Here is a 71,200-nt window from a genome sequence, read left to right on the forward strand (position 1 = left end):
ATCTTTTTCTGGAGTCGGGACATTTCCCTCTGTTCCTTTCTAGCTTTCTGGGTGCCTTTGAGGATGAAAAACCTCTTGATGCTTCCCTTGATCGCTTCCCACCAGTGTGTCAGGGACTCAAAGAGGGGTTTCACGGTTCTCCAACCTTTGTAATCCCTCTTGAGCTCCTCAATGTTCTCTGGGGTCAGCAGTTGCACATTTAGCTTCCATGCCCCCCTGCCCACCCTCAGGTCTTCCTCCAAGTGGCAGTCCGCCAGTAGGAGGCAGTGGTCAGAGAAGAACACCGGCTTGACCTCGGTGGATCTGACTGTGAATGCACGGGACACAAACAGGAAGTCTATCCTGGAACGAATGGACCCGTCTGGCCGCGACCAGGTGTATCTACGCTGCGCTCCGTCTGCAGGGTTGCTGAAGACGTCGTGCAGCTTGGCATCCTTAACTGTTTCCATCAGGGATCTGGACGTAGCGTCCAATCTGCTTCCGGCCCTGCCGGATCGTCCAGCCGCATCGATGATGCAGTTGAAGTCCCCGCCCAGAATGACCGGCCTGGAGGTCGCCAGCAGCAGTGGGAGCTGCTGAAAAACCTCCAGCCGCTCAGCCCCTTGTGCCGGGCCGTACACGTTAATTAACCGGAGTGGAGCGTTCTTGTACATTACGTCTGCTACCAGGAGTCGCCCGCCCACCACCTCCTTGACCTCGGAGACGGTGAAGTTGCCTCCCCGCAGCAGAATACCCAGGCCGGAGGAACGAGAGTCGTTTCCGCCCGACCAGATCGATGGCCCGTGGGACCACCATCGTGACCATTGCCTGTAGGAGCTGAGGTGCGGTATCGCACACTCCTGCAGAAACAACAGGTCAGCTTTGACCTTGGCTAGGTAGTCCAAGGTCGCAACACATCGCGTAGTAGATTTAATGCTACGCACATTTATGGATACAATCTTTAAACCCATTTTAAAGCATTTATTCTCCTACCAAACCCACTGTCTCTGAGAGTCCCAGACCTTTAGTCTGCTCCTTCATACCCGTAGTGAGCTCAAATTCCTTCACTTTGGATGGGCTGAGGTAGATCTCCTTGGCCGTGTTCTGTTCCAGTGGCATCTGGAGGTTCACGTAGCGAGCGGATTTTGAGATGACCTTTGCTGGAGAAGCTTCTCCAAAACTCACCCCCTCTGGGGTGTTGCTGTTCCCGGCTTCCTGGAGCTGGGGTGCGATGATTGCCTCACTGCTCCCAGATTCCAGGGGCTGTGGTGCACTGGCCTCCTCAGGTTGCAGGCAAAGTTGGGGTGCGCTGGTCTCCTTGTTGTCTCCAATTTTCTGGAGCTCGGGTGTCTCGTCCTCCAACGCCCTGGAGCTTTGCCGCCTCTTCTGTCGGTGCCGCTCTGGCACTTCATCATCCGAAGAGCTGCTGCCCTTGTCATCCGTGTCGGATGGGAGACGCCTCTTGCCGCTTCTCTGGGAAACGCCTTTGCTTCTTCTTCGCTCCCTCTTACTTTTCTTGTTCTTCACCGTCCGCCACTCCCCCTGCTGCTTTTCCACTGCTGCCTCCTCCTCCATTGATTCGTTGTCCTGAGGACTGGAAGGTTCAGGGGGTAGTGCTGTTGATTGGCTCTCTGTTGCCTCAATCTCTTTCTCCACCTTGTCTCTCTCTGTGTCCTCCTTTGTCCCGTTGAGCTCCCTGGGGGCCTTGGTGGTTGGAGTGACACGAAACATTTCTTCTGCTTCCCCGTGGTCGGCTTTGGCTGCCTGTGCGTAAGTACGGCAGCGTTTGGGGCAGGTCCTGTAGAGGTGACTTGCCTCGCCACACAGGTTGCAGCACTTGGCCTGTTTGCAGTCTTTTGTCTGGTGCCCTTCCTGTTTGCAGATCTTGCAGAGGGAGGCGCTGCAGTTGGCCGCCACATGACCAGCCTTGCCGCATGAGCGACAATGCTTGGGTTGCCCAGCGTAGACCAGGTAGCCACGGTTTCCCCCGATAGCGAAACTGGAAGGAGGGTGGAAAATGGCTCCCTTACCATCGGTCTTTAGCGTGACCTTAAACAGGCGTTTGCCTGTCCAGATCCCCAAGTCGTCTCGAATCTCAGTGCCGCTCCCCACCTTATCGAAGTACCTGGTGAGGAAGGTGACCACGTCGGCGACAGGGACGAAGGGGTTGTACACATGCACCATCACCTCACGTTCCCGTTGCAACGGCAGAGAAAAGTGCGGCTCCGCCGTCAGGATCTTCATCTCCGGCAGGTCTCTCTTCTCCTCGAACACCCTCAGGAGCCGGACGCAGTCTGCCACCCGCTTGAACGTCACGTCAAAATAACCGCCTTTGCGGGAGTCGTGCAGGGTGAAGATCTCCGTAGCTTGGAAGCCGCACGCCTTCAACAGGATCCTCCTGGTGAAGAAGCCCCGATCCATAGGTGATCCTCCTTCGCTGTGGTTCACCGTGACTCGGACGGTGATAGGTAACCCACGGTATGGATTTCGATTGCGATTGGTTATAGCCCTTCCATCCCGACCTTGCCTTGGTAGGACCATGGTGTCGCCCCTGCAACACTTGATCTTAGCCAAAAGGCCGAGAAGCGATTCCATTTGCCTTCCTTGTTACCTGCTGTACCTGCATACTAGCTTTCAGCGATTCGTGCGCGAGGACACCCAGATCCCTCTGTGCTGAAGCATTTCTGAAGTTTCTCTCCATTTGAATAATAAGTCGCCTTTTTATTCTTCTGACCAAAATGGATAACCGCACACTTATTAAACTTATTTAACTTAGTTAAACTCCATCTGCCAAATTTTGGCCCATTCACCTAACCTGTCCATATCCATTTGTAAATTTCTTATTTCTTCATTGCAACTTACTTTCCCACCTATTTTGGTGTCATCTGCAAATTTAGCTATAGTACCTTCTACTCCTGAATCCAAGTAAATAGTTGGGGCCCGAGGACCGAACCCTGTGGCACCCCACTAGTTACAGCTTGGCATCCACAAAAGACCCATTTATCTTGACTCTCTGCTTTCTGTTGGTTAGCCAATCCTCTATCCAAGCTAATATATTACCCTTAGCTGCGTGTGATCTTATCTTGTGTATTAATCTTTTGTGCGGCACCTTATCAAATGCCTTCTGGAAGTCCAGACATACTACATCTACAGGATCCCCGTTATCCACTTTGCTTGTCACATCTTCAAAGAACTCTAGCAAATTAGTCAAACACGATTTACTCTTCGTAAAGCCATGCCGACTCTGAGGGATTGCATTTTGACTTGCATTTTAGGAAGGTAGTGGAGGCATTGGAGAGAGTGCAGAAGAGGTTTACGAGTTTGGTTCCAGGGGCGAGGAAGTTGAGTTATGAAGTAAGATTGGAGAAGTTGGGACTGTATTCCTTGGGGAAAAGAAGTCTGAGAGGAGACTTGATAGAGGTATTGAAAATCATGAGGGGTCTGGAGAGAGTAGATAGGGAGAAACTGTTTGCACCGGGGCAAGGATCGAGAAGGAGAGGGCACAGGTTTAAAGTAACTGGCAAAAGAAGCAAAAGCGATAGGAGCAGCGAGCGGTCAGGGTCTGGAATGCACCACCTGATAGCGCGGCGGAGGCAGGTTCAATTGAAGAGGGAATGAGATGATTATTTGAAAAGAAAGCATGTGCCGGGTTACGTGGAGAAGGCAGGAGAAAGGCACGAGGTGAAATGTTCACCGGGAGAGCTGGTGCAGGCACGACGGGCGGAATGGGCTCCTTGTGCAATGTAAGGATTGTGTGAATGTGGATGTAGAGGTTTCGGAGTAGCTGTGTAAAGTGTGTGAGCTTTGAGGTGTGAGTTTTGATTGTTGCTGTGTCAGCAGCAGCAGCGGCAGCGGCAGCAGAGAGCTGGTTTAAAATGTTGTGAGGCGAAAGGTACAGCTGAGAGAGTGTTTGAGAGGTGTATTTGCAAGTGAAAGCTGTTTTTGTATAAGTGAGGTAGAGTGTTTGTGAGATGAGAGTGCTGTCTGTGAGTGTTGGGTGAGCGTGCGTGTTTTTTGTGTGTAGCTGCTGCGGGTGAGTGAGTGAGAGAGAGAGAGAGAGAGAGAGAGAAAGAAAGAAAGTTGGATAAAAACAAAAAGCTAAAAGCTACTGCGGATGCTGGAAATCCAAAACAAAATAAAAACAGAATTACCTGGAAAAACTCAGCAAGTCTGGCAGCATCGGCGGAGAAGAAACCAGTCAACGTTTCGAGCCCTCATGGCCCTTCAGCAGAACTGAAGCATAGTTTCAACAAGGGAGAAATATAAATTGGTTTAAGGTGGGTGGGGGGGGAAGAGACACATTGAGGGTGTAGTGTGAGCAGATAATCAAAAGATGTCAGAGACAAAAGGGTCAAAGAGGTGTTGAAGGTGGTGGTCTTTGTCTGAGAAAAGTGCTAATTAAGAATGCAAGACAGGATATTCAAAGTACAGCTCTAGTGGGGGTGGGGTGGAAAGACTAAAGACCTTTAGTCTTTCCACCCCACCCCCACTAGAGCTGTACTTTGAATATCCTGTCTTGCATTCTTAATTAGCACTTTTCTCAGACAAAGACCACCACCTTCAACACCTCTTTGACCCTTTTGTCTCTGACATCTTTTGATTATCTGCTCACACCACACCCTCAATGTGTCTCTTCCCCCCCACCCACCTTAAACCAATTTATATTTCTCCCTTGTTGAAACTATGCTTCAGTTCTGCTGAAGGGCCATGAGGGCTCGAAACGTTGACTGATTTCTTCTCCGCCGATGCTGCCAGACTTGCTGAGTTTTTCCAAAGAAAGTTGGATTTTGGAACATGTACATGTTGAGAAGTAAAGAAAGCAGATGTTTGTAAGAAAACTATTTTTAGCATTGAAAATCCCCTGGAAAGGGGAGGGTGCACCGTTCCCAGAGATACTGCAATACCGGGTCGATGCGTGGAGTGGACGGAGCAAGCCCCTATTCCATCTCCCTGCTCCAAAAATCAATTTAATATATGGTCCCCAGATAAGGGACGTATCAGATATTAAACTGATAAGAACAGATTTTTTTTTTTTTTTTTTTTTTATTGTAAAAATATACTTTATTCATAAAAATCTTCAATCACATTCAAAACCATTTCAAAAACAACATTACAAGGGTACAATCCAGGTTAAACTTTTACAAAATGTATCACCAGGTGCATCAGTACAAACAATATTACAGTCATTTACAGCCTTTCATTTTGATCTGTACAGCCCGAGGGGCTCTAAACAGTTCCCAGTCTCTCGGTGCGCTGTGGTAGAAAGGTCTTAGACAGCGACCCTTCCCCATTGCGCCTTTGCGGCAGCTGCCCCAAGCTTTAGTGCTGATAAGAACAGATTTTTTTTTTTTTTTTTTTGTAAAAATATACTTTATTCATAAAATATCTTCAATCACATTCCAAACCATTTCAAAAACAACATTACAAGGGTACAATCCAGGTTAAACTTTTACAAAATGTATCACCAGGTGCATCAGTACAAACAATATTACAGTCATTTACAGCCTTTCATTTTGATCTGTACAGCCCGAGGGGCTCTAAACAGTTCCCAGTCTCTCGGTGCGCTGTGGTAGAAAGGTCTTAGACAGCGACCCTTCCCCATTGCGCCTTTGCGGCAGCTGCCCCAAGCTTTAGTGCGTCCCTCAGCACGTAGTCCTGGACTTTGGATTGTGCCAGTCCGCAACAATCGGTCGGGGACAACTCTTTGTGCTGGAAGACCAACAAGTTTCGGGCAGACCAAAGCGCCTCTTTCACCGAGTTGATGATCCTCCAGCTGCAGTCGATGTTTGTCTCGGTGTGTGTCCCTGGGAACAGCCCGTAGAGCACAGAGTCCTGTGTCACAGAACTGCTCGGGATGAACCTCGACAGCAACCACTGCATCTCTCTCCAGACTTTCTTTGCAAAGGCACAATCCACAAGGAGGTGAACAACGGTCTCTTCCCCACCACAGCAACCTCGAGGGCATCGTGCAGAGGGGGTGAGACTCCTGGCGTGTAGGAAGGATCTGACGGGGAGGGCCTTTCTCACCACCAGCCAAGCTACGTCTTGGTGCTTGTTGGAAAGTTCTGGCGATGAGGCATTCTGCCAAATGACTTTGACAGTCTGCTCGGGGAACCATCCCACAGGGTCCACCCTCTCCTTATCCCTCAGGGCCTCTAGGACGTTACGTGCTGACCACTGCCTGATGGACTTGTGGTCAAAGGTGTTTTTCTGCATAAATTTTTCCACCAGGGACAGGTGGTACGGCACGGTCCAACTACTTGGAGCGTTCCGCGGCAGCGTGGCCAGACCCATCCTTCGCAACACCGGGGACAGGTAGAACCTCAGCACGTAGTGACACTTGGTGTTTGCGTACTGAGGGTCTACGCACCGCTTGATGCAGCCGCACACAAAGGTGGCCATCAGTATGAGGGCGATGTTGGGCACGTTTTTTCCCCCTTTATCTGGAGGCTTGTACATCGCGTCCCTGCAGACACGATCCATTTTCGACCTCCAGATAAAGCGGAAGATGGCTCGAGTGATCGCCATCGCGCAGGAGTGTGGAATGGGCCAGACCTGCGCCACGTACAGCAACAGCGAGAGTACCTCACACCTGATGACCAGGTTCTTACCCGCAATGGAGAGGGAGCGTCGCTCCCACATGCCCAGTTTCCTTTTCACCATAGCCACTCGCTCCTTCCAGTTTCTAACGCATGCCCCGGTCCCTCCGAACCATATCCCCAGCACCTTCAGGCCGTCAGCCCTGACAGTGAAGGGGACAAAGGATCGGTCAGCCCACTTCCCAAAGAACATGGCCTCGCTCTTCCCACGATTTACCTTGGCTCCCGAGGCCAGTTCGAACTGGTCGCAGACGTGCATCAGTCTGCGCACCGACAGCGGATCCGAGCAGAAGACGGCGACGTCGTCCATGTACAGGGAGGCTTTTACCTGAGTGCCTCCACTGCCTGGGATCGTCACTCCTCTTATGCCCGGATCCTTCCTGATGGACTCGGCAAAGGGTTCTATGCAGCACACAAAAAGGACAGGCGAGAGAGGGCAGCCCTGCCTGACTCCAGATTTAATCGGAAAGCTATCTGTTTCCCACCCATTGATTGAGACTGCGCTACTGATGTTAGTGTAGAGCAGTTGGATCCAATTTCGAATTCCCTCCCCAAACCCCATTTTGGAGAGCACATCCCCCATGTAGGTGTGCGATATTCTGTCAAAGGCCTTCTCCTGATCCAAGCTGATGAGGCAGGTATCCACACCCCTGTCCTGTACATAGGCAATCGTATCCCTGAGCAGCGCCAGGCTGTCAGAGATCTTCCTGCCTGGCACAGAGCAGGTCTGGTCAGGGTGAATCACCAATTCCAGAGTGGATTTGACCCGGTTGGCGATGACCTTGGACAGAATCTTATAGTCCATATTCAACAGTGAAATGGGTCGCCAATTTCTAATTTCCTCCCTTTCCCCCTTGTGCTTGTAGATGAGGGTGATGATGCCTTTCCTCATGGATTCTGACATGCTGCCGGCCAGGAGCATACTCTCGTACACTTCTAGCAGGTCTGGGCCGATCAAGTCCCACAGAGCCGAATACAACTCCGCCGGCAGGCCGTCGCTTCCGGGGGTTTTACTCTTCTCGAAGGACTCGAGGGCCTTAGTCAGTTCGTCAGGGGTTAGCGGTTTGTCTAGGCTCTCCCGAGTACTGTGGTCTAGGACCTCCGTGATAGAGGACAGGAAGGACTGGGAGGCCGTGCTGTCCGTGGGCTTCACGTCATACAGTCCGGCATAAAAGGATTTGCTGATCCTCAGAATGTCGGACCGTGATGACTTTACTGAGCCGTCTTCTTCCTTCAGGCTGCTGATCACAGAGCGCTCTCTGTGTACCTTTTGGAAGAAGAAACGTGAGCACGTCTCATCCTGCTCCACGGAGCGGACTCTGGAACGGAAGATGATCTTGGAGGCCTCCGAGGCAAAGTGCGAGGCTTGCTGGCCCTTCACCTCTTGGAGCTCCTCCTTGACATCGACCCCCATCGACCGCAGCCGGAGCAGATTCTGCATCTTTTCCTGGAGTCGGGACATTTCCCTCTGTTCCTTTCTAGCTTTCTGGGTGCCTTTGAGGATGAAAAACCTCTTGATGCTTCCCTTGATCACTTCCCACCAGTGTGTCAGGGACTCAAAGAGGGGTTTCACGGTTCTCCAACCTTTGTAATCCCTCTTGAGCTCCTCAATGTTCTCTGGGGTCAGCAGTTGCACATTTAGCTTCCATGCCCCCCTGCCCACCCTCAGGTCTTCCTCCAAGTGGCAGTCCGCCAGTAGGAGGCAGTGGTCAGAGAAGAACACCGGCTTGACCTCGGTGGATCTGACTGTGAATGCACGGGACACAAACAGGAAGTCTATCCTGGAACGAATGGACCCGTCTGGCCGCGACCAGGTGTATCTACGCTGCGCTCCGTCTGCAGGGTTGCTGAAGACGTCGTGCAGCTTGGCATCCTTAACTGTTTCCATCAGGGATCTGGACGTAGCGTCCAATCTGCTTCCGGCCCTGCCGGATCGTCCAGCCGCATCGATGATGCAGTTGAAGTCCCCGCCCAGAATGACCGGCCTGGAGGTCGCCAGCAGCAGTGGGAGCTGCTGAAAAACCTCCAGCCGCTCAGCCCCTTGTGCCGGGCCGTACACGTTAATTAACCGGAGTGGAGCGTTCTTGTACATTACGTCTGCTACCAGGAGTCGCCCGCCCACCACCTCCTTGACCTCGGAGACGGTGAAGTTGCCTCCCCGCAGCAGAATACCCAGGCCGGAGGAACGAGAGTCGTTTCCGCCCGACCAGATCGATGGCCCGTGGGACCACCATCGTGACCATTGCCTGTAGGAGCTGAGGTGCGGTATCGCACACTCCTGCAGAAACAACAGGTCAGCTTTGACCTTGGCAAGGTAGTCCAAGGTCGCAACACATCGCGTAGTAGATTTAATGCTACGCACATTTATGGATACAATCTTTAAACCCATATTAAAGCATTTATTCTCCTACCAAACCCACTGTCTCTGAGAGTCCCAGACCTTTAGTCTGCTCCTTCATACCTGTAGTGAGCTCAAATTCCTTCACTTTGGATGGGCTGAGGTAGATCTCCTTGGCCGTGTTCTGCTCCAGTGGCATCTGGAGGTTCACGTAGTGAGCGGATTTTGAGATGACCTTTGCTGGAGAAGCTTCTCCAAAACTCACCCCCTCTGGGGGGTTGCTGTTCCCGGCTTCCTGGAGCTGGGGTGCGATGATTGCCTCACTGCTCCCAGATTCCAGGGGCTGTGGTGCACTGGCCTCCTCAGGTTGCAGGCAAAGTTGGGGTGCGCTGGTCTCCTTGTTGTCTCCAATTTTCTGGAGCTCGGGTGTCTCGTCCTCCAACGCCCTGGAGCTTTGCCGCCTCTTCTGTCGGTGCCGCTCTGGCACTTCCTCATCCGAAGAGCTGCTGCCCTTGTCATCCGTGTCGGATGGGAGACGCCTCTTGCCGCTTCTCTGGGAAACGCCTTTGCTTCTTCTTCGCTCCCTCTTACTTTTCTTGTTCTTCACCGTCCGCCACTCCCCCTGCTGCTTTTCCACTGCTGCCTCCTCCTCCATTGATTCGCTGTCCTGAGGACTGGAAGGTTCAGGGGGTGGTGCTGTTGATTGGCTCTCTGTTGCCTCAATCTCTTTCTCCACCTTGTCTCTCTCTGTGTCCTCCTTTGTCCCGTTGAGCTCCCTGGGGGCCTTGGTGGTTGGAGTGACACGGAACATTTCTTCTGCTTCCCCGTGGTCGGCTTTGGCTGCCTGTGCGTAAGTACGGCAGCGTTTGGGGCAGGTCCTGTAGAGGTGACTTGCCTCGCCACACAGGTTGCAGCACTTGGCCTGTTTGCAGTCTTTTGTCTGGTGCCCTTCCTGTTTGCAGATCTTGCAGAGGGAGGCGCTGCAGTTGGCCGCCACATGACCAGCCTTGCCGCATGAGCGGCAATGCTTGGGTTGCCCAGCGTAGACCAGGTAGCCACGGTTTCCCCCGATTGCGAAACTGGAAGGAGGGTGGAAAATGGCTCCCTTACCATCGGTCTTTAGCGTGACCTTAAACAGGCGTTTGCCTGTCCAGATCCCCAAGTCGTCTCGAATCTCAGTGCCGCTCCCCACCTTATCGAAGTACCTGGTGAGGAAGGTGACCACGTCGGCGACAGGGACGAAGGGGTTGTACACATGCACCATCACCTCACGTTCCCGTTGCAACGGCAGAGAAAAGTGCGGCTCCGCCGTCAGGATCTTCATCTCCGGCAGGTCTCTCTTCTCCTCGAACACCCTCAGGAGCCGGACGCAGTCTGCCACTTGCTTGAACGTGACGTCAAAATAACCACCTTTGCGGGAGTCGTGCAGGGTGAAGATCTCCGTAGCTTGGAAGCCGCACGCCTTCAACAGGATCCTCCTGGTGAAGAAGCCCCGATCCATAGGTGATCCTCCTTCGTCGCTGTGGTTCACCGTGACTCGGACGGTGATAGGTAACCCACGGTATGAATTCGGATTGCGATTGGTTTTCGCCCTTCCATCCCGACCTTGCCATGGCAGGACCATGGTGTCGCCCCTGCAACACTACACTTGATCTTAGCCAAGAGGCCGAGAAGCGATTCCATTTGCCTTCCTTGTTACCTGCTGTACCTGCATACTAGCTTTCAGCGATTCGTGCGCGAGGACACCCAGATCCCTCTGTGCTGAAGCATTTCTGAAGTTTCTCTCCATTTGAATAATAAGTCGCCTTTTTATTCTTCTGACCAAAATGGATAACCGCACACTTATTAAACTTATTTAACTTAGTTAAACTCCATCTGCCAAATTTTGGCCCATTCACCTAACCTGTCCATATCCATTTGTAAATTTCTTATTTCTTCATTGCAACTTACTTTCCCACCTATTTTGGTGTCATCTGCAAATTTAGCTATAGTACCTTCTACTCCTGAATCCAAGTAAATAGTTGGGGCCCGAGGACCGAACCCTGTGGCACCCCACTAGTTACAGCTTGGCATCCACAAAAGACCCATTTATCTTGACTCTCTGCTTTCTGTTGGTTAGCCAATCCTCTATCCAAGCTAATATATTACCCTTAGCTGCGTGTGATCTTATCTTGTGTATTAATCTTTTGTGCGGCACCTTATCAAATGCCTTCTGGAAGTCCAGACATACTACATCTACAGGATCCCCGTTATCCACTTTGCTTGTCACATCTTCAAAGAACTCTAGCAAATTAGTCAAACACGATTTACTCTTCGTAAAGCCATGCCGACTCTGAGGGATTGCATTTTGACTTGCATTTTAGGAAGGTAGTGGAGGCATTGGAGAGAGTGCAGAAGAGGTTTACGAGTTTGGTTCCAGGGGCGAGGAAGTTGAGTTATGAAGTAAGATTGGAGAAGTTGGGACTGTATTCCTTGGGGAAAAGAAGTCTGAGAGGAGACTTGATAGAGGTATTGAAAATCATGAGGGGTCTGGAGAGAGTAGATAGGGAGAAACTGTTTGCACCGGGGCAAGGATCGAGAAGGAGAGGGCACAGGTTTAAAGTAACTGGCAAAAGAAGCAAAAGCGATAGGAGCAGCGAGCGGTCAGGGTCTGGAATGCACCACCTGATAGCGCGGCGGAGGCAGGTTCAATTGAAGAGGGAATGAGATGATTATTTGAAAAGAAAGCATGTGCCGGGTTACGTGGAGAAGGCAGGAGAAAGGCACGAGGTGAAATGTTCACCGGGAGAGCTGGTGCAGGCACGACGGGCGGAATGGGCTCCTTGTGCAATGTAAGGATTGTGTGAATGTGGATGTAGAGGTTTCGGAGTAGCTGTGTAAAGTGTGTGAGCTTTGAGGTGTGAGTTTTGATTGTTGCTGTGTCAGCAGCAGCAGCGGCAGCGGCAGCAGAGAGCTGGTTTAAAATGTTGTGAGGCGAAAGGTGCAGCTGAGAGAGTGTTTGAGAGGTGTATTTGCAAGTGAAAGCTGTTTTTGTATAAGTGAGGTAGAGTGTTTGTGAGATGAGAGTGCTGTCTGTGAGTGTTGGGTGAGCGTGCGTGTTTTTTGTGTGTAGCTGCTGCGGGTGAGTGAGTGAGAGAGAGAGAGAGAGAGAGAGAGAAAGAAAGAAAGTTGGATAAAAACAAAAAGCTAAAAGCTACTGCGGATGCTGGAAATCCAAAACAAAATAAAAACAGAATTACCTGGAAAAACTCAGCAAGTCTGGCAGCATCGGCGGAGAAGAAACCAGTCAACGTTTCGAGCCCTCATGGCCCTTCAGCAGAACTGAAGCATAGTTTCAACAAGGGAGAAATATAAATTGGTTTAAGGTGGGTGGGGGGGGAAGAGACACATTGAGGGTGTAGTGTGAGCAGATAATCAAAAGATGTCAGAGACAAAAGGGTCAAAGAGGTGTTGAAGGTGGTGGTCTTTGTCTGAGAAAAGTGCTAATTAAGAATGCAAGACAGGATATTCAAAGTACAGCTCTAGTGGGGGTGGGGTGGAAAGACTAAAGACCTTTAGTCTTTCCACCCCACCCCCACTAGAGCTGTACTTTGAATATCCTGTCTTGCATTCTTAATTAGCACTTTTCTCAGACAAAGACCACCACCTTCAACACCTCTTTGACCCTTTTGTCTCTGACATCTTTTGATTATCTGCTCACACCACACCCTCAATGTGTCTCTTCCCCCCCACCCACCTTAAACCAATTTATATTTCTCCCTTGTTGAAACTATGCTTCAGTTCTGCTGAAGGGCCATGAGGGCTCGAAACGTTGACTGATTTCTTCTCCGCCGATGCTGCCAGACTTGCTGAGTTTTTCCAAAGAAAGTTGGATTTTGGAACATGTACATGTTGAGAAGTAAAGAAAGCAGATGTTTGTAAGAAAACTATTTTTAGCATTGAAAATCCCCTGGAAAGGGGAGGGTGCACCGTTCCCAGAGATACTGCAATACCGGGTCGATGCGTGGAGTGGACGGAGCAAGCCCCTATTCCATCTCCCTGCTCCAAAAATCAATTTAATATATGGTCCCCAGATAAGGGACGTATCAGATATTAAACTGATAAGAACAGATTTTTTTTTTTTTTTTTTTTTTATTGTAAAAATATACTTTATTCATAAAAATCTTCAATCACATTCAAAACCATTTCAAAAACAACATTACAAGGGTACAATCCAGGTTAAACTTTTACAAAATGTATCACCAGGTGCATCAGTACAAACAATATTACAGTCATTTACAGCCTTTCATTTTGATCTGTACAGCCCGAGGGGCTCTAAACAGTTCCCAGTCTCTCGGTGCGCTGTGGTAGAAAGGTCTTAGACAGCGACCCTTCCCCATTGCGCCTTTGCGGCAGCTGCCCCAAGCTTTAGTGCTGATAAGAACAGATTTTTTTTTTTTTTTGTAAAAATATACTTTATTCATAAAAATCTTCAATCACATTCAAAACCATTTCAAAAACAACATTACAAGGGTACAATCCAGGTTAAACTTTTACAAAATGTATCACCAGGTGCATCAGTACAAACAATATTACAGTCATTTACAGCCTTTCATTTTGATCTGTACAGCCCGAGGGGCTCTAAACAGTTCCCAGTCTCTCGGTGCGCTGTGGTAGAAAGGTCTTAGACAGCGACCCTTCCCCATTGCGCCTTTGCGGCAGCTGCCCCAAGCTTTAGTGCGTCCCTCAGCACGTAGTCCTGGACTTTGGATTGTGCCAGTCCGCAACAATCGGTCGGGGACAACTCTTTGTGCTGGAAGACCAACAAGTTTCGGGCAGACCAAAGCGCCTCTTTCACCGAGTTGATGATCCTCCAGCTGCAGTTGATGTTTGTCTCGGTGTGTGTCCCTGGGAACAGCCCGTAGAGCACAGAGTCCTGTGTCACAGAACTGCTCGGGATGAACCTCGACAGCAACCACTGCATCTCTCTCCAGACTTTCTTTGCAAAGGCACAATCCACAAGGAGGTGAACAACGGTCTCTTCCCCACCACAGCCACCTCGAGGGCATCGTGCAGAGGGGGTGAGACTCCTGGCGTGTAGGAAGGATCTGACGGGGAGGGCCTTTCTCACCACCAGCCAAGCTACGTCTTGGTGCTTGTTGGAAAGTTCTGGCGATGAGGCATTCTGCCAAATGACTTTGACAGTCTGCTCGGGGAACCATCCCACAGGGTCCACCCTCTCCTTATCCCTCAGGGCCTCTAGGACGTTACGTGCTGACCACTGCCTGATGGACTTGTGGTCAAAGGTGTTTTTCTGCATCAATTTTTCCACCAGGGACAGGTGGTACGGCACGGTCCAACTACTTGGAGCGTTCCGCGGCAGCGTGGCCAGACCCATCCTTCGCAACACCGGGGACAGGTAGAACCTCAGCACGTAGTGACACTTGGTGTTTGCGTACTGAGGGTCTACGCACCGCTTGATGCAGCCGCACACAAAGGTGGCCATCAGTATGAGGGCGATGTTGGGCACGTTTTTTCCCCCTTTATCTAGAGGCTTGTACATCGCGTCCCTGCAGACACGATCCATTTTCGACCTCCAGATAAAGCGGAAGATGGCTCGAGTGATCGCCATCGCGCAGGAGTGTGGAATGGGCCAGACCTGCGCCACGTACAGCAACAGCGAGAGTACCTCACACCTGATGACCAGGTTCTTACCCGCAATGGAGAGGGAGCGTCGCTCCCACATGCCCAGTTTCCTTTTCACCATAGCCACTCGCTCCTTCCAGTTTCTAACGCATGCCCCGGTCCCTCCGAACCATATCCCCAGCACCTTCAGGCCGTCAGCCCTGACAGTGAAGGGGACAAAGGATCGGTCAGCCCACTTCCCAAAGAACATGGCCTCGCTCTTCCCACGATTTACCTTGGCTCCCGAGGCCAGTTCGAACTGGTCGCAGACGTGCATCAGTCTGCGCACCGACAGCGGATCCGAGCAGAAGACGGCGACGTCGTCCATGTACAGGGAGGCTTTTACCTGAGTGCCTCCACTGCCTGGGATCGTCACTCCTCTTATGCCCGGATCCTTCCTGATGGACTCGGCAAAGGGTTCTATGCAGCACACGAAAAGGACAGGCGAGAGAGGGCAGCCCTGCCTGACTCCAGATTTAATGGGAAAGCTATCTGTTTCCCACCCATTGATTGAGACTGCGCTACTGATGTTAGTGTAGAGCAGTTGGATCCAATTTCGAATTCCCTCCCCAAAGCCCATTTTGGAGAGCACATCCCCCATGTAGGTGTGCGATATTCTGTCAAAGGCCTTCTCCTGATCCAAGCTGATGAGGCAGGTATCCACACCCCTGTCCTGTACATAGGCAATCGTATCCCTGAGCAGCGCCAGGCTGTCAGAGATCTTCCTGCCTGGCACAGAGCAGGTCTGGTCAGGGTGAATCACCAATTCCAGAGCGGATTTGACCCGGTTGGCGATGACCTTGGACAGAATCTTATAGTCCACATTCAACAGTGAAATGGGTCGCCAATTTCTAATTTCCTCCCTTTCCCCCTTGTGCTTGTAGATGAGGGTGATGATGCCTTTCCTCATGGATTCTGACATGCTGCCGGCCAGGAGCATACTCTCGTACACTGCTAGCAGGTCTGGGCCGATCAAGTCCCACAGAGCCGAATACAACTCCGCCGGCAGGCCGTCGCTTCCGGGGGTTTTACTCTTCTCGAAGGACTCGAGGGCCTTAGTCAGTTCGTCAGGAGTTAGCGGTTTGTCCAGGCTCTCCCGCGTACTGTGGTCTAAGACCTCCGTGATAGAGGACAGGAAGGACTGGGAGGCCGTGCTGTCCGTGGGCTTCACGTCATACAGTCCGCCATAAAAGGATTTGCTGATCCTCAGAATGTCGGACCGTGATGACTTTACTGAGCCGTCTTCTTCCTTCAGGCTGCTGATCACAGAGCGCTCTCTGTGTACCTTTTGGAAGAAGAAACGTGAGCACGTCTCATCCTGCTCCACGGAGCGGACTCTGGAACGGAAGATGATCTTGGAGGCCTCCGAGGCAAAGTGCGAGGCTTGCTGGCCCTTCACCTCTTGGAGCTCCTCCTTGACATCCACCCCCATCGACTGCAGCCGGAGCAGATTCTGCATCTTTTCCTGGAGTCGGGACATTTCCCTCTGTTCCTTTCTAGCTTTCTGGGTGCCTTTGCGGATGAAAAACCTCTTGATGTTTCCCTTGATCGCTTCCCACCAGTGTGTCAGGGACTCAAAGAGGGGTTTCACGGTTCTCCAACCTTTGTAATCCCTCTTGAGCTCCTCAATGTTCTCTGGGGTCAGCAGTTGCACATTTAGCTTCCATGCCCCCCTGCCCACCCTCAGGTCCTTCTCCAAGTGGCAGTCCGCCAGTAGGAGGCAGTGGTCAGAGAAGAACACCGGCTTGACCTCGGTGGATCTGACTGTGAATGCGCGGGACACAAACAGGAAGTCTATCCTGGAACGAATGGACCCGTCTGGCCGCGACCAGGTGTATCTACGCTGCGCTCCGTCTGCAGGGTTGCTGAAGACGTCGTGCAGCTTGGCATCCTTAACTGTTTCCATCAGGGATCTGGACGTAGCGTCCAATCTGCTGCCGGCCCTGCCGGCGAGTGTTGGGTGAGAGTGCGTGTTTTTTGTGTGTAGCTGCTGCGGGTGAGTGAGTGAGAGAGAGAGAGAGAGAGAGAGAGAGAAAGAAAGAAAGTTGGATTTTGGAACATGTACATGTTGAGAAGTAAAGAAAGCAGATGTTTGTAAGAAAACTATTTTTAGCATTGAAAATCCCCTGGAAAGGGGAGGGTGCACCGTTCCCAGAGATACTGCAATACCGGGTCGATGCGTGGAGTGGACGGAGCAAGCCCCTATTCCATCTCCCTGCTCCAAAAATCAATTTAATATATGGTCCCCAGATAAGGGACGTATCAGATATTAAACTGATAAGAACAGATTTTTTTTTTTTTTTTGTAAAAATATACTTTATTCATAAAATATCTTCAATCACATTCAAAACCATTTCAAAAACAACATTACAAGGGTACAATCCAGGTTAAACTTTTACAAAATGTATCACCAGGTGCATCAGTACAAACAATATTACAGTCATTTACAGCCTTTCATTTTGATCTGTACAGCCCGAGGGGCTCTAAACAGTTCCCAGTCTCTCGGTGCGCTGTGGTAGAAAGGTCTTAGACAGCGACCCTTCCCCATTGCGCCTTTGCGGCAGCTGCCCCAAGCTTTAGTGCGTCCCTCAGCACGTAGTCCTGGACTTTGGATTGTGCCAGTCCGCAACAATCGGTCGGGGACAACTCTTTGTGCTGGAAGACCAACAAGTTTCGGGCAGACCAAAGCGCCTCTTTCACTGAGTTGATGATCCTCCAGCTGCAGTTGATGTTTGTCTCGGTGTGTGTACCTGGGAACAGCCCGTAGAGCACAGAGTCCTGTCTCACAGAGCTGCTCGGGATGAACCTCGACAGCAACCACTGCATCTCTCTCCAGACTTTCTTTGCAAAGGCACAATCCACAAGGAGGTGGACAACGGTCTCTTCCCCACCACAGCCACCTCGAGGGCAACGTGCAGAGGGGGTGAGCTTCCTGGCGTGTAGGAAGGATCTGACGGGGAGGGCCTTTCTCACCACCAGCCAAGCTACGTCTTGGTGCTTGTTGGAAAGTTCTGGCGATGAGGCATTCTGCCAAATGACTTTGACAGTCTGCTCGGGGAACCATCCCACAGGGTCCACCCTCTCCTTATCCCTCAGGGCCTCTAGGACGTTACGTGCTGACCACTGCCTGATGGACTTGTGGTCAAAGGTGTTTTTCTGCATCAATTTTTCCACCAGGGACAGGTGGTACGGCGCGGTCCAACTACTTGGAGCGTTCCGCGGCAGCGTGGCCAGACCCATCCTTCGCAACACCGGGGACAGGTAGAACCTCAGCACGTAGTGACACTTGGTGTTTGCGTACTGAGGGTCTACGCACCGCTTGATGCAGCCGCACACAAAGGTGGCCATCAGTATGAGGGCGATGTTGGGCACGTTTTTTCCCCCTTTATCTAGAGGCTTGTACATCGCGTCCCTGCGGACACGATCCATTTTCGACCTCCAGATAAAGCGGAAGATGGCTCGAGTTATCGCCGTCGCGCAGGAGTCTGGAATGGGCCAGACCTGCGCCACGTACAGCAACAGCGAGAGTACCTCACACCTGATGACCAGGTTCTTACCCGCAACGGAGAGGGAGCGTCGATCCCACATGCCCAGTTTCCTCTTCACCATAGCCACTCGCTCCTTCCAGTTTCTAACGCATGCCCCGGTCCCTCCGAACCATATCCCCAGCACCTTCAGGCCGTCAGCCCTGACAGTGAAGGGGACAAAGGATCGGTCAGCCCAGTTCCCAAAGAACATGGCCTCGCTATTCCCACGATTTACCTTGGCTCCCGAGGCCAGTTCGAACTGGTCGCAGATGTGCATCAGTCTGCGCACCGACAGCGGATCCGAGCAGAAGACGGCGACGTCGTCCATGTACAGGGAGGCTTTTACCTGAGTGCCTCCACTGCCTGGGATCGTCACTCCTCTTATGCCCGGATCCTTCCTGATGGACTCGGCAAAGGGTTCTATGCAACACACGAAAAGGACAGGCGAGAGAGGACAGCCCTGCCTGACTCCAGATTTGATCGGGAAGCTATCTGTTTCCCACACAATGATTGACACTGCGCTACTGATGTTAGTGTAGAGCAGTTGGATCCAATTTCGAATTCCCTCCCCAAACCCCATTTTGGAGAGCACATCCCCCATGTAGGTGTGCGATATTCTGTCAAAGGCCTTCTCCTGATCCAAGCTGATGAGGCAGGTATCCACACCCCTGTCCTGTACATAGGCAATCGTATCCCTGAGCAGCGCCAGGCTGTCAGAGATCTTCCTGCCTGGCACAGAGCAGGTCTGGTCAGGGTGAATCACCAATTCCAGAGCGGATTTGACCCGATTGGCGATGACCTTGGACAGAATCTTATAGTCCACATTCAACAGTGAAATGGGTCGCCAATTTCTAATTTCCTCCCTTTCCCCCTTGTGCTTGTAGATGAGGGTGATGATGCCTTTCCTCATGGATTCTGACATACTACCGGCCAGGAGCATTCTCTCGTACACTCCTAGCAGGTCTGGCCCGATCAAGTCCCACAGAGCCCAATACAACTCCGCCGGCAAGCCGTCGCTTCCGGGGGTTTTATTCTTCTCGAAGGACTCGAGGGCCTTAGTCAGTTCGTCAAGAGTTAGCGGTTTGTCCAGGCTCTCCCGCGTACTGTGGTCTAAGACCTCCGTGATAGAGGACAGGAAGGACTGGGAGGCCGTGCTGTCCGTGGGCTTCACGTCATACAATCCGGCATAAAAGGATTTGCTGATCCTCAGAATGTCGGACCGTGATGACTTTACTGAGCCGTCTTCTTCCTTCAGGCTGCTGATCACAGAGCGCTCTCTGTGTACCTTTTGGAAGAAGAAACGTGAGCACGTCTCATCCTGCTCCACGGAGCGGACTCTGGAACGGAAGATGATCTTGGAGGCCTCCGAGGCAAAGTGCGAGGCTTGCTGGCCCTTCACCTCTTGGAGCTCCTCCTTGACATCGACCCCCATCGACTGCAGCCGCAGCAGATTCTGCATCTTTTTCTGGAGTCGGGACATTTCCCTCTGTTCCTTTCTAGCTTTCTGGGTGCCTTTGAGGATGAAAAACCTCTTGATGCTTCCCTTGGTCACTTCCCACCAGTGTGTCAGGGACTCAAAGAGGGGTTTCACGGTTCTCCAACCTTTGTAATCCCTCTTGAGCTCCTCAATGTTCTCTGGGGTCAGCAGTTGCACATTTAGCTTCCATGCCCCCCTGCCCACCCTCAGGTCTTCCTCCAAGTGGCAGTCCGCCAGTAGGAGGCAGTGGTCAGAGAAGAACACCGGCTTGACCTCGGTGGATCTGACTGTGAATGCACGGGACACAAACAGGAAGTCTATCCTGGAACGAATGGACCCGTCTGGCCGCGACCAGGTGTATCTACGCTGCGCTCCGTCTGCAGGGTTGCTGAAGACGTCGTGCAGCTTGGCATCCTTAACTGTTTCCATCAGGCATCTGGACGTAGCGTCCAATCTGCTGCCGGCCCTGCCGGCGAGTGTTGGGTGAGAGTGCGTGTTTTTTGTGTGTAGCTGCTGCGGGTGAGTGAGTGAGAGAGAGAGAGAGAGAGAGAGAGAAAGAAAGAAAGTTGGATTTTGGAACATGTACATGTTGAGAAGTAAAGAAAGCAGATGTTTGTAAGAAAACTATTTTTAGCATTGAAAATCCCCTGGAAAGGGGAGGGTGCACCGTTCCCAGAGATACTGCAATACCGGGTCGATGCGTGGAGTGGACGGAGCAAGCCCCTATTCCATCTCCCTGCTCCAAAAATCAATTTAATATATGGTCCCCAGATAAGGGACGTATCAGATATTAAACTGATAAGAACAGATTTTTTTTTTTTTTTTTGTAAAAATATACTTTATTCATAAAATATCTTCAATCACATTCCAAACCATTTCAAAAACAACATTACAAGGGTACAATCCAGGTTAAACTTTTACAAAATGTATCACCAGGTGCATCAGTACAAACAATATTACAATCATTTACAGCCTTTCATTTTGATCTGTACAGCCCGAGGGGCTCTAAACAGTTCCCAGTCTCTCGGTGCGCTGTGGTAGAAAGGTCTTAGACAGCGACCCTTCCCCATTGCGCCTTTGCGGCAGCTGCCCCAAGCTTTAGTGCGTCCCTCAGCACGTAGTCCTGGACTTTGGATTGTGCCAGTCCGCAACAATCGGTCGGGGACAACTCTTTGTGCTGGAAGACCAACAAGTTTCGGGCAGACCAAAGCGCCTCTTTCACTGAGTTGATGATCCTCCAGCTGCAGTTGATGTTTGTCTCGGTGTGTGTCCCTGGGAACAGCCCGTAGAGCACACAGTCCTGTCTCACAGAGCTGCTCGGGATGAACCTCGACAGCAACCACTGCATCTCTCTCCAGACTTTCTTTGCAAAGGCACAATCCACAAGGAGGTGAACAACGGTCTCTTCCCCACCACAGCCACCTCGAGGGCAACGTGCAGAGGAGGTGAGCTTCCTGGCGTGTAGGAAGGATCTGACGGGGAGGGCCTTTCTCACCACCAGCCAAGCTACGTCTTGGTGCTTGTTGGAAAGTTCTGGCGATGAGGCATTCTGCTAAATGACTTTGACAGTCTGCTCGGGGAACCATCCCACAGGGTCCACCCTCTCCTTATCCCTCAGGGCCTCTAGGACGTTACGTGCTGACCACTGCCTGATGGACTTGTGGTCAAAGGTGTTTTTCTGCATCAATTTTTCCACCAGGGACAGGTGGTACGGCGCGGTCCAACTACTTGGAGCGTTCCGCGGCAGCGTGGCCAGACCCATCCTTCGCAACACCGGGGACAGGTAGAACCTCAGCACGTAGTGACACTTGGTGTTTGCGTACTGAGGGTCTACGCACCGCTTGATGCAGCCGCACACAAAGGTGGCCATCAGGATGAGGGCGATGTTGGGCACGTTTTTTCCCCCTTTATCTAGAGGCTTGTACATCGCGTCCCTGCGGACACGATCCATTTTCGACCTCCAGATAAAGCGGAAGATGGCTCGAGTGATCGCCGTCGCGCAGGAGTCTGGAATGGGCCAGACCTGCGCCACGTACAGCAACAGCGAGAGTACCTCACACCTGATGACCAGGTTCTTACCCGCAATGGAGAGGGAGCGTCGCTCCCACATGCCCAGTTTCCTCTTCACCATAGCCACTCGCTCCTTCCAGTTTCTAACGCATGCCCCGGTCCCTCCGAACCATATCCCCAGCACCCTCAGGCCGTCAGCCCTGACAGTGAAGGGGACAAAGGATCGGTCAGCCCAGTTCCCAAAGAACATGGCCTCGCTCTTCCCACGATTTACCTGGGCACCCGAGGCCAGTTCGAACTGGTCGCAGATGTGCATCAGTCTGCGCACCGACAGCGGATCCGAGCAGAAAACGGCGACGTCGTCCATGTACAGGGAGGCATTTACCTGAGTGCCTCCACTGCCTGGGATCGTCACTCCTCTTATGCCCGGATCCTTCCTGATGGACTCGGCAAAGGGTTCTATGCAACACACGAAAAGGACAGGCGAGAGAGGACAGCCCTGCCTGACTCCAGATTTAATCGGAAAGCTATCTGTTTCCCACCCATTGATTGACACTGCGCTACTGATGTTAATGTAGAGCAGTTGGATCCAATATCGAATTCCCTCCCCAAAGCCCATTTTGGAGAGCACATCCCCCATGTAGGTGTGCGATATTCTGTCAAAGGCCTTCTCTTGATCCAAGCTGATGAGGCAGGTATCCACACCCCTGTCCTGTACATAGGCAATCGTATCCCTGAGCAGCGCCAGGCTGTCAGAGATCTTCCTGCCTGGCACAGAGCAGGTCTGGTCAGGGTGAATCACCAATTCCAGAGCGGATTTGACCCGATTGGCGATGACCTTGGACAGAATCTTATAGTCCGCATTCAACAGTGAAATGGGTCGCCAATTTCTAATTTCCTCCCTTTCCCCCTTGTGCTTGTAGATGAGGGTGATGATGCCTTTCCTCATGGATTCTGACATACTACCGGCCAGGAGCATACTCTCGTACACTCCTAGCAGGTCTGGCCCGATCAAGTCCCACAGAGCCCAATACAACTCCGCCGGCAAGCCGTCGCTTCCGGGGGTTTTACTCTTCTCGAAGGACTCGAGGGCCTTAGTCAGTTCGTCAGGAGTTAGCGGTTTGTCCAGGCTCTCTCGCGTACTGTGGTCTAAGACCTCCGTGATAGAGGACAGGAAGGACTGGGAGGCCGTGCTGTCCGTGGGCTTCACGTCATACAGTCCGGCATAAAAGGATTTGCTGATCCTCAGAATGTCGGACCGTGATGACTTTACTGAGCCGTCTTCTTCCTTCAGGCTGCTGATCACAGAGCGCTCTCTGTGTACCTTTTGGAAGAAGAAACGTGAGCACGTCTCATCCTGCTCCACGGAGCGGACTCTGGAACGGAAGATGATCTTGGAGGCCTCCGAGGCAAAGTGCGAGGCTTGCTGGCCCTTCACCTCTTGGAGCTCCTCCTTGACATCGACCCCCATCGACTGCAGCCGCAGCAGATTCTGCATCTTTTTCTGGAGTCGGGACATTTCCCTCTGTTCCTTTCTAGCTTTCTGGGTGCCTTTGAGGATGAAAAACCTCTTGATGCTTCCCTTGATCGCTTCCCACCAGTGTGTCAGGGACTCAAAGAGGGGTTTCACGGTTCTCCAACCTTTGTAATCCCTCTTGAGCTCCTCAATGTTCTCTGGGGTCAGCAGTTGCACATTTAGCTTCCATGCCCCCCTGCCCACCCTCAGGTCTTCCTCCAAGTGGCAGTCCGCCAGTAGGAGGCAGTGGTCAGAGAAGAACACCGGCTTGACCTCGGTGGATCTGACTGTGAATGCACGGGACACAAACAGGAAGTCTATCCTGGAACGAATGGACCCGTCTGGCCGCGACCAGGTGTATCTACGCTGCGCTCCGTCTGCAGGGTTGCTGAAGACGTCGTGCAGCTTGGCATCCTTAACTGTTTCCATCAGGGATCTGGACGTAGCGTCCAATCTGCTGCCGGCCCTGCCGGCGAGTGTTGGGTGAGAGTGCGTGTTTTTTGTGTGTAGCTGCTGCGGGTGAGTGAGTGAGAGAGAGAGAGAGAGAGAGAGAAAGAAAGAAAGTTGGATTTTGGAACATGTACATGTTGAAAAGTAAAGAAAGCAGATGTTTGTAAGAAAACTATTTTTAGCATTGAAAATCCCCTGGAAAGGGGAGGGTGCACCGTTCCCAGAGATACTGCAATACCGGGTCGATGCGTGGAGTGGACGGAGCAAGCCCCTATTCCATCTCCCTGCTCCAAAAATCAATTTAATATATGGTCCCCAGATAAGGGACGTATCAGATATTAAACTGATAAGAACAGATTTTTTTTTTTTTTGTAAAAATATACTTTATTCATAAAATATCTTCAATCACATTCCAAACCATTTCAAAAACAACATTACAAGGGTACAATCCAGGTTAAACTTTTACAAAATGTATCACCAGGTGCATCAGTACAAACAATATTACAGTCATTTACAGCCTTTCATTTTGATCTGTACAGCCCGAGGGGCTCTAAACAGTTCCCAGTCTCTCGGTGCGCTGTGGTAGAAAGGTCTTAGACAGCGACCCTTCCCCATTGCGCCTTTGCGGCAGCTGCCCCAAGCTTTAGTGCGTCCCTCAGCACGTAGTCCTGGACTTTGGATTGTGCCAGTCCGCAACAATCGGTCGGGGACAACTCTTTGTGCTGGAAGACCAACAAGTTTCGGGCAGACCAAAGCGCCTCTTTCACCGAGTTGATGATCCTCCAGCTGCAGTTGATGTTTGTCTCGGTGTGTGTCCCTGGGAACAGCCCGTAGAGCACAGAGTCCTGTCTCACAGAACTGCTCGGGATGAACCTCGACAGCAACCACTGCATCTCTCTCCAGACTTTCTTTGCAAAGGCACAATCCACAAGGAGGTGGACAACGGTCTCTTCCCCACCACAGCCACCTCGAGGGCAACGTGCAGAGGGGGTGAGCTTCCTGGCGTGTAGGAAGGATCTGACGGGGAGGGCCTTTCTCACCACCAGCCAAGCTACGTCTTGGTGCTTGTTGGAAAGTTCTGGCGATGAGGCATTCTGCCAAATGACTTTGACAGTCTGCTCGGGGAACCATCCCACAGGGTCCACCCTCTCCTTATCCCTCAGGGCCTCTAGGACGTTACGTGCTGACCACTGCCTGATGGACTTGTGGTCAAAGGTGTTTTTCTGCATCAATTTTTCCACCAGGGACAGGTGGTACGGCGCGGTCCAACTACTTGGAGCGTTCCGCGGCAGCGTGGCCAGACCCATCCTTCGCAACACCGGGGACAGGTAGAACCTCAGCACGTAGTGACACTTGGTGTTTGCGTACTGAGGGTCTACGCACCGCTTGATGCAGCCGCACACAAAGGTGGCCATCAGTATGAGGGCGATGTTGGGCACGTTTTTTCCCCCTTTATCTAGAGGCTTGTACATCGCGTCCCTGCGGACACGATCCATTTTCGACCTCCAGATAAAGCGGAAGATGGCTCGAGTTATCGCCGTCGCGCAGGAGTCTGGAATGGGCCAGACCTGCGCCACGTACAGCAACAGCGAGAGTACCTCACACCTGATGACCAGGTTCTTACCCGCAACGGAGAGGGAGCGTCGATCCCACATGCCCAGTTTCCTCTTCACCATAGCCACTCGCTCCTTCCAGTTTCTAACGCATGCCCCGGTCCCTCCGAACCATATCCCCAGCACCTTCAGGCCGTCAGCCCTGACAGTGAAGGGGACAAAGGATCGGTCAGCCCAGTTCCCAAAGAACATGGCCTCGCTCTTCCCACGATTTACCTTGGCTCCCGAGGCCAGTTCGAACTGGTCGCAGATGTGCATCAGTCTGCGCACCGACAGCGGATCCGAGCAGAAGACGGCGACGTCGTCCATGTACAGGGAGGCTTTTACCTGAGTGCCTCCACTGCCTGGGATCGTCACTCCTCTTATGCCCGGATCCTTCCTGATGGACTCGGCAAAGGGTTCTATGCAACACACGAAAAGGACAGGCGAGAGAGGACAGCCCTGCCTGACTCCAGATTTGATCGGGAAGCTATCTGTTTCCCACCCATTGATTGAGACTGCGCTACTGATGTTAGTGTAGAGCAGTTGGATCCAATTTCGAATTCCCTCCCCAAAGCCCATTTTGGAGAGCACATCCCCCATGTAGGTGTGCGATATTCTGTCAAAGGCCTTCTCCTGATCCAAGCTGATGAGGCAGGTATCCACACCCCTGTCCTGTACATAGGCAATCGTATCCCTGAGCAGCGCCAGGCTGTCAGAGATCTTCCTGCCTGGCACAGAGCAGGTCTGGTCAGGGTGAATCACCAATTCCAGAGCGGATTTGACCCGATTGGCGATGACCTTGGACAGAATCTTATAGTCCACATTCAACAGTGAAATGGGTCGCCAATTTCTAATTTCCTCCCTTTCCCCCTTGTGCTTGTAGATGAGGGTGATGATGCCTTTCCTCATGGATTCTGACATACTACCGGCCAGGAGCATTCTCTCGTACACTCCTAGCAGGTCTGGCCCGATCAAGTCCCACAGAGCCCAATACAACTCCGCCGGCAAGCCGTCGCTTCCGGGGGTTTTATTCTTCTCGAAGGACTCGAGGGCCTTAGTCAGTTCGTCAGGAGTTAGCGGTTTGTCCAGGCTCTCCCGCGTGCTGTGGTCTAAGACCTCCGTGATAGAGGACAGGAAGGACTGGGAGGCCGTGCTGTCCGTGGGCTTCACGTCATACAATCCGGCATAAAAGGATTTGCTGATCCTCAGAATGTCGGACCGTGATGACTTTACTGAGCCGTCTTCTTCCTTCAGGCTGCTGATCACAGAGCGCTCTCTGTGTACCTTTTGGAAGAAGAAACGTGAGCACGTCTCATCCTGCTCCACGGAGCGGACTCTGGAACGGAAGATGATCTTGGAGGCCTCCGAGGCAAAGTGCGAGGCTTGCTGGCCCTTCACCTCTTGGAGCTCCTCCTTGACATCGACCCCCATCGACTGCAGCCGCAGCAGATTCTGCATCTTTTTCTGGAGTCGGGACATTTCCCTCTGTTCCTTTCTAGCTTTCTGGGTGCCTTTGAGGATGAAAAACCTCTTGATGCTTCCCTTGGTCACTTCCCACCAGTGTGTCAGGGACTCAAAGAGGGGTTTCACGGTTCTCCAACCTTTGTAATCCCTCTTGAGCTCCTCAATGTTCTCTGGGGTCAGCAGTTGCACATTTAGCTTCCATGCCCCCCTGCCCACCCTCAGGTCTTCCTCCAAGTGGCAGTCCGCCAGTAGGAGGCAGTGGTCAGAGAAGAACACCGGCTTGACCTCGGTGGATCTGACTGTGAATGCACGGGACACAAACAGGAAGCCTATCCTGGAACGAATGGACCCGTCTGGCCGCGACCAGGTGTATCTACGCTGCGCTCCGTCTGCAGGGTTGCTGAAGACGTCGTGCAGCTTGGCATCCTTAACTGTTTCCATCAGGGATCTGGACGTAGCGTCCAATCTGCTGCCGGCCCTGCCGGCGAGTGTTGGGTGAGAGTGCGTGTTTTTTGTGTGTAGCTGCTGCGGGTGAGTGAGTGAGAGAGAGAGAGAGAGAGAGAGAGAAAGAAAGAAAGTTGGATTTTGGAACATGTACATGTTGAGAAGTAAAGAAAGCAGATGTTTGTAAGAAAACTATTTTTAGCATTGAAAATCCCCTGGAAAGGGGAGGGTGCACCGTTCCCAGAGATACTGCAATACCGGGTCGATGCGTGGAGTGGACGGAGCAAGCCCCTATTCCATCTCCCTGCTCCAAAAATCAATTTAATATATGGTCCCCAGATAAGGGACGTATCAGATATTAAACTGATAAGAACAGATTTTTTTTTTTTTTGTAAAAATATACTTTATTCATAAAATATCTTCAATCACATTCCAAACCATTTCAAAAACAACATTACAAGGGTACAATCCAGGTTAAACTTTTACAAAATGTATCACCAGGTGCATCAGTACAAACAATATTACAATCATTTACAGCCTTTCATTTTGATCTGTACAGCCCGAGGGGCTCTAAACAGTTCCCAGTCTCTCGGTGCGCTGTGGTAGAAAGGTCGTAGACAGCGACCCTTCCCCATTGCGCCTTTGCGGCAGCTGCCCCAAGCTTTAGTGCGTCCCTCAGCACGTAGTCCTGGACTTTGGATTGTGCCAGTCCGCAACAATCGGTCGGGGACAACTCTTTGTGCTGGAAGACCAACAAGTTTCGGGCAGACCAAAGCGCCTCTTTCACTGAGTTGATGATCCTCCAGCTGCAGTTGATGTTTGTCTCGGTGTGTGTCCCTGGGAACAGCCCGTAGAGCACACAGTCCTGTCTCACAGAGCTGCTCGGGATGAACCTCGACAGCAACCACTGCATCTCTCTCCAGACTTTCTTTGCAAAGGCACAATCCACAAGGTGAACAACGGTCTCATCCCCACCACAGCCACCTCGAGGGCAACGTGCAGAGGAGGTGAGCTTCCTGGCGTGTAGGAAGGATCTGACGGGGAGGGCCTTTCTCACCACCAGCCAAGCTACGTCTTGGTGCTTGTTGGAAAGTTCTGGCGATGAGGCATTCTGCCAAATGACTTTGACAGTCTGCTCGGGGAACCATCCCACAGGGTCCACCCTCTCCTTATCCCTCAGGGCCTCTAGGACGTTACGTGCTGACCACTGCCTGATGGACTTGTGGTCAAAGGTGTTTTTCTGCATCAATTTTTCCACCAGGGACAGGTGGTACGGCGCGGTCCAACTACTTGGAGCGTTCCGCGGCAGCGTGGCCAGACCCATCCTTCGCAACACCGGGGACAGGTAGAACCTCAGCACGTAGTGACACTTGGTGTTTGCGTACTGAGGGTCTACGCACCGCTTGATGCAGCCGCACACAAAGGTGGCCATCAGGATGAGGGCGATGTTGGGCACGTTTTTTCCCCCTTTATCTAGAGGCTTGTACATCGCGTCCCTGCGGACACGATCCATTTTCGACCTCCAGATAAAGCGGAAGATGGCTCGAGTGATCGCCGTCGCGCAGGAGTCTGGAATGGGCCAGACCTGCGCCACGTACAGCAACAGCGAGAGTACCTCACACCTGATGACCAGGTTCTTACCCGCAATGGAGAGGGAGCGTCGCTCCCACATGCCCAGTTTCCTCTTCACCATAGCCACTCGCTCCTTCCAGTTTCTAACGCATGCCCCGGTCCCTCCGAACCATATCCCCAGCACCCTCAGGCCGTCAGCCCTGACAGTGAAGGGGACAAAGGATCGGTCAGCCCAGTTCCCAAAGAACATGGCCTCGCTCTTCCCACGATTTACCTGGGCTCCCGAGGCCAGTTCGAACTGGTCGCAGATGTGCATCAGTCTGCGCACCGACAGCGGATCCGAGCAGAAGACGGCGACGTCGTCCATGTACAGGGAGGCATTTACCTGAGTGCCTCCACTGCCTGGGATCGTCACTCCTCTTATGCCCGGATCCTTCCTGATGGACTCGGCAAAGGGTTCTATGCAACACACGAAAAGGACAGGCGAGAGAGGACAGCCCTGCCTGACTCCAGATTTAATCGGAAAGCTATCTGTTTCCCACCCAATGATTGACACTGCGCTACTGATGTTAATGTAGAGCAGTTGGATCCAATATCGAATTCCCTCCCCAAAGCCCATTTTGGAGAGCACATCCCCCATGTAGGTGTGCGATATTCTGTCAAAGGCCTTCTCCTGATCCAAGCTGATGAGGCAGGTATCCACACCCCTGTCCTGTACATAGGCAATCGTATCCCTGAGCAGCGCCAGGCTGTCAGAGATCTTCCTGCCTGGCACAGAGCAGGTCTGGTCAGGGTGAATCACCAATTCCAGAGCGGATTTGACCCGGTTGGCGATGACCTTGGACAGAATCTTATAGTCCGCATTCAACAGTGAAATGGGTCGCCAATTTCTAATTTCCTCCCTTTCCCCCTTGTGCTTGTAGATGAGGGTGATGATGCCTTTCCTCATGGATTCTGACATACTACCGGCCAGGAGCATACTCTCGTACACTCCTAGCAGGTCTGGCCCGATCAAGTCCCACAGAGCCCAATACAACTCCGCCGGCAAGCCGTCGCTTCCGGGGGTTTTACTCTTCTCGAAGGACTCGAGGGCCTTAGTCAGTTCGTCAGGAGTTAGCGGTTTGTCCAGGCTCTCTCGCGTACTGTGGTCTAAGACCTCCGTGATAGAGGACAGGAAGGACTGGGAGGCCGTGCTGTCCGTGGGCTTCACGTCATACAGTCCGCCATAAAAGGATTTGCTGATCCTCAGAATGTCGGACCGTGATGACTTTACTGAGCCGTCTTCTTCCTTCAGGCTGCTGATCACAGAGCGCTCTCTGTGTACCTTTTGGAAGAAGAATCGTGAGCACGTCTCATCCTGCTCCACGGAGCGGACTCTGGAATGGAAGATGATCTTGGAGGCCTCCGAGGCAAAGTGCGAGGCTTGCTGGCCCTTCACCTCTTGGAGCTCCTCCTTGACATCGACCCCAATCGACTGCAGCCGCAGCAGATTCTGCATCTTTTTCTGGAGTCGGGACATTTCCCTCTGTTCCTTTCTAGCTTTCTGGGTGCTTTTGAGGATGAAAAACCTCTTGATGCTTCCCTTGATCGCTTCCCACCAGTGTGTCAGGGACTCAAAGAGGGGTTTCACGGTTCTCCAACCTTTGTAATCCCTCTTGAGCTCCTCAATGTTCTCTGGGGTCAGCAGTTGCACATTTAGCTTCCATGCCCCCCTGCCCACCCTCAGGTCTTCCTCCAAGTGGCAGTCCGCCAGTAGGAGGCAGTGGTCAGAGAAGAACACCGGCTTGACCTCGGTGGATCTGACTGTGAATGCACGGGACACAAACAGGAAGTCTATCCTGGAACGAATGGACCCGTCTGGCCGCGACCAGGTGTATCTACGCTGCGCTCCGTCTGCAGGGTTGCTGAAGACGTCGTGCAGCTTGGCATCCTTAACTGTTTCCATCAGGGATCTGGACGTAGCGTCCAATCTGCTTCCGGCCCTGCCGGCGAGTGTTGGGTGAGAGTGCGTGTTTTTTGTGTGTAGCTGCTGCGGGTGAGTGAGTGAGAGAGAGAGAGAGAGAGAGAGAGAGAGAAAGAAAGAAAGTTGGATTTTGGAACATGTACATGTTGAGAAGTAAAGAAAGCAGATGTTTGTAAGAAAACTATTTTTAGCATTGAAAATCCCCTGGAAAGGGGAGGGTGCACCGTTCCCAGAGATACTGCAATACCGGGTCGATGCGTGGAGTGGACGGAGCAAGCCCCTATTCCATCTCCCTGCTCCAAAAATCAATTTAATATATGGTCCCCAGATAAGGGACGTATCAGATATTAAACTGATAAGAACAGATTTTTTTTTTTTTTTTTTGTAAAAATATACTTTATTCATAAAATATCTTCAATCACATTCCAAACCATTTCAAAAACAACATTACAAGGGTACAATCCAGGTTAAACTTTTACAAAATGTATCACCAGGTGCATCAGTACAAACAATATTACAATCATTTACAGCCTTTCATTTTGATCTGTACAGCCCGAGGGGCTCTAAACAGTTCCCAGTCTCTCGGTGCGCTGTGGTAGAAAGGTCTTAGACAGCGACCCTTCCCCATTGCGCCTTTGCGGCAGCTGCCCCAAGCTTTAGTGCGTCCCTCAGCACGTAGTCCTGGACTTTGGATTGTGCCAGTCCGCAACAATCGGTCGGGGACAACTCTTTGTGCTGGAAGACCAACAAGTTTCGGGCAGACCAAAGCGCCTCGTTCACCGAGTTGATGATCCTCCAGCTGCAGTTGATGTTTGTCTCGGTGTGTGTCCCTGGGAACAGCCCGTAGAGCACAGAGTCCTGTGTCACAGAACTGCTCGGGATGAACCTCGACAGCAACCACTGCATCTCTCTCCAGACTTTCTTTGCAAAGGCACAATCCACAAGGAGGTGGACAACGGTCTCTTCCCCACCACAGCCACCTCGAGGGCAACGTGCAGAGGGGGTGAGCTTCCTGGCGTGTAGGAAGGATCTGACGGGGAGGGCCTTTCTCACCACCAGCCAAGCTACGTCTTGGTGCTTGTTGGAAAGTTCTGGCGATGAGGCATTCTGCCAAATGACTTTGACAGTCTGCTCGGGGAACCATCCCACAGGGTCCACCCTCTCCTTATCCCTCAGGGCCTCTAGGACGTTACGTGCTGACCACTGCCTGATGGACTTGTGGTCAAAGGTGTTTTTCTGCATCAATTTTTCCACCAGGGACAGGTGGTACGGCACGGTCCAACTACTTGGAGCGTTCCGCGGCAGCGTGGCCAGACCCATCCTTCGCAACACCGGGGACAGGTAGAACCTCAGCACGTAGTGACACTTGGTGTTTGCGTACTGAGGGTCTACGCACCGCTTGATGCAGCCGCACACAAAGGTGGCCAAGAGTATGAGGGCGATGTTGGGCACGTTTTTTCCCCCTTTATCTAGAGGCTTGTACATCGCGTCCCTGCGGACACGATCCATTTTCGACCTCCAGATAAAGCGGAAGATGGCTCGAGTTATCGCCGTCGCGCAGGAGTCTGGAATGGGCCAGACCTGCGCCACGTACAGCAACAGCGAGAGTACCTCGCACCTGATGACCAGGTTCTTACCCGCAATGGAGAGGGAGCGTCGATCCCACATGCCCAGTTTCCTCTTCACCATAGCCACTCGCTCCTTCCAGTTTCTAACGCATGCCCCGGTCCCTCCGAACCATATCCCCAGCACCTTCAGGCCGTCAGCCCTGACAGTGAAGGGGACAAAGGATCGGTCAGCCCAGTTCCCAAAGAACATGGCCTCGCTCTTCCCACGATTTACCTTGGCTCCCGAGGCCAGTTCGAACTGGTCGCAGATGTGCATCAGTCTGCGCACCGACAGCGGATCCGAGCAGAAGACGGCGACGTCGTCCATGTACAGGGAGGCTTTTACCTGAGTGCCTCCACTGCCTGGGATCGTCACTCCTCTTATGCCCGGATCCTTCCTGATGGACTCGGCAAAGGGTTCTATGCAACACACGAAAAGGACAGGCGAGAGAGGACAGCCCTGCCTGACTCCAGATTTAATGGGAAAGCTATCTGTTTCCCACCCATTGATTGAGACTGCGCTACTGATGTTAGTGTAGAGCAGTTGGATCCAATTTCGAATTCCCTCCCCAAACCCCATTTTGGAGAGCACATCCCCCATGTAGGTGTGCGATATTCTGTCAAAGGCCTTCTCCTGATCCAAGCTGATGAGGCAGGTATCCACACCCCTGTCCTGTACATAGGCAATCGTATCCCTGAGCAGCGCCAGGCTGTCAGAGATCTTCCTGCCTGGCACAGAGCAGGTCTGGTCAGGGTGAATCACCAATTCCAGAGCGGATTTGACCCGGTTGGCGATGACCTTGGACAGAATCTTATAGTCCGCATTCAACAGTGAAATGGGTCGCCAATTTCTAATTTCCTCCCTTTCCCCCTTGTGCTTGTAGATGAGGGTGATGATGCCTTTCCTCATGGATTCTGACATACTACCGGCCAGGAGCATACTCTCGTACACTCCTAGCAGGTCTGGCCCGATCAAGTCCCACAGAGCCCAATACAACTCCGCCGGCAAGCCGTCGCTTCCGGGGGTTTTACTCTTCTCGAAGGACTCGAGGGCCTTAGTCAGTTCGTCAGGAGTTAGCGGTTTGTCCAGGCTCTCTCGCGTACTGTGGTCTAAGACCTCCGTGATAGAGGACAGGAAGGACTGGGAGGCCGTGCTGTCCGTGGGCTTCACGTCATACAGTCCGGCATAAAAGGATTTGCTGATCCTCAGAATGTCGGACCGTGATGACTTTACTGAGCCGTCTTCTTCCTTCAGGCTGCTGATCACAGAGCGCTCTCTGTGTACCTTTTGGAAGAAGAAACGTGAGCACGTCTCATCCTGCTCCACGGAGCGGACTCTGGAACGGAAGATGATCTTGGAGGCCTCCGAGGCAAAGTGCGAGGCTTGCTGGCCCTTCACCTCTTGGAGCTCCTCCTTGACATCGACCCCCATCGACTGCAGCCGCAGCAGATTCTGCATCTTTTTCTGGAGTCGGGACATTTCCCTCTGTTCCTTTCTAGCTTTCTGGGTGCCTTTGAGGATGAAAAACCTCTTGATGCTTCCCTTGATCGCTTCCCACCAGTGTGTCAGGGACTCAAAGAGGGGTTTCACAGTTCTCCAACCTTTGTAATCCCTCTTGAGCTCCTCAATGTTCTCTGGGGTCAGCAGTTGCACATTTAGCTTCCATGCCCCCCTGCCCACCCTCAGGTCTTCCTCCAAGTGGCAGTCCGCCAGTAGGAGGCAGTGGTCAGAGAAGAACACCGGCTTGACGTCGGTGGATCTGACTGTGAATGCACGGGACACAAACAGGAAGTCTATCCTGGAACGAATGGACCCGTCTGGCCGCGACCAGGTGTATCTACGCTGCGCTCCGTCTGCAGGGTTGCTGAAGACGTCGTGCAGCTTGGCATCCTTAACTGTTTCCATCAGGGATCTGCTGCCGGCCCTGCCGGCGAGTGTTGGGTGAGAGTGCGTGTTTTTTGTGTGTAGCTGCTGCGGGTGAGTGAGTGAGAGAGAGAGAGAGAGAGAGAGAGAAAGAAAGAAAGTTGGATTTTGGAACATGTACATGTTGAGAAGTAAAGAAAGCAGATGTTTGTAAGAAAACTATTTTTAGCATTGAAAATCCCCTGGAAAGGGGAGGGTGCACCGTTCCCAGAGATACTGCAATACCGGGTCGATGCGTGGAGTGGACGGAGCAAGCCCCTATTCCATCTCCCTGCTCCAAAAATCAATTTAATATATGGTCCCCAGATAAGGGACGTATCAGATATTAAACTGATAAGAACAGATTTTTTTTTTTTGTAAAAATATACTTTATTCATAAATTATCTTCAATCACATTCAAAACCATTTCAAACACAACATTACAAGGGTACAATCCAGGTTAAACTTTTACAAAATGTATCACCAGGTGCATCAGTACAAACAATATTACAATCATTTACAGCCTTTCATTTTGATCTGTACAGCCCGAGGGGCTCTAAACAGTTCCCAGTCTCTCGGTGCGCTGTGGTAGAAAGGTCGTAGACAGCGACCCTTCCCCATTGCGCCTTTGCGGCAGCTGCCCCAAGCTTTAGTGCGTCCCTCAGCACGTAGTCCTGGACTTTGGATTGTGCCAGTCCGCAACAATCGGTCGGGGACAACTCTTTGTGCTGGAAGACCAACAAGTTTCGGGCAGACCAAAGCGCCTCTTTCACTGAGTTGATGATCCTCCAGCTGCAGTTGATGTTTGTCTCGGTGTGTGTCCCTGGGAACAGCCCGTAGAGCACAGAGTCCTGTCTCACAGAGCTGCTCGGGATGAACCTCGACAGCAACCACTGCATCTCTCTCCAGACTTTCTTTGCAAAGGCACAATCCACAAGGAGGTGAACAACGGTCTCTTCCCCACCACAGCCACCTCGAGGGCAACGTGCAGAGGAGGTGAGCTTCCTGGCGTGTAGGAAGGATCTGACGGGGAGGGCCTTTCTCACCACCAGCCAAGCTACGTCTTGGTGCTTGTTGGAAAGTTCTGGCGATGAGGCATTCTGCTAAATGACTTTGACAGTCTGCTCGGGGAACCATCCCACAGGATCCACCCTCTCCTTTTCCCGCAGGGCCTCTAAGACGTTACGTGCCGACCACTGCCTGGTGGACTTGTGGTCAGAGGTGTTTCTCTGCATAAATTTTTCCACCAGGGACAGGTGGTACGGCACGGTCCAACTACTTGGAGCGTTCCGCGGCAGCGTGGCCAGACCCATCCTTCGCAACACCGGGGACAGGTAGAACCTCAGCACGTAGTGACACTTGATGTTTGCGTACTGAGGGTCTACGCACCGCTTGATGCAGCCACACACAAAGGTGGCCATCAGTGTGAGGGCGATGTTGGGCATGTTTTTCCCCCCTTTATCTAGAGGCTTGTACATCGCGTCCCTGCGGACACGATCCACTTTCGACCTCCAGATAAAGCGGAAGATGGTTCGAGTGATCGCCATCGCGCAGGAGTCTGGAATGGGCCAGACGTGCGCCACGTACAGCAACAGCGAGAGTGCCTCACACCTGATGACCAGGTTCTTACCCGCAATGGAGAGGGTGCATCGCTCCCACATGCCCACTTTTCTTTCCACCATAGACACTCGCTCCTTCCAGTTTCTAACACATGTCCCGGTCCCTCCGAACCCTATCCCCAGCACCTTCAGGCCATCAGCCCTGACGGTGAAGGGGACAAAGGATCGGTCAGCCCAGTTCCCGAAGAACATGGCCTTGTCTGAACATATCAACGGACAGGCCTCCTGGGGAGCAGATTGAAAGACCTCCCAACATGCCAGGGGTGGAGTCTGCAAACTGCTCGTTCAGGGTATACCTGGCTAGGAACCCAATCCGAAGACCGCCTCCAGAGTGCGGAGCTAGTCCCCACTCTGGCTTAATGTGTGTGTGTTCCCTCTGTCTCAATCTGCTTTATAACTTTTTGACTTGTTTGTATTTGAATGTTGCTGAGTTGCAACTGAGAGTGAATCATTGGCTCTTGTGCTATTTTGTTTGAAAATGATCTTTGCTTTCTGTTTTAATGAAATTAATTTTCTCCCCCACCCCTCAAGGAATTTTTATTTTGAAACTTGCAATCTGAAGATCCAGATCGGGACAAGGACTCTTCCTCTTCAGGAGCTTCCTCCAGAGGGGACGGACTGAGACCTTCTCCAAGGCTGCGCCCCATGGGCCCACGTGAGTTTGTGTCGGTTTCTTACCCTGAGATTTCATTTCCTCTCCGGGACCCTGGTTTTCGGTGGCTCCGGTTAACCAGTTCCTGTTGGACTGCAGGCCTGGAGTTTCAAAAAGATAATCCTGGGGTTAAAGTAGCCCGGCCTTGCAATCTAAAACTTACATGTTAGCCTCTGGTGCGTGAGGAACAGGAGCCCCACAAGAGGAAATGAAAAGTCCTAATGTGAAGCTGCCTAAAATCTTGTTATAATTCAGGGATAATGCGTGTATTTTGGGCTGTGCGATCATTCTGACGGTTAAACGGGATTGCCGGTGGTCATTTTACTGAGGGTTTAGATTTCTATCTGCCTTTCTCCAGTTTTCTTTCTGTTTATTTCTTCGCTTTGCGCTATTTAAGTCTTCAAGGAATAATCACAGGTGAATTGATGGACCCACAGCAGGGGAAGTGAGCTGCAGAAGGGGCAGGGAAAGACTTTACACATGGGGAGAGGGGGCAGGAGTTTCAGAAGGTAGGAGTGACAGAGGGGGCTGATCAAGGGGGAGGGAGGCTGCTGTTCGTTTCGGAGGGGGGTAATTAGAATGAACATGGGGACAGGGTGCTTGTTCATGTTTGAAGTAGTGAGGGGTCGCTGCTACATGTTTTAAATGGTGAATGCATATGAGTTAATAGCTGACTGATATGAGTTTGTATTTACACAAAAGTCCAGAGAGGTAGGGGGTGGAGGGCGCTGCTGGGAGTCGGGGGACTGTTGTGATGGTGGGTTGGGAGTTACATGGGGGTTTGAGAGAGATTTTTGAGTGGGCAAATGTGGGGTTAAAAATGGCGCGAGTAATTTGGTGGCGACAAAACAAATGGTCGGGCGAAAATGACGTGACAGAAAAAGATGCAGAATCTGCTCCGGCTGCGGTCGATGGGGGTCGATGTCAAGGAGGAGCTCCAAGAGGTGAAGGGCCAGCAAGCCTCGCACTTTGCCTCGGAGGCCTCCAAGATCATCTTCCGTTCCAGAGTCCGCTCCGTGGAGCAGGATGAGACGTGCTCACGTTTCTTCTTCCAAAAGGTACACAGAGAGCGCTCTGTGATCAGCAGCCTGAAGGAAGAAGACGGCTCAGCAAAGTCATCACGGTCGGACATTTTGAGGATCAGCAAATCCTTTTATGCCGGATTGTATGACGTGAAGCCCACGGACAGCACGGCCTCCCAGTCCTTCCTGTCCTCTATCACGGAGGTCTTGGACCACAGTACGCGGGAGAGCCTGGACAAACCGCTAACTCCTGATGAACTGACTAAGGCCCTTGAGTCCATGGAGAAGAGTAAAACTCCCGGAAGCGACGGCTTGCCGGCGGAGTTGTATTCGGCTCTGTGGGACTTGATCGGCCCAGACCTGCTAGGAGTGTACGAGAGTATGCTCCTGGCCGGTAGTATGTCAGAATCCATGAGGAAAGGCATCATCACCCTCATCTACAAGCACAAGGGGGGAAGGGAGGAAATTAGAAATTGGCGACCCATTTCACTGTTGAATGTGGACTATAAGATTCTGTCCAAGGTCATCGCCAATCGGGTCAAATCCGCTCTGGAATTGGTGATTCACCCTGACCAGACCTGCTCTGTGCCAGGCAGGAAGATCTCTGACAGCCTGGCACTGCTCAGGGATACGATTGCCTATGTACAGGACAGGGGTGTGGATACCTGCCTCATCAGCTGGGATCAGGAGAAGGCCTTTGACAGAATATCGCACACCTACATGGGGGATGTGCTCTCCAAAATTGGGTTTGGGGAGGGAATTCGAAATTGGATCCAACTGCTCTACACTAACATCAGTAGCGCAGTCTCAATCAATGGGTGGGAAACAGATAGCTTTCCGATTAAATCTGGAGTCAGGCAGGGCTGTCCTCTCTCGCCTGTTCTTTTCGTGTGTTGCATAGAACCCTTTGCCGAGTCCATCAGGAAGGATCCGGGCATAAGAGGAGTGACGATCCCAGGCAGTGGAGGCACTCAGGTAAAAGCCTCCCTGTACATGGACGACGTCGCCGTCTTCTGTTCGGATCCGCTGTCGGTGCGCAGACTGATCCACATCTGCGACCAGTTCGAACTGGCCTCGGGAGCCAAGGTAAATCGTGGGAAGAGCGAGGCCATGTTCTTTGGGAACTGGGCTGACCGATCCTTTGTCCCCTTCACTGTCAGGGCTGACGGCCTGAAGGTGCTGGGGATATGGTTCGGAGGGACCAGGGCATGCGTTAGAAACTGGAAGGAGCGAGTGGCTATGGTGAAAAGGAAACTGGGCATGTGGGAGCGACGCTCCCTCTCCTTTGCGGGTAAGAACCTGGTCATCAGGTGCGAGGCACTCTCGCTGTTGCTGTACGTGGCGCAGGTCTGGCCCATTCCAGACTCCTGTGCGATGGCGATCACTCGAGCCATCTTCCGCTTTATCTGGAGGTCGAAAATGGATCGTGTCCGCAGGGACGCGATGTACAAGCCTCTAGATAAAGGGGGAAAAAACGTGCCCAACGTCGCCCTCATACTGATGGCCACCTTTGTGTGTGGCTGCATCAAGCGGTGCGTAGACCCTCAGTACGCAAACACCAAGTGTCACTACGTGCTGAGGTTCTACCTGTCCCCGGTGTTGCGAAGGATGGGTCTGGCCACGCTGCCGCGGAACGCTCCAAGTAGTTGGACCGTGCCGTACCACCTGTCCCTGGTGGAAAGATTTATGCAGAAAAACACCTTTGACCACAAGTCCATCAGGCAGTGGTCAGCACGTAACGTCCTAGAGGCCCTGAGGAAAAAGGAGAGGGTGGACCCTGTGGGATGGTTCCCCGAGCAGACTGTCAAAGTCATTTGGCAGAATTCCTCATCGGCAGAACTTTCCAACAAGCACCAAGACGTGGCATGGGTGGTGGTAAGAAAGGCCGTCCCCGTCAGATCCTTCCTACACGCCAGGAAGCTCACCCCCTCTGCACGTTGCCCTCGAGGTGGCTGTGGTGGGGAAGAGACCGTTGTTCACCTCCTTGTGGATTGTGTCTTTGCAAAGAAGGTCTGGAGAGAGATGCAGTGGTTTCTGTCGAGGTTCATCCCGAGCAGTTCTGTGACACAGGACTCTGTGCTCTACGGGCTGTTCCCAGGGACACACACCGAGACAAACATCGACTGCAGCTGGAGGATCATCAACTCGGTGAAAGAGGCGCTTTGGTCTGCCCGAAACTTGTTGGTCTTCCAGCACAAAGAGTTGTCCCCGACCGATTGTTGCGGACTGGCACAATCCAAAGTCCAGGACTACGTGCTGAGGGACGCACTAAAGCTTGGGGCAGCTGCCGCAAAGGCGCAATGGGGAAGGGTCGCTGTCTAAGACCTTTCTACCACAGCGCACCGAGAGACTGGGAACTGTTTAGAGCCCCTCGGGCTGTACAGATCAAAATGAAAGGCTGTAAATGATTGTAATATTGTTTGTACTGATGCACCTGCTGATACATTTTGTAAAAGTTTAACCTGGATTGTACCCTTGTAATGTTGTTTTTGAAATGGTTTGGAATGTGATTGAAGATATTTTATGAATAAAGTATATTTTTACAAAAAAAAAAAAATCTGTTCTTATCAGTTTAATATCTGATACGTCCCTTATCTGGGGACCATATATTAAATTGATTTTTGGAGCAGGGAGATGGAATAGGGGCTTGCTCCGTCCACTCCACGCATCGACCCGGTATTGCAGTATCTCTGGGAACGGTGCACCCTCCCCTTTCCAGGGGATTTTCAATGCTAAAAATAGTTTTCTTACAAACATCTGCTTTCTTTACTTCTCAACATGTACATGTTCCAAAATCCAACTTTCCTTCTTTCTCTCTCTCTCTCTCTCTCTCTCTCACTCACTCACCCGCAGCATCTACACACAAAAAACACGCACTCTCACCCAACACTCGCCGGCAGGGCCGGAAGCAGATTGGACGCTACGTCCAGATCCCTGATGGAAACAGTTAAGGATGCCAAGCTGCACGACGTCTTCAGCAACCCTGCAGACGGAGCGCAGCGTAGATACACCTGGTCGCGGCCAGACGGGTCCATTCGTTCCAGGATAGACTTCCTGTTTGTGTCCCGTGCATTCACAGTCAGATCCACCGAGGTCAAGCCGGTGTTCTTCTCTGACCACTGCCTCCTACTGGCGGACTGCCACTTGGAGAAGGACCTGAGGGTGGGCAGGGGGACATGGAAGCTAAATGTGCAACTGCTGACCCCAGAGAACATTGAGGAGCTCAAGAGGGATTACAAAGGTTGGAGAACCGTGAAACCCCTCTTTGAGTCCCTGACACACTGGTGGGAAGTGATCAAGGGAAGCATCAAGAGGTTTTTCATCCGCAAAGGCACCTAGAAAGCTAGAAAGGAACAGAGGGAAATGTCCCGACTCCAGAAAAAGATGCAGAATCTGCTCCGGCTGCAGTCGATGGGGGTCGATGTCAAGGAGGAGCTCCAAGAGGTGAAGGGCCAGCAAGCCTCGCACTTTGCCTCGGAGGCCTCCAAGATCATCTTCCGTTCCAGGGTCCGCTCCGTGGAGCAGGATGAGACGTGCTCACGTTTCTTCTTCCAAAAGGTACACAGAGAGCGCTCTGTGATCAGCAGCCTGAAGGAAGAAGACGGCTCAGTAAAGTCATCACGGTCCGACATTCTGAGGATCAGCAAATCCTTTTATGCCGGATTGTATGACGTGAAGCCCACGGACAGCACGGCCTCCCAGTCCTTCCTGTCCTCTATCACGGAGGTCTTAGACCACAGTACGCGGGAGAGCCTGGACAAACCGCTAACTCCTGACGAACTGACTAAGGCCCTCGAGTCCTTCGAGAAGAATAAAACCCCCGGAAGCGACGGCTTGCCGGCGGAGTTGTATTCGGCTCTGTGGGACTTGATCGGCCCAGACCTGCTAGGGGTGTACGAGAGTATGCTCCTGGCCGGTAGTATGTCAGAATCCATGAGGAAAGGCATCATCACCCTCATCTACAAGCACAAGGGGGAAAGGGAGGAAATTAGAAATTGGCGACCCATTTCACTGTTGAATATGGACTATAAGATTCTGTCCAAGGTCATCGCCAATCGGGTCAAATCCGCTCTGGAATTGGTGATTCACCCTGACCAGACCTGCTCTGTGCCAGGCAGGAAGATCTCTGACAGCCTGGCGCTGCTCAGGGATACGATTGCCTATGTACAGGACAGGGGTGTGGATACCTGCCTCATCAGCTTGGATCAGGAGAAGGCCTTTGACAGAATATCGCACACCTACATGGGGGATGTGCTCTCCAAAATGGGCTTTGGGGAGGGAATTCGAAATTGGATCCAACTGCTCTACACTAACATCAGTAGCGCAGTCTCAATCAACGGGTGGGAAACAGATAGCTTCCCGATCAAATCTGGAGTCAGGCAGGGCTGTCCTCTCTCGCCTGTCCTTTTCGTGTGTTGCATAGAACCCTTTGCCGAGTCCATCAGGAAGGATCCGGGCATAAGAGGAGTGACGATCCCAGGCAGTGGAGGCACTCAGGTAAAAGCCTCCCTGTACATGGACGACGTCGCCGTCTTCTGCTCGGATCCGCTGTCGGTGCGCAGACTGATGCACATCTGCGACCAGTTCGAACTGGCCTCGGGAGCCAAGGTAAATCGTGGGAAGAGCGAGGCCATGTTCTTTGGGAACTGGGCTGACCGATCCTTTGTCCCCTTCACTGTCAGGGCTGACGGCCTGAAGGTGCTGGGGATATGGTTCGGAGGGACCGGGGCATGCGTTAGAAACTGGAAGGAGCGAGTGGCTATGGTGAAGAGGAAACTGGGCATGTGGGAGCGACGCTCCCTCTCCATTGCGGGTAAGAACCTGGTCATCAGGTGTGAGGTACTCTCGCTGTTGCTGTACGTGGCGCAGGTCTGGCCCATTCCAGACTCCTGCGCGACGGCGATCACTCGAGCCATCTTCCGCTTTATCTGGAGGTCGAAAATGGATCGTGTCCGCAGGGACGCGATGTACAAGCCTCTAGATAAAGGGGGAAAAAACGTGCCCAACATCGCCCTCATCCTGATGGCCACCTTTGTGTGCGGCTGCATCAAGCGGTGCGTAGACCCTCACTACGCAAACACCAAGTGTCACTACGTGCTGAGGTTCTACCTGTCCCCGGTGTTGCGAAGGATGGGTCTGGCCACGCTGCCGCGGAACGCTCCAAGTAGTTGGCCCGTGCCGTACCACCCGTCCCTGGTGGAAAAATGTATGCAGAGAAACACCTTTGACCACAAGTCCATCAGGCAGTGGTCGGCACATATCGTCTTAGAGGCCCTGCGGGAAAAATAAAGGGAGAATCCTGTCGGATGGTTCCCCAGCAGACTGTGAAAGTCATTTGGCAAAATGCCTCATCGCCAGAACTTTCCAACAAGCACCAAGACGTAGCTTGGCTGGTGGTGAGAAACGCCCTCCCGGTCAGATCCTTCCTACACGCCAGGAGTCTCACCCCCTCTGCATGTTGCCCTCGAGGTGGCTGTGTTGGGCACGAGACCGTTGTTCACCTCCTTATGGATTGTGCCTTTGCAAAGAAGGTCTGGAGAGAGATGCAGTGGTTTCTGTCGAGGTTCATCCCGATCAGTTCTGTGACACAGGACTCTGTGCTCTACTGGCTGTTCCCAGGGACACACACCGAGAGGAACATCAACTGCAGCTGGAGGATCATCAACTCGGTGAAAGACGCGCTTTGGTCTGCCCGAAACTTGTTGGTCTTCCAGCGCAAAGAGTTGTCCCCGACTGAGTGTTGCAGACTGGCACATTCCAAAGTCCAGGACTACGTGCTGAGGGACGCACTAAAGCTTGGGGCAGCCGCCGCAAAGGCACAATGGGGAAGGGTCGCTGTCTAAGACCTTTTGTGCTACAGCGCACCGAGAGACTGGGAACTGTTTAGAGCCCCTCGGGCTGTACAGCTCAAAATGAAAGGCTGTAAATGATTGTAATATTGTTTGTACTGATGCACCTGGTGATACATTTTGTAAAAGTTTAACCTGGATTGTACCCTTGTAATGCTGTTTTTGAAATGGTTTGGAATGTGATTGAAGATATTTTATGAATAAAGTATATTTTTGCAAAAAAAATCTCTCTCCAGACCTTCTTTGCAAAGGCACAATCCACAAGGATGTGAACAACGATCTTGTCCCCACCACAGCCACCTCGAGGGCAACATGCAGAGGGGGTGAGACTCCAGGCGTGTTGCGGATTCCCTCCCCAAATCCCATTTTGGAGAGCACATCCACCATGTTTGTCCAGACTCTCCCATGTACTGTTATCAAAGCCCTTTGTAATGGTGGACAGGAAGGACTGGGACTCCGTACTGTCTGTGGGCATCACATCATACAATCCGACATAAAAGGATTTGCTGATCCTCAAAATGTCGGACTGCGATGACTTTACTGAGCTGTCTTCTCCCTTCAGGCTGCTGATCACAGAGCTCTCTCTGTGTACCTTTTGGAAGAAGAAACGTGAGCACGTCTCATCCTGCTCCACGGAGCGGACTCTGGACCGGAAGATCATCTTGAGAGGCCTCCGAGGCAAAGAGCGAGGCTTGCTGGCTCTTCACCTCTTGGAGTTCCTCCTTGATATCGACCCCCATCGACTGCAGCCGGAGCAGGTTTTTCTGGATAAAAGCAAAAAACTGCGGACGCTGGATATCCAAAACTAAAACAAAAAGACCGGAAAAACTCAGCAGTTCTGGCAGCATCTGCGGAGAGGGACACAGTTAACGTTTCAAGTCCGAATGACCCTTCAACAGAGAAGTTCTGTTGACGGGTCATTCGGACTCGAAACATTAACTGTGTCCCTCTCCGCAGATGCTGTCAGACCTGCTGTGTTTTTCCAGGTATTTTTGTTTTTGTTCAGGTTTTTCTGGAGACGGGAAACGTTCCCCCAGCCTCTCCCTCTCTCTCTTGCCTTCTGAATACCTTTGAGGGTGAAAACCTCTTCATGTTACTAACAAAAACACATGAACATATGAATTAGCAACAGGAGTCGGCCTCTCAGCCTTTCAAGCCCACTTCGCCACTCAATAAGCTCCCGGCTGATCTGATCGTAACCTCATTTCCACATTACCCCCTACCCTCGATAACCTTTCACCCACTTACTTCTCAATAATTAAAAATATTCAACGATTCTGCTTCCATCGCCTGTTGAGGAAGAGAATTCCAAAGTTTCACGACTCTCTGAGAGAAAAGAATTTCCCCTCACCTCTGTCTTAAACAGTGGCCCCAAATACAAGATTCTCCCACAAGAGGAAACATCCTCTCCACATCCACCCTCTCAAGGCCCCTCAGCTTCTTGTATGTTTTAATCAAGTCGCCCCTTACTCTTCTGAACTACAGCAGATACAGGCCTAGCCTGTCCAATCCTTCCTCATAAGGCAATCCGCCCAATCCAGGTACTAGCTGGGTAAACCGTATCTGAATGGCTTCCAACGCATTGACATTCTTCCTCAAATAAGGAGACCAATAGTGTACACAGTGCTCCAGATGGGGTCACACCAATGCCCTGAATAACTGAAGCATCAGCTCTCTACTTTTCTATTCAACAGTGAGGCCCGAGTGCGCAGGCGCAACTGTTGCTGACGCCTTTCCAGTCAGCGGAAGGAGTTACAGTATTTTCAGTGGTAGCAATAGAATCAACATCAGTGCTGCCTCTATTAAATAGCTCAAGGAACGCTGCTTATGGAAAACAAAGAAAAGATTGCTTTCTATTATTCTGCCTGATTGCGTTGGTTTATTTTAGATTTTACTTTTCTGATTGTGCAATTTAATTAACGGTAATTAATGTTCAGTTCAGGGATCTGTCACCTGCAACATTAAATGACATTTGATTTTGTGTTATTGGCCTGAGTTTGCTTCATTTGTTCTGCAGGTGCAGCGTAGGCCAATGTTTAATGATGCACAGAAATATCGCGAGAGTGCGCGGTGACGTTGGGACGCTCGGCTGATGTCAACATGTGTCATTTCAGGCTCGAGTGAATGGGACACGCGCCCGCCCACCAAGCGAAAAATTCTGCCCATTGAGTTCAGTCTTTAGCCTCATTTGGGCAGTGAAAGAAGTTGTTTTGGACAATGGAGCCCCAAATACTGGAAAACCGTTCAAACAAAAGCACCATTCACTTGCAAATACACTCTCTCTCTCTCTCTCTCTCCCTCACTCCACTGCAGCTTTTACCTCACAACATTTTAAACCAGTTCTCTGCTGCCGCTGCTGATACCGCTCTTAAAAGTACAGCAAGCTCCCAGCTCAAAGCTCATAGACTTTACACAGCTGCTGACAAGCGTCTAAATTCACGATCACACAATTGTTACGGTGCATAAGCAGGCCAATCGGCCCATCGTGTCTGTACTGGCTCTCTGAATGAGCATCTCAATACCGAGTGTCATTCTCCTACCTTCTCCCAGTAACCCTACAGATTGTTTCTTTTCAACTAATTATCTAATTCCCTCTTGAATGCTTTGATTGAACCACACTCTCAGTCAGTGCGTTCTGGACCCTAGCCACTCTGTGTGAAAAAGCTTTCTCTCAAATCGTTTTTGCTTCTTCTGCCAGTTGCTTTAAATCAGAGCCCCTCGGGCTGTCCAGCTCACAATGCATTGAATGCATTGAATGCTAATTGTATTATAATTGTATTGAAGCACCTCAGAGAGCAACTTGATGGATGTTGATAACTCCAACCCCATTGTCTGATTGTCTGTAATGACCAGATTGAAATGATTGTAATATTCATTGATCGTATTGATGCACCTGGTGATCCATGTGTAAAAGTTGAATCTGACTGTACTTTTTGTGATGGTGAATTTGAAATATTTTGGAATGTTCTTCCAGATATTTTATGAATAAAGTATATTTTTCACAAAAAACGTTTCGGTTCTTCAAAAGAATCCCACCTCAGCAGCACCCCTCCCCTAGCCATGAGGTGGAACCTGGTGGGGGATGGGGGCAACAGCTAAAGCGAGACAAGACCTGTTGGAGTGGATGGCTCCCTTACATGTGCAAATCAGGACCCAGACGCTTCATGTGGGGCCGACAGTAAACTATTAAAAAAAGCTTTACTGCCGGACATTCGGAAAACAATCTCAAAATTACAGAAGCTGCAACATGACACAGCTCAGCCCAATTGAGGCCGTGCAATACAATGAGACAAATTATCAACTTTTGCCGTCACACCATTATTTCCTTCACAATCACTTGAGATTCCATTTTTACAATGTTTATCCGTCCTTCTCCAAGGTTATTTTCTACAACATTTTAGGAATTTTTCAACCTCAACCTGCATTTGAATGCAAGGCAAACTTGGGAACAAAATCACTTGTGAGCACAGAACAATATCTGCCAGGTTGCACCAATTTCCTCTCACTTTACTTTTAATCATCTCCCCATCATTTCATGAAGCCCCTGTGCGACAGGCAAGGTGAGTGGGAAGGGGCAGCAGAAAAGAACAACCGTGCAGATTGAGCAACTTGCAGAAAGGAAAAGGCTTGTTCTAGGAAAGTGAAAATTATCTGCGCTGTAAATACATCTTGCACAACATTTTGAACTTGATCTTCAAACTAGCATGCTTACCTGAGTGTCTTTGCTGCTCAATTCTCCCAGATCTCAGCTTTCCTCTTTTCAATTGAATTTGTCTTGGTCTCTTGTGCTTAGCACAGTTTTCAGGTTCCTCCTGGCAATGCACTGGGCTGGTCAATTCTTGTGAGTGCTCCGTGATAGATCAACACTCGGTATTTCTGTCCTCAGCAGTGGCTGCTCACCTTTGATTGTTTCAATCAAGGCTTGTATCAGTAACATCCATGCGGAAATTAAAATGCTGCTACACTCTTCGCTCACTGCTATATTATTGCGCCCAGCGTGGGACTCGAACTCACGACCCTGAAATTAAGTGTCTCATGCTCTACCGACTGAGCTAGCTCTTCGCTCACTGCTCCTAGTCTGGTCTTTTCCTCACACTGAATTTGAATAAACATTCCAGGCTGCTGAATCGATCAGATATCAGGGACAGAGAGAAGCCCAACACCTTGACTCCTCCCCTCAGCCCAGTAAACAACAGTCACTGTACTTGATTTGCTGTTGATCTCTAAGCTTGTGAAAAAGTACATTTTGTTTCATAAAATGTGTAAAGCTACATTCCAGAACAGTTCAAATTTAACACATCAGTTTCATTCCATACAGGGTGCCTCACTACACTTAGAGTTACAGGTTACATTACAGCATTCATTTCATGTTAAACATACAGCCCGAGGGGTTTTACACAGCTTCCAGCAAGACTTGGCTTGGCCGGTGGTGAGAAAGGCTCTTCCAGTCTTTTTTCATTCATTTACACAGGACGTGGGTATCACTGGCTAGACCAGCATTTATTGCCCATCCCTAATTGCCCTTGAGAAGGTGGTGCTGAGCTGCCTTCTTGAACCGCTGCAGTCCATGTGCTGTGGATACACCCACATTGTGTTAGGGAGCGCTTCCAGGATTTGGATCCAGCGACAGTGAAGGAACGGTGACATATTTCCAAGCCAGGATGGTGAGTGGATTGGAGGGGAATCTGTAGGTGGGGGTGTTCCCATGTGTCCGTTGTCCTTGTCCTTCAGATGGTAGTGGTCGTGGGTTTGCAAGGTGCTGCCTAAGAAACTTTGGGGAGTTCCTGCTGTGCATCTAGCAGAAGGTACACACTGGTGCCGCTGTGCGTTGGTGGTGTTGGGAGTGAATGTTTGTGGATGGGGTGCCAATTAAGCGGTCTGCTTTGTCCTGGATGGTGTCAAACTTCTGGAGTGTTGTTGGAGCGGCACTCACCCAGGCAATTGGAGAGTATTCCATCACACTCCTGACTTATGCCTTGTAGGTAGTGGACAGACTTTGGGGAGTCAGAAGGTGAGTTACTCGGCGCAGGATTTCTGGCCTCTGACCTGCTCTTGCAGCCACAGTATTGAGATGGTAGTCCAGTTCATTTTCTGGTCAATGGTAACCCCCAGCACATTGATAGTGGGTGATTCAGCGATGGCAATGCCATTGAATGTCAAGGGGTGATGGTTAGATTCTCTCTTGTTGGAGGTGGTAATTTCTTGGCACTTATGTGGCGTAAATGTTACTAGCCACTTGTCAGCCCAAGCCTGGATATTGTCCAGGTCTTGCTGCATTTGGACATGGGCTGCTTCAGTAACTGAGGAGACACGAACGGTCCTGAACATTGTGAAATCATCAGCGAACGTCCCCGCTTCTGACCTTTTGATGGACGGAAGGTCATTGATGAAGCAGCTGAAGATGGTTGAGCTGAGGATACTACCCTGAGGAACTCCTGCACTGTTGTCCTGGAACTGAGATGATTGACCTCCAACAACCACAACCATCTTCCCTAGTGCTGGGTATGACTCCAACCAGCGGAGAGCTTCCCCCCATTTCCCATCGTCTCCAGATTTGATCGGGCTCCTTGATTCCACACTCGGTCAAATGCTGTCTTGATATCAAGGTCAGTCACTCTCACGTCACCTCAGGAGTTCAGCTTTTTTGTCCATGCTCGAACCAAGGCTGTAATGAGGCCAGGAGCTGAGTGACCCTGGCCAAACCCAAACCTGTCAGTGAGCAGGTTATTGCTAAGCAATGGCCGCTTGATTGCGCAGTTGATGACCCCCTTCCATGACTTTACTGATGAACGAGAGTAGAGTGATGGGGCGGTAACTGGCTGGGTTGCGTTTGCCCTGATTTGTCTGTACAAGACATACCTGGGCAATTTTCCACATTGACGGGTAGATGCCAGTGTGGTAGCTGTACTAGAACAGCTTGGCTAGGGGCACGGCATGTTCCGGAGCACAAGTTTCAGTACCATTACCGCAATATTGTCAGGGCCCATAGCCTTTGCAGTATCCAGTGTCTTCAGCCATTTCTTGATATCAAGTGGAGTGAATCGCTTTGGCTGAAAACTGGCATCTGTGATGCTGAGGACCTCAGAAGGAGGTCGAGATGGATCATCCACTCGGCATTTCTGGCTGAAGATTATTGCAAGTGCTTCAGCCTTATCTTTTACACTGATGTGCTCCGCTCCACACTTGGTCAAATGCTGTCTTGATATCAAGGTCAGTCACTTGACTCTGTCTGTCATTTGCTGCTTATGCTGTTTGGCTCGCAAGTCGTCCTGTGATGTAGCTTCACCAGGTTGACACCTCATTTTTAGGTATGCCTGGAGCTGCTCCTGACATGCCCCCCTGCACTCTTCAATGAACCTGGGTTGAACCCCTGGCTTGATGGTAATGGCAGAGCAGGGAACTTGCCGGTTTATGAGGTTAGAGATTGTTTCGAGTACAATTCTACTGCTGCTGATGGCCCACAGAGCCTCATGGATGCAGTCTTGAGTTGCTAGGTCTGTTTGAAATCCATCCCATTTAGCACAGTGGTAGTGCTACACAACACAATAGAGGGTATCCTCAATGTGAAGATGGGACTTTGTCTCAACAAGGACCGTGTGGTGCTCACTCCTACTGATACTGTCATGGACAGATGCTTCTGCAGCAGGTAGGTTGGTGAGGATGAGGTCAAGTATGCTTTCCCCTCTTGTTGGTTCCCTCACCACCTGCCACAGACCCAGTCTAGCAGCTATGTCCTTTAGGACTCGGCCAGCTCGGTCAGTAGTGGTGCTACCGAGCCACTCTTGGCGAAATGGACATTGCCGTCTCCTACCCAGAGTACATTCTGCACCCTTGCCACCCTCAGTGCTTCTTCCAAGTGGTGCTGAACATTGGTGAACACTGATTCTTCAGCTGAGAGGGGTGGTAGGTGCTAATCAGCAGGAGGTTTCCTTGTCCATGTTTGACCTGATGCCATAAGACTTCAGAGTCCAGAGTCAATGTTGAGAACTCCCAGACCAACTCCATCCTGACTGTATACCACTGTGCTACTGCCTCTACTGGGTATAATCCTGCCAGTGGGACAGGACATAACCAGGGATGGTGATGCTGGTGTCTGGGACATTACCTGTAAGCTATGATTCAGAGTATGACCATGTCAGATTGTTGCTTGACTCGTCTGTGAGGCAGCTATCCCAATCTTGGCACCAGCCCCCGCAGGTTACTAAGGGGAACTTTGCCAGGTCGACAGCGCTGAGATTGCCATTGTCATTTCCGGTGTCTAGGTCCATGCCGGGTGGTCAGTCCCGCTTCATTCTGTTTTGACATTTTAGCGGTTTGATACAATGAGTGTCTTGCTGGGCCATTTCAGAGGGTATTTAAGAGTCACATTGCTGTGGATCTGGCGTGACATGTAGGCCAGAGCACTAAGGAGAGCGGGTTTCATTCCCTGAAGGACATTAGTGAACCAGGTGGGTTTTTACAACAATCAACAATGGTTTCATGGTCATCATTAGAATTATAATTCCAGATTTTTATTGAATTCAAATTCCACCATTTACCGTGATGGGATTTGATCCCGGCTCCCCAGAGCACTATGCTGAGTCGCTGGATAACTAGTCCAGTGACAATACCGCTTTGTCACAACCTCCCCCAAGTCACATCCTTCCCAAACGCCTGCATTCTCACCCCCTCTGCACGTTGCCCTCGAGGTGGCTGTGGTGGGGAAGAGACCGTTGTTCACCTCCTTGTGGATTGTGCCTTTGCAAAGAAGGTCTGGAGAGAGATGCAGTGGTTTCTGTCGAGGTTCATGCCGAGCAGTTCTGTGACACAGGACTCTGTGCTCTACGGGCTGTTCCCAGGGACACACACTGAGACAAACATCAACTGCAGCTGGAGGATCATCAACTCGGTGAAGGATGCTCTTTGGCCTGAAACCTATTGGTCTTCCAGTGCAAAGAGTTGTCCCCGACGGATTGTTGCAGACTGGCACATTCCAAGGTCTAGGAATATGTGCTGAGGGACGCACTAAAGCTCAGGGCAGGGGCTGCAAAGGACTCGTTCATGTCACAGTTGCTGGAGCAACATTCTCAGAAGCTGTGTGAAGATTTATGGAGTGTGCGCAGTGCATGGTCATCATCATCTTCCTGCAATTGAGTGACTATTAGGGCCTCCCCTGCGTCTCCATGACAGAAGCATTCTCACATTCTGCCATAAGCCAGACGGGAGCCAAACGTTCACAAATGTGATGTGAGGGACTATGGTGTCTCCTCACTGCATGTCATCATCATCCTCCACAAATCTAGCAACTATGAGGGCCTCCCGAGCGTGCCTGCCTCGTCTAGCCTGTGCGAGGTCCTCATCCCCGTCATCGCCGCCTCCGAGGACCTCCTCAGCCTCATCCCCTTCGGCGTCCTCCTCATCGGAGGAGGTCTGCAGCTCCTCCAGCTCCTCCTCAGCCAGCTCGTCTCCCTGTTGGAGCGCCAGGTTGTAAAGGGCACAGCAAACGATGACCCTCAGCCACCAGTCACCTCAACGGCAAGGCTGCACTTGCCCCCCACTCCCCCTCACCCACAAAAGTCGCCTCCGAGGCAGGGCAGCACATACCCCCGACCCCCCCTGTGCCCCTGAAGCCTGGAAAGCAACAGGCAACCCCAGTGAGCTGTTCACTCACCTCCAGTTTACCCAAAGTGCAGCCGCCAAGTGCACGTCACCTCTGTGCTGTTGTGAAACACGTCAGCGTGCTTTCCCGCTGACGTGGACGGATGATCCAGCGGGGGTGCAAGAGCCTGGCGGGATGGCCTGATAATGATATGCTGGTGTATTACAATGAGGTTCCCGATGACCGATGGTGGGAAACGCGGCCTGTCGTTGGCGGGCTGAGCGGACAATCACAACCTGCCTTCCCACCATCGTGAAACCGATCGCGCCACCTATCATGCCCACCACCAGCGGGCACGGAAAATTCAGGGACAAATGCGGGTTAATTAAGAAGAGCCAGCATGGATTTCTTAAGGGAAAATGGCGTTTCCCTAACTTGCTGAAATTTTCTGAAGAGGTAACAGAGAGGGTTGGTGAAGGTGATGCTGTTGATGTGGTGTACATGGACTTCCAAAAGGCATTTGATACAGTGCCACACAGACTTGTGAGAAAAGTTATATCTCATGGAATAAAACAGACAGTAGCAATGTGGATAGAAAATTGACTGAGTGACAAGAAACAGAGAGTAATAGTTAATGGATGATTTTAGGGCTGGAGGCGGGTTTGTAGTGGAGTTCCCCAGGGGTCAGTATTGGACCCTTGCTTTTCCTGATATATATGAATGGTTTAGACCTTAGAGTAGAGGAAAATTTTTCAAAATTTGCAGACGATACAAAACTTGGAAGCAACTGTGAACCGTGAAGAGGGCAGTGGAGAACTTGAAAAGGACACAGACTAGTTGGTCGAATGGGCGGATATGTGGCAGATGAAGTTCAGTGTGGAGAAATATGAGCTGGTGCATTTTGGTAGGAAGAACATAGAGAGACAGCACAAAATAAAGGGGGCGTCGACACAGATGGACCTGGGTGTGTATTTGCATAAGTCATTAAAGGTGGCAGGACAAGTTGAGAGAGCAGTTAACACAGCATTCAGTATCCTAGGCTTTATTAATAGGGGCTTGTATAAGACACGAGTTAGACCACAGCTGGAGTACTGCGTACAGTTCTGGGCACCACATTTTAGGGAGGATGTGAAGGCATTGGAGAGAGTGCCGAAGAGGGATGTGGAAGATCAGTTACGGAGTAAGATTGGAGACGTTGAGACTGTTTTCCTGAGAGAAAAGAAGGCTGAGAAGAGAGTTGATAGAGGTATTGAAAGTCATGAGAGGTCTGGAGAGAGTAGATAGGGAGAAATTGTCCCCACTTGTGAAATGATCGAAAATGAGGGGATACAGATTTAAAGCAACGGGTCAAAGAAGCAGAAGTGACATAAGAGAAACCGATTTCACACCGTGAGTGGCTAGGGTCCGGAATGCACTGACTGAGAGTGTGGTTCAATCAAAGCATTCAAGAGGGAATTAGATAATTAGTTGAAAAGAAACAATCTGTAGGGTTATTGGGTGAGGGCAGGAGAATGGCACTGGGTATTGAGATGCTCATTCAGAGAGCCAGTACAGACACGATGGGCCGATTGGCCTGCTTATGCACCGTAACCATTGTGTGATCGTGAATTTAGATGCTTGTCAGCAGCTGTGTAAAGTCTATGAGCTTTGAGCTGGGAGCTTGCTGTACTTTTAAGAGCGGTATCAGCAGCGGCAGCAGAGAACTGGTTTAAAATGTTGTGAGGTAAAAGCTGCAGTGGAGTGAGAGAGAGAGAGAGAGAGTGGTGGAGAGGTGTATTTGCAAGTGAATGGTGCTTTTGTATGAACGGTTTTCCAGGATTTGGGGCTCCATTGTCCAAAACAACTTCTTTCACTGCCCAAAATAGGCTAAAGACTGAACTCAATGGGCAGAATTTTTGGCTTGGTGGGCGGGCGCGTGTCCGATTCGCTCGAGCCTGAAATGAAACATGTTGACATCAGCCGAGCGTCCCAACGTCAACGCGCACTCTCGCGATATTTCGGTGCATCATTAAATATTGGCCTACGCTGCACCTGCAGAACAGATGAAGCAAACTCAGGCCAATAACACAAAATCAAATGTCATTTAATGTTGCAGGTGACAGATTCCTGAACTGAACATTAACCGGTGTTGTTTGTCACACCATTAAAAAACTCAAAGCAAAATGGGGGAACAAAACATCACCCGTGACAAGACCATCTTGTGCTTAAGGTGCTTTAAATTTACATTTGTGGGTGCTATGTCTAGGTGCTGCCCCCTCGCTGGCACTGGCATTGGAGGCAGCCTGCTGACTCTGCTGTCTTGTTGGCCTGGGTGACCTTGGCGGTCGTCCTCTGGCCAGTGGAGCCTGTGCTGTCCCCGCCTGGGAGGGAGCGGCCAGTGCCATGGCTGCCATCTCCCCAGTCGCCGCAGCCTCATCAGATGCCACGGTCACTGGCAGAGGGGCAGAGGGGCTGCTGCCATCATCCGTAGAGCCCTGAGAGGAGCCCGCAGAGACAACAGGCAGCTCGTGCGCCAACGTGAGGTCACTCAGGACCTCCCTGCTCACCATTGATGGACGGACACCTAGCTGGTATACTGGGTACCCCATCCATCTCACACACGGACACTGACCACCTGAGGTCATTGCCGGTGTGAGCGCTTGCAGGTCCGAGTGCATCCCCAGGGACCCCTGATCCTGTCCCTGGGGCAGCCTCTCCCTGACAGTCACCACTCTCTCCTTGGCTGAGGCAGTGCGCTCAGTGGTCATGCTCCGCATGGACTCCTCCATAACGGAGACCATGGCGCACATACCCTCATGGATCTCCGCTAGATCCTCCCGCACACCCCGCTGGATGTCCAGCATCTGCTTCCTAATGGACGACTCCAGAGGCTCATCATCAGCCTTCGACTGAGCATCGTCCTGGTCTCCAGCAGTCCTCCGACTGCCAGCACCCTGGGCACTCTCTGCCTCCGCCTGCACCTCAAACGAGTGTGAAGTTCCCTCACCAATGTGCACTGAGATACTGGACGGCCATCTAATGCCCACCGAGCTGCTGGTATCTGCGCTGGTGCCTGCTTGACAGAGCGGGTGTGAGGCAGGTGCGTGGGGAACATAGTGATATTCCGGGGTCAGGGGTGGCCCTTCAGGGTCCTGAGTGCGAGCGCCTGCTGCTGAACCCAAAAGGGAGAAGATGAACATGTCATTAGTGAAAACAAAAACAGAAATACCTCGAAAAACTCAGCAGGTCTGGCAGCATCGGTGGAGAAGAGCACAGTTGACGTTTTGAGTCCTCATGACCCTTCAACAGAACTAAGTAAAAATAGAAAAGGGATGAAATATAAGCTGGTTTAAGGAGGGGGGGAGGAGTTGGTTGGGACAAGAAGAGCTAGGTAGAGGGCCAGTATAGGTGGAGATAACCAAAAGATGTCACAGACAAAAGAACAAAGAGGTGTTGAAGGTGGTGATATTATATAAAGGAATGTGCTAATTAAGGGTAGAAAGCAGGACAGGCAAGGTACAGATAGCCCTAGTAGGGGTGGGGTGGGAGCAGGAATTTTTTTTAAAAAGCTAAAAGGTAGAGATAAAACAACGGATGGAAATACATTTAAAAATAATGGAAATAGGTAGGAATAGAAAAATCTATATAAATTATTGGAAGAAACAAAAAGGAGGGGGAAAAAACGGAAAGGGGGTGGGGATGGAGGAGAGAGTTCATGCTCTAAAATTGTTGAACTCAATATTCGGTCCGGAAGGCTGTAAAGTGCCTAGTCGGAAGATGAAGTGCTGTTCCTTCAGTTTGCGTTGAGCTTCACTGGAACAATGCAGCAAGCCAAGGACGGACATATGGGCAAGAGAGCAGGGTGGAGTGTTAATGGCAAGCAACAGGGAGGTCTGGGTAATGCTTGCGGACAGACCGAAGGTGTTCTGCAAAGCGATCACCCAGTCTGCGTTTGGTCTCTCTAATGTAGAGGAAACCGCATTGGGAGCAACGAATGCAGTAGACTAAATTGAGGGAAGTACAAGTGAAATGCTGCTTCACTTGAAAAGAGTGTTTGGGCCCTTGGACGGTGAGGAGAGGGTAAGTGAAGGGGCAGGTGTTGCATCTTCTGCGATTGCATGGGAAAGTACCTTGGGAGGGGGTTGAGGAGTAGGGGGTGATGGAGGAGTGGACCAGGGTGTCACGGAGGGAACGATTCCTACGGAATGCCGCCAGGGGGGGTGAAGGGAAGATGTGTTTGGTGGTGGCATCATGCTGGAGTTGGCGGAAATGGCGGACGATGATCCTTTGAATGCGGAGGCTGGTGGGGTGATAAGTGAGGACAAGGGGGACCCTATCATGTTTCTGGGAGAAAGGAGAAGGTGTGAGGGCAGATGCGCGGGTGATGGGCCGGACACTGTTGAGGGCCCTGTCAACCACTGTGGGTGGAAAACCTCGGTTAAGGAAGAAGGAAGACATGTCAGAGGAACTGTTTTTGAAAGTGGCATCATCAGAACAGATGCGATGGAGGTGAAGGAACTGAGAGAATGGGATCAGTATTAGTAAGGAAATGGTGTTGGGGAAATTGATGGGACTGAAGGCTGATAAATCCCCAGGGCCTGATAATCTACATCCCAGAGTACTTAAGGAAGTGGCCCTAGAAATAGTGGATGCATTGTTGTTCACCTTTCGAGATTCTATAGACTCTGGAACAGTTCCTACAGATTGGAGGGTAGTTAATGTAACCCCACTATCTAAAAAGGGAGGTAGAGAGAAAACAGGGAATTATAGAACAGTCAGCCTGACGTCGGTAGTGGGGAAAATTCTAAAGTCCATTATAAAAGATTTAATAGCTGAGCACGTGGAAAACAGTGGCAGAATCGGACAGAGTCAGCATGGATTTACGAAAGGGAAATCATGCTTGACAAATCTACTGGAATTTTTCGAGGATGTAACTAGCAGAGCTGATGAGGGGAAGCCAGTGGATGTGGTTTATTTGGGCTTTCAGAAGGCTTTCGACAAAGTCCCACATATGAAAAATGAAAGCGCGTGGGATTGGGGGTAGTGTATTGAGGTGGATAGAAAACTGGTTGGCAGACAGGGAACAAAGAGTAAGAATAAACGAGTCTTTTTCCGAATGGCAGGCAGTGACTAGTGGGATACCGCAGGGATCGGTGCTGGGACCCCAGCTATTCACTATATATATTAATGATTTAGATGAGGGAATTAAATGTAATATCTCCAAATTTGCAGGTGACACAAAGCTGGGTGGGAGGGTGAGCTGTGAGGAGGATGCAGAGTTGCTTCAGTGTGATTTGGACAAGCTGAGTGAGTGGGCAGATGCATGGTAGATGCAGTATCATGTGGATAAATGAGAGGTTATCCACTTTGGTAGCAAAAACAGGAAGGAAGATTATTACCCGAATGGCTACAAATTGAGAGAGGGGAATGTGCAATGAGACCTGGGTGTCCTCATACACTAGTCGCTGAAGGTAAGCATGCAGGTGCAGCAGGCGGTAAAGAAGGCAAATGGTATGTTGGCCTTCATAGTGAGAGGATTTGAGTACAAGGAGCAGGGATGTCTTGCTGCAATTATACAGGGCCTCGGTGAGACCGTACCTGGAATATTGTGTGCAGTTTTGGTCTCCTTATCTGAGGAAGGATGTTCTTGCTATAGAGGGAGTGCAGCGAAGGTTTACCAGACCGATTCCTGGGATGGCGGGACTGACATATGAGGAGAGATTGAGTCGGTTAGGATTATATTCGCTGGAGTTCAGAAGAATGAGGTGGGACCTCATAGAAACCTGTAAAATTCTAACAGGTCTAGACAGGTCGCATGCAGGAAGGATGTTCCCGATTGTGGGGGAGTCCGGAACCAGGGGTCACAGTCTGAGGATACGGGGTGGACCATTTAGGACTGAGGTGAGGAGAAATTTCTTCACCCAGAGAGTGGTGAGTCTGTGGAATTCGCTACCACAGAAAGTAGTTGAGGCCAAAACATTGTAAGTTTTGAAGAAGGAATTAGATATGGCTCTTAGGGTGAAAGCGATCAAAGGATATGGGGAGAAAGCGGGAGCAGGCTATTGAGTTGGATGATCAGCCATGATCATAATGAATGACGGAGCAGGCTTGAAGGGCCGAATGACCTACTCCTGCTCCTGTTTTCTAAGGAGTCCTTACAGGAGTCAGGGTGTGAGGAGCTGTAGTCGAGGTAGCTGTGGGAGTCGGTGGGCTTGTAATAAATATTGGTGGACGGTCTATCACCAGAAATTGAGACAGAGAGGTCAAGGAAAGGAGGGGAAGTGTCGGAGATGGATCATGTGAAAGTGATGGAGGGGTGGAAATTGGAAGCAAAATTGATAAATTTTTCCAGGCCCAGGCGAGTGAATGAAGCGGCATTGAAACAGTCATCGATGTACTGGAAGAAGAGTTGTGGGAGGGGGCCTGAGTAGGACTGGAACAAGGAATGTTCCACATACCCCATAAAGAGACAGGCATAACTGGGGACCATGTGAGTACCCATAGCCACACCTTCTTCCTCCAAATTTCGACTTCTCTTTAGCTTTGAAGAAGATTCATATGGACGCAAAATGTTAACTCTGTTTCTCTCTCCACAGATGCTGTTAGATTTGCTGAGCTTTTCCAGCATTTTCTGTCTTAATTTTAGAAGTGGGGATGTTTGCTGATGATTGCACAATGTTCAGCACTATTTGTATCTCCTTGGATACTGAAGCAGCCCAAGTCCAAATGCAGCAAAATCTGGACAAGATCCAGGCTTGGGCTGACAAGTGGCAAGTAACATTCGTGCCACACAAGTGCCAGGCAATGACCCATCTACAACAAGAGAGAATCTAACCATCAACCCTTGACACTCAATGGGTTTGCCATCGCTGAATCCCCCACTATCAACATCCTGAGGGTTACCATTGGCCAGAAAATGAACTGGTCTACCATATCAATACTGTGGCTGCAAGAGCAGGTCAGAGGCCAGAAATCCTGTGCCGAGTAACTCACCTCCTGACTCCCCAAAGTCTGTCCACTACCTACAAGGTATAAGTCAGGAGTGTGATGGAATACTCTCCAATTGCCTGGGTGAGTGCCGCTCCAACAACACTCCAGAAGTTTGACACCATCCAGGACAAAGCAGCCCACTTTGCTTTCAGTTATCTCATCCTCTCACATCAGTGTCCTAGTTTTTCACATCCACTTTCTTCTGCTAATGTCTTTCAGCTCTTTGATGCTTCTTTCCATTATATTTACAAAGTTCTGACATGATGGGATGCTGCAAATGTTGTTACACTCAGTGCAAACGGTACCTTCATGTTACAATAAATGTTATAATATCTATTCAACAACTGTCATCCCACAGGGAAAACATTTCACTGCATCAACATTCTCACCAAACACTGAAACATTCCACAAAGCAAGGCTGACAAATTCAACACAAGTTTCTCTTTTTGAGTCTGGTTGGTTTGTCCGGATTCTCTGATCGATTCCTGGTGTTTATCCCCCACATGAGCAGTCATCCTAATCCCATGTCCCTGTGCTGTTCCCATCTCCCTTTCCTGTAAGCACCATCCAGTTACAAACTGCTGATATATGTTGGTAAACACTCTCCTTGTTCGATTAAACCATGTCTGTGATTGCAATGGAAATCGCCAACAGGAGAAGCTGTCATTGGCACCTTTAACTCTGCAGCCAGTGACCAGGAGAATTCTTACTCCTGAGTGAGGACTTTGTCCATTTCTTTTTCGAAGATCCCATCATCACATGAAGGAGGTAAAGTATTTTTCCATCACAGTGACCACAGGGAAGCTTGTAAACAGACTATTTGATGATTAATTCCCATTTTCTTTTCAATCCTGTTTTGAAGGTGAATTCCTCGGACATTCCTGCATTTTACCGTTTGCCTGAAATGGGTGAGATTGTGAATTGGGTCGAGCCCTCCTTATAGGAGTCACCAGGAGAAAGGAAATGTTTACTCAGTAGCATCTTGCTGGCTGCAGTATTTTGGGAGCTAACACTTGGACTAACTCCCTCTCCCAACACTGATCAGGAGTAAACAAACCATTGCTGAGGATTTGGAGAGTTATTTAAAGGGAAATCACCTTTTACTGTTCAATTCCTGCTGGAGATTTGAAGAGGAATTTCGAAACACGTCGGGAGACTCAGAGAATTTGTCAAGATTTCACCAACACTCTCAGCATTATTCTGGAAATTCTCGGAGGAGTTCACCTATAAAGAGTAAGTGCAGTGTTCCTCCACCTTATTGGACACCTTATAGGAGTCACCAGGAGAAAGGGAATGATTGGTCATTGACATCTTGCTGTGTCTGCAGGAGGGATGGGAGGAGAACCTGGGCCCCCTCTCACTCAGTCCCTGAGTGATCCTGAACATGTCACTGTGTGTCAGACAGCACACTCCACACCTTCAGTGGAAGTGGCTGTGCGGAGCCCACATACACTGCTCCAGGAGAATTGCTTCAAACCAGTTCTGGAGTCTTCAAGCTGCCGGTGTCAGTTTTAGTGTCTCCCGGCAAGTTCAAACTCTGGGCATCAGAATGGTGAGTGAAAAGCGGAGTTTCAAACAGGCGGGTCTGATTAACACAGCATCCATTCAGCAAAATAACCAACTGGACTTTGGTTCTGAAAACCAGCCACTTCTGGCTGCTGCTCTGGCAGCTGAAGTGGGACAGGGTCCCTCAGTAACACTCCACACCAGAAGTGACCACCTGGATTTCCACCATGATTTCCCTCCCCTGAACCCTCTGTAACTTGGATCATTTTGTGACTGTCAACCTCCCAGAATCTAATGAATGGGGCGGTGGGTGGGGAGGTAAATGGTTCAATGTGAGCTCACAGGGGGTGATTCTGGAGCACAGATTTCCCACATGTTATGGCGATGATGATGAAACTGCAGTTTCTGAGCAGTCAAGGCTACTTTATCAGAATGTCATTGATGGAAGCAGTAACTGTTCCCACTTCAGGAGTGACCAGAGCTCTTCTGGCCTCCTCCTAATGTCTGACTGGCAGCTACATTGATCTCCTGGACTGTCAGTGCCCAGGGGCTTCCTCACTTCATGTCCTGCCTCCCTCACTGTGTTCTCCATGTGGGTTCTGGGCTCCTCCAATTGTCCCCTCATCAGCACCATGAGTGAAGAGACTGTGTCCACTGCCTGCATGTCAGACCAATGTTCATCAATCCTTGATCTTTACCAGCCAAGGCCTCGGAGATCTGGGTCTTGGAATCCTCAGCTGAGGCCTCCTGCTTATGTCACCTTGGGGGAGAGGCAGATATCTCCTCAAAGTTGTCCCCACTTCTTCCTGCTCACTGCTGCTCTGTGTCAGTAATACTGCCTCCCTGAATGGGTTTGAAGATTCACTGTGACTGTGTTATGTTCTTAGACGGGCACGACAGCACCTCAAGCGTTAACACCTCCTGGTTCTGCTTATTCCCCAACAGGATAATGATTGTGTCCAACACCCCACAACACCCGAGTACCCCCCACCCAACTCCCGGGAAGCGGGTCAAACCCCCAACAACCCGACTACTACACCCCCCACACTCCCCCTCCCCTTCCCCCCACTGACCGGACCACTAAACCCCCCACACTCCCCCTCCCCCCACCCACCACCGACCCGACTACTACACCCCCCACGCTTCCCGTCCCCCTCCCCCCACCGACCTGACTACTTCACCCCCCACACTCCCCCTCCCCTTCCCCCCACTGACCGGACCACTAAACCCCCCACACTCCCCCTCCCCCACCCACCACCGACCCGACTACTACACCCCCACGCTCCCCGTCCCCCTCCCCCCACCGACCTGACTACTACACCCCCCACACTCCCCCTCCCCCACCCACCACCGACCCAACTACTACACCCCCCACACTCCCCCTCCCCTTCCCCCCACTGACCGGACCACTAAACCCCCCACACTCCCCCTCCCCCCACCCACCACCGACCCGACTACTACACCCCCCACACTCCCCGTCCCCCTCCCCCCACCGACCTGACTACTACACCCCCCACACTCCCCCTCCCCTTCCCCCCACTGACGGGACCACTAAACCCCCCACACTCCCCCTCCCCCCACCCACCACCGACCCGACTACTACACCCCCCACGCTCCCCGTCCCCCTCCCCCCACCGACCTGACTACTACACCCCCCACACTACCCCTCCCCCACCCACCACCGACCTGACTACTACACCCCCACACTCCCCCTCCCCTTCCCCCCACCGACCGGACTACTAAACCCCCCCCACATTCCCCCTCCCCACACCAACCCGACTACTACACCCCTCACACTCCCCCTCCCCTTCCCCCCACTGACCGGACTACTAAACCCCCACACTCCCCCTCCCCCCACCCACCACCGACCCGACTACTACACCCCCCACACTCCCCCTCCCCTTCCCCCCACCGACTGGACTACTACACCCCCCACACTCCCCCTCCCCTTCCCCCCACTGACCGGACTACTAAACCCCCCACACTCCCCCTCCCCCCACCCACCACCGACCCGACTACTACACCCCCCACACTCCCCCTCCCCTTCCCCCCACCGACCCGACTACTACACCCCCCACACTCCCCCTCCCCTTCCCCCCACCGACCCGACTACTACACCCCCCACACTCCCCCTCCCCTTCCCCCCACCGACTGGACTACTACACCCCCCACACTCCCCCTCCCCTTCCCCCCACCGACTGGACTACTACAACCCCCACACTCCCCATCCCCCCCTTCCCCCCACCGACCCGACTACTACACCCCCGACACACCCCCTCCCTCCACCCCCACCGACCCGACTACTAAACTTATCTAATAATGATTAACCTTTTACACCAATGTCTCTGCCAAGCTGTTGTATTTAGCTGTGTCTGACCAGGTTTCATTGGTGACACCAACTGCTTGTCAGTCTCCAAACAAACCTTTGCTGATCTCACCAATGAACCATGTGTGAGTCATGGGGAAAAACAGCAACAATCCGATCGATTCCTTTCTTCATTCATCAGATGAAAAGCTTTTGTTCATTAAGTAAGTTAATTGATAAGTCTTTAGTTAATTGATAAATGTATTGTTGCTTTATTTTGCTTATGTTCAATGAACTTTGATATTATTTGCTAATTGAGTGTCTGAGTCTTTGCCTCATGGTTATATCTCTGCTGAGCTAAATCAGTTTAAAGGGGTCATTTGGGATGCAGTAATTAGGCTGCATGCAACTAAATTAAATCAAGTCTAAATTTATTAAAGATCCTTTAAAAACTTAAACCCTCCTCCAGAGAAATTATTTGTTCAGCTGCACAGTGTAGATTAACCAGCCAGTCCGACATTACAGGGAATGTTCAGCTGCACAGTGTAGATTAACCAGCCAGTCCGACATTACAGGGAATGTTCAGCTGCACAGTGTACATTAACCAGCCAGTCCGACATTACAGGGAATGTTCAGCTGCACAGTGTACATTAACCAGCCAGTCCGACATTACAGGGAATGTTCAGCTGCACAGTGTACATTAACCAGCCAGTCCGACGTTACTGGGAATGTTCAGCTGCACAGTGTACATTAACCAGCCAGTCTGACATTACAGGGAATGTTCAGCTGCACAGTGTACATTAACCAGCCAGTCCGACGTTACTGGGAATGTTCAGCTGCACAGTGTACATTAACCAGCCAGTCCGACGTTACTGGGAATGTTCAGCTGCACAGTGTACATTAACCAGCCAGTCCGACATTACAGGAAATGTTCAGCTGCACAGTGTACATTAACCAGCCAGTCTGACATTACTGGGACTGTTCAGCTGCACAGTGTAGATTAACCAGCCAGTACGACATTACAGGGAATGTTCAGCTGCACAGTGTACATTAACCAGCCAGTCTGACATTACTGGGACTGTTCAGCTGCACAGTGTACATTAACCAGCCAGTCCGACATTACAGGGAATGTTCAGCTGCACAGTGTACATTAACCAGCCAGTCTGACATTACAGGGACTGTTCAGCTGCACAGTGTACATTAACCAGCCAGTCCGACATTACTGGGAATGTTCAGCTGCACAGTGTACATTAACCAGCCAGTCCGACATTACTGGGAATGTTCAGCTTGTTACAAAGAACATGCTCCAGTTCCACATCGTCAAAGACAAACTGTGCACTATATGATTGTGCTGTTGGGCTGGAGCAGTTTCAGTGAATTCTGAAGACTGCTAGCTATAAACACGCTAACATTTATTTTCACATATTCACAGATTAAGGAGAACATTCTTACAAGCTTCTGACCATACTTGCTTTCCTTTCACTTTAGATTGTCCCAGAGTCTCACATCACATGAGAAAGTCACTTCCTTCTCTGACATCACAGACTATTACAGTTAACCCTTTATGGGACTGAGTCTAACATACTCCATTGTACCACATACACTCCAAGATGCAAAGACTGAGGACACCTGAAAAGATGGACAAGACTCCTGAATAAAAGGAATAGGGGCAGAGTGTAATATTAATACAAGCTCCCTGCTTATAGCAGCCATTTGGGATGATGATCCCTCAAATGAAACTACAACGAGATTAAGAAGCACACAATATAAGGCCAGTGGAAATCATTGGACATTGTTGCACTTTGGGTGGAATTTATACCTTTTCTTTCAAGTCAGCGACGCCCCCCTGCAAATCGCCCACCTTCTGAGACACCTCCTTCTTTGCATGTAGTTCAGATTGGAAAGAGCTGGGCAGTTCCAGTTCTTGTTGCTGTGTGAAAATCATTTAAACTAAAAGTCACGAAATAGCTAACCCCAGAATTTCTTTGTGCTTCTTGTCTTGAAATGTATTCGCTGGAACATTTTCTCCAGAACAATCTTATGAGAGTGAGAGATTTGAAATTACAAAACAAATTCTTTCACCAATGACACACCATAAACCTCACTACTCAGTGAAATCAAACGGAGGGAGCTCGGGCTGTGACTTGGTTGGAGTTCCCGAGTCTTGGTGAATATACAATTTAGAATTTCAAAACAAACTGGAGACAAAGTTAATGAGGCAGCTTTTAAACGAGGCTAAAATTGAATTTTCAGGTTCCCAAAACTTCTTCCTGAAGCTTCGTCCTGATCTGGTTCAGTTCTTCAGTCGTTCTGGTGATCGCTGTCTTCAGCCTTCGGTTTTCCTCACTTACCTGATCCAGTCGTTCCTGCAGATGAACACATTTCATTATTAAAAGTAACTGTGGATACACAACAGGAAACAGAGCTCTGCTTCAGGTAGGTGCATAATTCCAAGCAGTCAGGCCCGGCAGTCAGAGAGGCTGATGGGTGAAAACCAGAAACACGAGTCCTGGCAGGAGCCAAACAGGCTGTCTTTAATTTAACCGAGGACGGTTTGGAGAAAGTTCTCACACATCCAGGTTCTGATGTCAGTAATTGTTGCTGTCACACTAGCTGTTCTCTGTGACTTTGATGAATGGGGTCCCGGTGCTGTGAGAGACAGGGCGGGAGATTAGAGGGTTTCAAATAAGGATCAGTGGGAGGGGTGACAGCATAGGTGAGAGACAACAATATCTTCCAAGATTGGAGAAAAATTTGGAGATTGGGCAGCAGCTGCAGAGAGAGTGTGAACGGGTTAAGTGTGCATTTCTTAAGGAGTGAGTGTCAATGGCAGTCTGGACAATGATCAAATGGCAAATCCTAGTCACGATGACAAGTGGCTTATTCTCAAGGTTTCTGTGAATGCTGCTCCGGAACTAATACCTAGTGGAAGAGTTTGAGGAGTGAAAGAGAGTGGACGGTCTATACACTGGATCTTGACCTCCGATTCCACTGAGTGACCACCTTCTCCTGACTTTTTTGTGCCAACCTTGATGTTCGGTCCAAGTTCCACCGATCTGGTAACTGGTGCCTTTTCTTTGTTACCGTCTCCAGCAACTGAATCTTTCTGTTGTTTCTTAGCAACCGGAACTGGAGACAGGACTTGGGTCTGGTTTGAGTGGGACGCCTCGGGATGTATAAAAGTTTCTTTGTCTCTGTGGTGTACAATTCCCCTGACTTCTTCCATTGTTCGTCCAATGAGGCAGGATATTTGGTGCACCATACTGTGCCGGTAGTGTAGACATTGTTCATCATCATCAATTACAACAATATTCCTGATGTTCATATGCTGTCTAGCTTTCTTTTCCATTGCTGACTTATGAACATATGAAATAAGAGCAGATGTAGGCCATTCAGCCCCTCGAGTCTGCTCTGCCATTCAATAACAGCAGGGCTGATCTGTTTGTGTTTCGACTTCTACGTTCCCACCTACCACTGATAACCTTTGATTCTGTTGCCTGACAAGAATCTTTCTTAAAAATATTCAATGACCCCACTTCCACCACTTTCTGACGCAGGGTTCCAAAGTCGCACAACTCTCCTCATCTCTGTCTGATAAGGGTGACCCCTCATTTTAAAACAGTTGCCGCTAGTTCTGACTCACCCACTAGAGGAAACATGCTTTCTAATTCCATCTTGTCAAGACCATTCAGGATCTTATAGACTTCAATCAGGTCACCCCTCACTCCTCTAAACTCCAGTGGAAACAAGCCCAGCCTGTCCAACCTATCCTCATAAGACAATCTGCTCATTCCAGGTATCAATCTAGTAAACCTCCTCTGAAACACCTCCAACATACTTAATTCTTCCTTAAATAAGGAGACCAAAACTGCACACAGTATTCGAGATGTGGTCTCACCAATGCCCTGTCCTGTATTTCAATTACAAATCCTTAAACAAAGGGCTTGCTGCCGTCTCAAACAAAACTCTCTCCGCTACCAAGGCTCTGCTGTAATTTATTCATCTTCATGACATCATAACACGAGGACTGTATGACATCAGAAGAGTCCATTGTTTCGAAATGATCCACATCAAAGCTACAGGAAAAACATTGAAACGTAGCAACATGAGTTTCACTATTCAATGAGATTATGGCTGATGTGAATCCTAACACTATTTACCTGCCTTGTCCCCATCTCTCTGAGTTCCCTGGTCCACCAAAGCTCCTTCAATCTCAGGTTTTAAATGATTAATTGAGCTTGTCTCTGTGATTGTATAGTGGGATCGAGTTCTACCCTTCTCCCACCCTTTGTGTGATGAAGTGTTTCCTAACTTCTCTCCTCAATGACCTGGCTCTGATTTTCAGGTTTTGTCTCTTTGTCCTGGGCCTGGATTTCCCCCACTATCCTGCCCCAAATCGAGTGGGATAGCTCAAACACAAACAGCTCGGGAGGAAGACTAGTGTAGGGAGAGATTGAGGCAATCCCAGCCTGTGAAGTCAAACATTTCCAAGTTTACATCAATAATTCCAACCTTTCAAAGCGCTAGATCGGAGATTACACTCTGGGAGCTTTCTGATATGGTGGCCAAGTGTGTCTGTATGATGTCATCACCCTCTGCCTAATTTAAAGGCCCATGGCAACAATTAACAGCAGCAGATTAATAGTGAAATGTCTGTGAACTGATCGTCCATCCGTGCTAAATGGATGCATGGGTCCATGTCAGGAGTTTAGTGTTTAATTTGAGACAATTTCAGAAGAATAAAAATGCAAAGTTTTAAAGCAAACAAGTTGAGAGGGAATGTGAGAGGGAACTTATTTTGCATAATGTCCATTGTGTTTCTGATATGGAGTAAGAGAGAATTGTTTTTAATGAAGAGAGAAGATGTTGGAAATGCTCAGCGGGTGTGACAGCGGGTGTGTAGAGAGAAAGAGAGTTGCAGTTTCAGGCAGATAAGTTTTGATGAGGAGTGGGAAAAGTTTGAAATGTGATGGGCTTTAGGCGAGGGGAGGGTGATAAAATGAAGAAAAGGGAAGGTGTGTGATTGGGTGTAAGAGAGGAGAGATGAAATGCCCTGGTCAGGTTGCAGTGCCACGAAATGAGGAATGAGCAGGAGGGAGAATTCCAGCAGGTGGGGTTATATTTTCTTCTAAAAGAATGGCACAAAAACACAGCAAAATGGTGGCTGAAATAGCTCAGTTGGGACAGTGTTAGTTTGAGGATCTGAAGCTCCCTGGTTCAATCCTATGTTTCAGCAGCTCTCATTCTGGGAACTCTTTGCTGCTCTCACTCCACATATCCCCCGATTCCCTGAGATCCAAAATCTGTTCTTTCTCAGCGTTAACTATATTCAATGATGGAGCATCCACTCCCCCTCTGGGGTAGAGAATTCCACAGATTCACAACTCTCAGTGAAGAAATGTCTCCATATTTCAGTTGTAAATGATGGGCCCCTTATCCTGAGTCAGTGCCCCCATGTTTCAAGATTTCCCAGCCAGGGGAAACAACTGCTCAATATTTACCCTGTCAATCTTCCTCAGTATCTTATATGTTTCAATGCGATCAGTTCACATTCTTCAAAACTTCAATGTTTATACCCTCAATCTGCCCAAACTTTTCTTATAAACAATCCCCTTCACCCCAGGGGTCAACCTGGTGAACCTTCTCTGAATTGGCTCCAATGTAAGTGTATTTGTCATTGAGTAAGGTGCCTAAATCTGTCCGCGGTGCAGTCGGAGTGGTCTCACCAAAGCCCTGTACAATTGTAACAAGACGTCCCTACTTTTACACTCTGTTCCCCTTGTAATGAAGCCCAGCATTCAACTTGCCTTCCTAATTCCTGCCTGGACTTGCATGCTAACTTTTGGAGTTTCATGTATGAGGGACACCCAGTTCCCTCTGTACTGCAGCATTCTGCAGTCTCCCTGCATTTCAATAATATTCTGCTATTCTGTTCTTCCTGCCTGGATGACGTCACATTTTCCCACATTTTACTCCATCTGTCAAATTTTAGTCCATTCACTTAACCCTATCGATGCCCCTTTGCAGACTGTGTCCTCAAATTGCTTTCCCACCAATCTTTGCATTGGAAGCAAATGCTGCAATTTCTTTTATTTTTATTCAAATTATTCACTGGCAGCGTTTATTGTCCATCCCGAATTGCCCTTGAGAAGGTGGTGGTGAGCTGCACTCGGTCCCTTCATCCAAATCATTCATATGGATTGTAAGTAGTTGAGATTCCAGCACAGGTCCCTGTGACACTCCTCTAGTGACCGTTTGCCAACTTGAAAATAAGCTAATTCTCCTGACTCTGTTTCCTTTAGTTAACCAAACCTCTATCCATGCAAATATATTACTCTCAACATCAGGAACTCTTGCCTTGTATAATAACCTTTTATATGGCATCTTATCAATGTCTTTTGGAAATCCAAATACACTACATCTACTGGTTCCCCTTTATCCACCCTGCTTGTTACTGCCTCACACAACTCACATAAACTTGTCCAACACAATTTCCTTTTCACAAATCCTGACTCTGCCTGTTTGTATTCTGATTTTCTCAATTTTCTGCTGCTACTTCCTTAATAATGGGCTGCAGCATTTTCCCCAATGACAGAAGTTAGACTAACTGGCTGAAGGGTTCCTGATTTCTGTCTCTCTCCTTTCTAGAATAGGAGTGCTACGTTTTCCAATCCGCTGGCACATCTCCAGAACCTGGGGAATTTTGTAAGATGACAGCCCATGCATAAACTCTCTCTGCAGCTATTCCTTATAGGCCCCTAGAGTGCAGGCCATCAGGTCCAGGGGACTTGTCAGCTTTAAGTCCCATTAGTATTTCCATTACTCTTTCTCTCGTGATAGTGGTTGTTTTACGATCCCTGTAGCCCCTTGACCTTCCACTATTATTGGGATGTTGTTCGTGTCTTCTACCATGAAAACAGATACAAAATTATTTTGTTTGTTAATTCATGGGATTCGGGCTCAGCCAGCATTTATGGCCCATCCCTAATACCCCTTGAGAAGGTGGTGGTGAGCTGCCTTCTTGAACCGCTGCAGTCCATGTGGTGTAGGTACACCCACACTGCTGTTAGGGAGGGAGTTCCAGGATTTTGACCCAGCGACAGTGAAGGAACGGCGATATATTTCCAAGTCAGGATAGTGAGTGGCTTGGAGGGGAACTTCCATTTGGTGGTGTTCCCATGCATCTGCTGCCCTTGTCCTTCTAAATGGTAGCGGTTGTGGGTTTGGAAGGTTCTGTTGAAGGAGCCTTGGTGAGTTCCTGCAGTGCATCTTGTCAGAGAGTCAGTGAGCAGGTTAGTACTTGTTCAAAGTCTCTGCAATTACCTTGTTTGCCAGTATTAATTCTCCTGTCTCATTCTTTAAGCAACCAACATTTACTTTAGCTTAATTCATCCGGGCAAGTGGAGAGTATTCTGACACACTCCTGACCTGTGCCTTGTAGATGGTGGACAAGCTTTGGGGAGTCAGGAGGTGAGTTACTTGCCACAGAGCTGTGCATCTTTGAATTACTCTTGTAGCTACAGTATTTATATGGTTAGTCCAGTTCAGTTCCTGGTCAATGCTAACCCCAGCATGTTGATAGTAGGGGATTCAGCGATGGTAATGCCATTGAATGTCATAGGGAGATAGTTAGATTCTCTTATATTGGAGATTGTCATTGCCTGGCACGAATGTCACTTGCTACTTAGCAGCGCAAGCCTAGATATTGCCCAGGTCTTGCTGCATATGGACACAGATGGCTTCTGTATCTCAGGAGCACAAATGGTGAACATTGTTCAGTCAACAGTGAAGTTCCTCACTTGGGATCTTCTGATGGAGGAAAGGTCATTGAGGAAGCAGCTGAAGATGGTTGGGGTTTGGACACTACCCTGAGGGACTCCTGCAGTAATGCCCTGGACTGAAATGCTTGGCCTCCAACAACCACAAGCATCTTCCTTTGTGCTCGGTATGTCCCCAACCAGTAGAGTTTTTCCCCTGATTCCCATAGACTTCAGTTTTGCAGGGCTCCTTGCTCCCACAGTCGGTCAAACAGTGTCAAGGGCAGTCACTCTCACTGTCCCTTTTGAGTTCAGCTCTTTTGTCCACGTTTGGAGGAATGTTGTACTGAGGCCTGGAGCTGAGTAACCCTAGCGGAACCCAAACTGAGTGGTAGTGAGGTTATTGCTGCAGAAGTGCTGCTTGATAGCACTGTCAACGACCCCTTCCATCACTTTACTGATGATCGAGAGTCGACTGATGGGGCAGGAATTGGCCGGGTTGGATTTGTCCTGCCTTTTGTGTGGACAGGTCACATCTGGGCAATTTTCCACTTTACAGGATGATGCCAGTGTCGTAGCCACACTGGAACAGCTTGAACAGGGGAATGGCAAGTTCTGGAGCACAAGCCTTCAGTACTATTGCTGGAATATTGTAAGGGCCAACGCAGATGCAGATCCAGGGCCTTCAGCCATTTCTTGATCTCATCTTGAGTGAATCAAATTGGCTGAAGACTGGCATATGTGGTGCTGGAGACCTCAGGAGGAGGCTGAGATGGATCACCCACTTGGCATTTCTGGCTGAAAATTGATGCTAATGCTTCAGCCTTGTCTTTTT

The 71,200-nt window shown here is 50.4% G+C and overlaps 2 non-coding genes and 7 pseudogenes across 2 annotated transcripts; 1 reads left to right on the forward strand and 8 right to left on the reverse strand.

Moving 5' to 3' along the window:
* Nucleotides 1-4,849: 4,849 nt before the first annotated feature.
* On the reverse strand, nt 4,850-5,037 carry LOC144674618 (U2 spliceosomal RNA). The gene has a single exon (XR_013574599.1). It is a non-coding gene; the product is annotated as a U2 spliceosomal RNA (small nuclear RNA).
* A 7,837-nt stretch (nt 5,038-12,874) lies between these two features.
* Nucleotides 12,875-13,062, reverse strand: LOC144674619 (U2 spliceosomal RNA). The gene has a single exon (XR_013574600.1). It is a non-coding gene; the product is annotated as a U2 spliceosomal RNA (small nuclear RNA).
* Nucleotides 13,063-16,715: 3,653 nt separating this feature from the next.
* LOC144674622 (U2 spliceosomal RNA) lies at nt 16,716-16,894 on the reverse strand (annotated as a pseudogene).
* Nucleotides 16,895-20,240: 3,346 nt separating this feature from the next.
* LOC144674623 (U2 spliceosomal RNA) lies at nt 20,241-20,420 on the reverse strand (annotated as a pseudogene).
* Nucleotides 20,421-23,764: 3,344 nt separating this feature from the next.
* Nucleotides 23,765-23,941, reverse strand: LOC144674624 (U2 spliceosomal RNA; annotated as a pseudogene).
* A 3,346-nt stretch (nt 23,942-27,287) lies between these two features.
* Nucleotides 27,288-27,464, reverse strand: LOC144674625 (U2 spliceosomal RNA; annotated as a pseudogene).
* Nucleotides 27,465-30,811: 3,347 nt separating this feature from the next.
* On the reverse strand, nt 30,812-30,992 carry LOC144674614 (U2 spliceosomal RNA; annotated as a pseudogene).
* Nucleotides 30,993-34,320: 3,328 nt separating this feature from the next.
* On the reverse strand, nt 34,321-34,495 carry LOC144674615 (U2 spliceosomal RNA; annotated as a pseudogene).
* Nucleotides 34,496-39,935: 5,440 nt separating this feature from the next.
* Nucleotides 39,936-40,111, forward strand: LOC144674613 (U2 spliceosomal RNA; annotated as a pseudogene).
* Nucleotides 40,112-71,200: the final 31,089 nt, after the last annotated feature.

The sequence above is a fragment of the Cetorhinus maximus genome, unplaced genomic scaffold, assembly GCF_964194155.1.
Source record: "Cetorhinus maximus unplaced genomic scaffold, sCetMax3.hap1.1 HAP1_SCAFFOLD_727, whole genome shotgun sequence".
In the NCBI taxonomy this organism is placed as follows: Eukaryota; Metazoa; Chordata; class Chondrichthyes; order Lamniformes; family Cetorhinidae; genus Cetorhinus; species Cetorhinus maximus.